Source organism: Heterocephalus glaber, unplaced genomic scaffold, assembly GCF_053883595.1.
Source record: "Heterocephalus glaber isolate CG9 unplaced genomic scaffold, H.glaber_assembly_v1.0 deba00001720, whole genome shotgun sequence".
NCBI lineage: Eukaryota > Metazoa > Chordata > Mammalia > Rodentia > Bathyergidae > Heterocephalus > Heterocephalus glaber.
Genome location: NW_028258433.1, coordinates 8,911,345 through 8,983,433, shown reverse-complemented (window position 1 = coordinate 8,983,433; position 72,089 = coordinate 8,911,345). Strand labels below are relative to the sequence as shown.

The following is a 72,089-nucleotide window of genomic DNA, read 5'->3' as shown; positions in this document are numbered from 1 at the left end:
ATACACTTTGTCAACAAATAGGATAGCTATCCCTGCTTTCTTCTGGGTTCCTGTCACATGGAATATTGTTTTCCATCCTTTAACTTTCAGTTAAAATTTTCAGTTTTTTTAATTAAATGTGTTTCTTATATGCAGCATATTGTTGGATCTTGCTTCTTGATCCATTCTGTCAGTCTGTTTCTTTTGATTGGTGAATTGAGACCATTTACATTGATGGTTATAACTGATAGGCATTGATTTATCATAGTCATTGTATTGTCCTGTTCTTGGCTATTTTATTTTCCCCCTTTCCATTTAATTTCTTGTCTAGCCTTATGACTTCATTCTATTAGAATTCATGGAGTTGTAATCCTACTTGTCCTTTTCTAGAATATTGTTTAGAATTTTTTGTAGTGCTGGTTTGGTATTCGTGAAGTTCCTCAGGTGTTCTTTGTCATGAAAGTATCTTATTTCTCCATCAATTTTGAAAGATAGTTTTGCAGGATACATTAATCTGGGTTATTGTTTGTATTCTTTTAGGGTTTGAAATACTTCACTCCAGGCTGTTCTTGGCTTGAGGGTTTGTGTTGAGATGTCTGCTGTGATTCTGATGGGCTTTACTTTTTATGTAATTTGTTTTCTCCAATTGATTTTAATATTTTGTCCTTCCATTGGATTTCTGGAATCTTGACTATTATATGCCTATATGTATATTCTTTTGTTCATGGCTAGTTGGAGGCCTATATGCCTCAATTATTTGAAGTTGAATTCTTTCCCCCTGCTTGGGAAGTTTTCTGTGATCACCTCTGTGAACAATTTTTTTAATGTCATTTGGCCTATCTCCTGGTTTTTCATTGACTCCTGTCAATATTATATTATTCTTCTTTGCATCATTTAGCAGCTGCTGGATTGACTTCTCATGGTCCCTTGTTATTTTTAAGAAATCTCTCTTTTCATGGTTGCTAACCACAATCCTATCTTCTATATCTGATATTCTGTCTTCACATTGGCTCAGTCTGCTATGTATACTTTCAAAGGAGTTTTTAATCTCCTACATATCTGTTTCAGTTAGCTTCATGGAATCCATTCCTTTCTTATGCTGGGCATTTATGTTTTCCATCATATTCCTCATCCCCTCTATTTTTTGTCTATTTCTGTTCTAGAGTCTCTAGGCATGTCTTTCATTTTTATTTCCATCTCTGTAGTTGTCTGGGAAATTATTTTTTCTTTGAATTTTTCTAGAGCCTTTTTCATTTGTTTTGTTATTCCCGTATCAGTTCAGGGAGACTAGGCTTTCAGGTTGTTCCACCTCATTGCCCCTTAGATTTGCCTTTGGTGAGCTGGAAGTCTGGGTTTGGGTCTTTTTTAGGTGTCTTCTCATTTTTATTTTTTTCTTGTTCATGTTTTTGGTTTAATTCCTGGGTTGACTTTGGGTTTTGAGTCTGTAGTGATCATTAGGTAATCTCAGTTTTGTTATGCCCTGAAGGATCACTAACTAGAAGAATCACATTTCCTTAGCCAGAGTAATACAATCAGTATCAACAATAGCATCAAACACAGCTTAGAAAATGACAAGTTGTGTTAATTATTAATATGTCACCTTTAGACCCATGAACTAGACTTGTGGTAGTGTATCAAACTGTAGAACCAACCAGAAATATGTTTGGAGTAAATAAGCCCTTCAAAATAGTGAATTTGCCCTCTGGGAGAAGACTTAGAGTTAGTTAGTGGGTGGATAGAGAAATAGGAGGAGAGCGAAGTTAGAGGTAAGCCTAGAGGATGTAGGTAGATCATGCAAACTTTGGGAAACTGGTAAGGGAGGAAAAAAAGAGAGGGGAGAAAAAAACAAGAATACCACAAACTAACAGAAACAGGGAAACTATAAACTGTGTTCACATTCATAAAAATGGAAACAATCGAGAAAACACAAAACAAGACAAAAGCAAGAACAATAAAGGTGAGAAATGAAGAAGAAGATAAAAAAAGTAAAGAAGTAAAAATGATCCCTTCAAAGTGTGTCTCTGCTGTCACTTGTGGACAATGTGGGCAGCATTACAGATCTCTGTCAATTGATCTCAGGGAGCTGGCCATAGTCTACTGAAATTCAGGCTGGTTTCTGGCTATGAGGCTGGAATTGAGCTCCTTGGCCTTCAGGTTTAAATTCTGCATGGTTCTATTGCATGTTTGAGCCACCCTTCCTCCTGAGGAAGTCCAGGTTGTGTCAAGAGGTGCTGACCCAAATAACTCACTAGGCACTATGGTCCACTGACTCTTTATTAGTGATTCTCTCTTCACTCTCTCAGTGAGCTTCAATTCTCAACAAGCCTAGGAGAGTTTATCTCTCTGCTGCTCGCCACTGAGCCATCTTCCTGGGCTCAGAATGATAGCTTTTCTGCTCTCTGTCACTCAAAGTCTGGACCCCAATGGTGGTGGGATACTGGGGTAGAGCTCAGGCTGTGGACCATGCTGGTCTCCTGGATAGTGATGGTGGGCTCCTCAGGGAGCTAGAATTTTAATATAAGGCACAATTAAACCTTCCTTCTTTCACACCTTACACATCATTCCAAGTTTCTCCTTTTCCCAGAGGTAACCATTGTTTCCATATAGTTCTATATTGCTTGGACTTTTTCAGTGAAAATATATTCATTATTCCTTGTATAAATTTTGAAGTGAGAGAAGATCTAATGCCACTACTCCTCAAACTCTTTAGTGAAATTGAAAAACAAAGAATACTCCCAAACTCATTCCTGAAAGAATTACCCTGATACCAAAACCAGAGAATGATTCAACCAAAAAAGAGAATTACAGACCAATCTCCCGAATGAACATAAATGCAAAAATCCTCAATAAAATACTGGCAAACAGAATGCAGCAAATCATCAAGAAGTTTATAAACCATGACCAAGTAGGATTTATCCTAGGAACGCAGGAATGGTTCAACATAGACAAATCAATAAATATAATGCTCTGCATTAACAGAGCCAGGGACAAAAACCACATTATCATCTCAAGGGATGCAGAAAAAGCATTGAAAAGTCCAACACCCATTCATGGTAAAAACCCTACAGAAAATTGGAATGGATTGGAATTATCAGATTTGCCACAATCTGATAAAAGCCATCTATGACAAACCAACAGCCAATGTCATACTAAATGGCCAAAAACTGAAAGCTTTCTCTCTAAAATCAGGAAGAAGACAAGGTTGTCCACTATCACCACTCTTATTCAATATAGTTCTGGAAACATTAGCCAGAGCAATTAGACAAGAGAAAGAAATAAACAGAATTAGGATAGAAAAGGAAGAAATTAAATTATCATTATTGGAGGATGACAATACTCTACATAGAAGACCCCAAAAACTCCACCAAAAGGCTTCTAGATTTAATCATCAAATTTAGTCACATAGCTGGATACAAAGTCAACATTCAAAAATCAATAGCATTCCTGTACACAAATAACAAACTCACTGAGAGAGAAATTAGGGAACCCACACCTTTCACAATAGCATCATTCTCCAACAAACGAAATACTTAGGAATCAACCTAACAAAAAAAATACAAGACCTTTACATTGAAAATTATAGTACTCTGAAAAAGGAGATCAAAGATGATATCAGAAAATGGAAAGATATCCTCTTTTCTTGGGTAGGAAGAACCAATGTAGTGCAAATTGCCATAATCCCAAAATTGTTATACAGATTTAATGTAATCCCTATCAAAATACCAATAGCATGCCCCACAGAATTAGAAAAAATAATTCCAAAATTCATTTGGAATCAGAAGAGACCTAGAATAGTGAAACCAATTCTGGGAAACAAAGGCAAGACAGGGGACATCACAATCTCTGACTTTAAATTATACTACAAAGCTACAGTAATAAAAACAACATGGTACTGGAAAAAAAAAAACCCAAACACACACACACACACACACACAAAACAGCACTGAGAATCAGTGGAACAAACTAGAAGATATAGAAACAACTCCAAGCACATCTAGCCACCTATCTCTGATGAAGAAGCCAAATATCTTCACTGTAAGAAAGATAGCCTCTTTAAGAAATGGTGCTAGAAAAACTGGCTTTTCCACATGTCAAAGACTAAAACTAGACCCATATCTCTCATGCAGTAAACTAAACTTGAAATAGATCAAAATATTGAAACAGAAACACTAACTTTGCTGGAACACAGAGTAGGTAAAATTCTGAAGACATAAGTGTAAGCAAAGACTTTCTGTAAGCAAAACCCCAATCGCACAGGATATATCACAAGAATCAATAACTGGGATCTCATCTTATTAAAAAGCTTCTGCACAGCAAGAGAAACCACCAAGAGAGTAAAGAGACAACCCATATAGTGGGAAAAATTTTGTGCCAGGTCTTCCTCAGACAAAGGATTGATATCTAGAATATATAAAGAACTGAAAAAAATCATACACCCCAAATTTAAAGACCGAATCCAAAAATGGGCATCTGAAATGAACAGACATTTCTCAGATGAAGAAATAGAAACAGCAAATAAATACATGAAAAACTGTTCAACATCACTAGTCATTTGAGGGATGCAAATTAAAACAACACTGAGATTCCATCTCACTCCAAAAACAATGGCTATTATCAAGAAATCAACCAATAACAAATGCTGGTGAGGCTGTGGGTGAAAAGGAACCCTTCTCCACTGTTGGTGGAAGTGTAGACTGGTGCAACTACTGTGGAAATCAATATGGAGATTCCTCAAAATTTTAGAACTAGAGTTTCTATTTGATCCATTATTCCCCTTGTTGGTATCTTCCCAAAAGAATTAAAGGCATCATACCACAGTGATATATGCATATCCATTTTTACAGCAGCACAGTTTGTAATAGCTAAATCTTGGAAACAGCCCAAATGCCCATCAGTTGGTGACTGGATAAAGAAAATGTAGATTTTTTATACAATGGAGTACTGCTCTGCAAAAAAAGAATAAACTCGAGACATGTCTAGGTAAATGGATGCACCTTGAGACCATACTCTTAAGTGAAATAAATCAGATACATAAGTTCAAATGCTGCTTAGTTTCTCTGGTATGAGTAACCTAAAGTGTACATAAAGACTAAAATGTATAATAGATATTGTGAAATAGGTAGAAAATGTTCAGATGGGAAGGGGAAATATGGAAGTGGAGGAGGGAAGGAGGAAGGAAAAGAGAAAAGAAGGAAAAAATGAAAACAAAGCTTTTGTAAATAAGGACAGGAAGAAGGGTGAAAGGGAGGGAAGGGAAAGGGAAAAAAGAAGGATCAAGATATATCATGTACAGGTACAGATTACCTGTGATGAATATTATCATTATGTTTATCTAAAATGTATCAATAAATTAATTGAAAAATTTTTGAAGTAAACTTTGTTTTTTTTAAATTAATTTTTATTGGTACATTCTAGGAAAGAACCATACGATGCCATGCAAATATAGCATGCTCCTATAATTGACTTTTGTAGAGGAAACATCTGCTACTTAGCAAAGGCATGGAAATAAATTGGCCTTTCTTTCTTGCCTTTTTCTTATATCAGCAATAGTAACAAGTTTCTACGGGACATTTAGTCAAAAAAATTGCCCTCCATGTTTGGTTCTGACTGAAGGAGAGACTTAGTATGCAGAACGCAAACACACACAGAATTGCTGGGTCACCTACAAGGCATGTTTAACATCTATACATGATGAAAGGCTGCCTTCCATGATATCTCTGACAGCAGCTAGCCCACGAGCACCAAAATGATATTTTTAACAAAAAATCTCGTTAGTCTATATAGTGGAAATCATTATGCCCAATGCACAGAGCAACTGTAAAGATGCACATTTTCTGTATGTTGAAGGGCAGCACAAATGAAGGATTCTGACTCACAGAAAGATTGCCTGGTGATTGAAAGATTAAAAGAGTTCATTCAGGGTTAAAACCACAGAGCTGAGTGATAACTAGAAGGTCATTAAGGGAATCTCAGACAATTTAAGGAATAAAAATAGGCCAAGACAGAGCTATAGATCAATAGGACATTTCTCATTTTAATTTTGTACTATTATTTGTTCAAGGAACAACAATAATAATTATTAAAACTATAAATTACTGAAAGTCAAGAGGTGCACAGTGGTTTTGTGCATCATTTGTTGCATGGAATGGTAAATAATGCCAGTAAACAAAGTGTGGCTCTTTTTACAATAAGTTGTTTTTCATTCACTCACACATTTTTACCAAGTGCCAGACCTCTGCTAGTCTAGATCTATTATTGGACTTGTGGTTCAGAGAAGTTACCACAACAAAATACATAATGTTCTTTTAACATTAACAATTTAAAACTTAACAATATAAATCTTCAAACAACCTATGACTATCTTAATTGTAATTAATTAAATATACAAGTGCTACTTACATCCCAAAGCAGAGATTGATTGATTTTAAAAACAAACAGAATTGGGCCAGGGATTTAGCTCAGTGGTTTCGCCGCCTGCTGTGCAAGAGTAAGGACCAGAGTTCAATCCCCAGTACCAAAAAAAAAAAAATTGTTGTTATGTTATTGTTTTTGTTTATTTGTTTAGCTTTAATTTGTGTGGGGCAAATAATCTTTATAAAGGAAAAAATTCTCAGGTTCTCATTTAATAATGTTAGTTTTTAATTCCACATATGGAAAGGAAATGAACTTTAATTTAGTAAACATAAAGTCAAAGCAAGAGTGGATTGTCCTCTCAGTCAGTTGGCAACATTTATTATGTGCTTCCATTCAGACCATTCTACAATATTTTAAGAGAGTAGTAACTAGGCATAGTCTAGTTTAGAAATAAGACTATTGGAGTGGAAAAAAAGCCAGATATTTGCAAATCAATGCTGTTGGTACAGCACAGTTGTGAAAAAGGAGAAAAGAGCTTTATCTCAGCAGCAAGCAGTCAATTTTAGACAAAGTCCCAAACATGCTTTAGGCCTCAAAACCACTGGCTAAGGAAGGGAGGCCTTAGTAACTGCCCAATGTACCATCTCCGTATTTCTCCTGAAACCAAATCACAGTCTGTTATATTTCAGGTCACTTAGTTTCATCCTGTAGAGGGTTGTATTTAACATGGGAGCCACTAGCCACATGTGACCATTTACATTTAAGTTAATTGTATTAAATTCAAGTTTTAGTTTCAAACTTATGCTTCTAGACAACATGGAATAACAGAGAAATGAATTTATCTTCCCACATGGAAAAAAATGGATACGTCTTTAGAAATAGCTGTTTTCAAGGCACTAAACAGAAGACAAGGATGTTCTTGTAAAACAAGGATATTCAAATCAAAGGAAAAGAGCCCTGTGTTTGCCATGATCTACTGCCTTGAAGGAGTTTACAGGAAGTGGCAAAGGGATGGTAAAGGTAAACCTGGGAGGATCCTGATGGACACCTAGAGTTTACTCAGCGTAAACTGAGGGCCTAGGTAAACCAAGGTAACTAGATTTCACAGTAATGCATACTGGAGAGAAAGCAATTGCAGAAGAGAGAAACCTGGAAGTCTACAGTGTTCCTCCTGAGGGGAAAGTGTGTGAAAGTGAGGTAACCATCCAAAGTTTAAGAAAGAACTGTCAAAAGAGATAAAAGAAAACAGTTCCAAGTACTGACACAAGGCTAGGAATAGTGTCCATTCCCTCTAGTCAACCTAGAAAACCTTGTGATTGACAGGATTTGGTCTCGTTCCAATATAGTTAAATAATTGGCCCTAGGTTGACTACTGCTTTGGTCAACCATAAAAAATCTTAAAGGCAAGAACTGAGAGAGTGAAACTGCTTTCTTTTAAGTAACTGTGATGCATTTCAGAGAAAAACTTTTGAATAGTCATCAGAGAAGCATCCAGAATGGATCAAGGTAAAATTAACAATTTGGAACCCACTCTAAAAAATTATTACACCTGAAAAAAGGCAATAAACTATGATTCTTAAAGAAGAGAAAAAAATCAAGAAAAACAGAATTAACACAAATGTTAAAATTAGCAGACAATGATATACAAACACTTGTTATAACTGTAGGCTATAAATTCAGAAAGGTAAATAAAGATATTAAAGAAAAAATTTCAAAGACCCAATTAAACCACTAGAAAAAAACATTCCAATGTGTGAGATAGAAAATATACTGCATGAGATTAGGGAAATATTAAATATTCCAGAAGAAATGATGGTGCATGTGAAGATATACCAATAGAAACTATTAATAATAAAACATAAGGAATGAAAGTCAATAAAAATTAATATAATGTCAACAAACTGAGCAAATTTGAAAGGCCTAATTCACATGTAATTGGGGTCCCATAAGATAAGAAAAAACAAAGGAAGATTTAAAAATACTTAAATAATAGCTGAATATCTTCCAAATCTGATAGAAACTATAGGGTCACATGCATGAGGGTTAATAATTTATGAGGGTTGGGCTGGGTATTTAGCTCAGTGGTGCTGGCACCTGCTTCAAAAGTGCAAGGTCCTGAGTTCAATCCCTGGTACAAAAAAAGAAAAAAGTAAATAATTCATGAGGGTTATCTGCATGAGGCAGATCTGAAGAAAACTAAAGCAAGATAAAGCAAAATGAAATTACTCAAAACCAGTGTTAAGGATAAAATATTAAGACAGGAAACAAAGACACATGTACACAGAAAAACAAACACATTTGGGAGATTTTTCATGTGAAATAATTCAAATGAAAAGGCAGTGAAGCAGCATCTTTAAAGTACTGAAAGAAAAATATTGGCCAACTTAGAATTCCTTGCTCAGTAAGGAATTTCTGCCTCAACAATTGATAGAACAAATAGAAAATCAATAAGGATATAAAGTATTAAATTAATATTGCTTATCAATTTAACATAATTGACATTTATAAGATAATTTGTGCCCAAAGGAAAATATACATATTCTTCTCAAATGCAAACTAAACATTTACAAAGATAGACCCAATTCTGGGCTATCACACTGCCTCAAATAAGTTTAAAAGGTTTCAAGTTATGTAAAGTATACTTTTCACCACAATGAAATTGTAAAAAAATCAATAAAAGAAAAAAAAAGAAAATCTCTGAAATATTCAGAAACTAAATTACTCCTAGGTCAAATGAGAAGTCAAAGGGAAATTACAAAGTACTTTTGACTAAATCTAAGTCAAATTTAAACATATCAAAATTTCTGACATATCACTTGTTATATAATAAAGAATTGGCCTATTCTTTTCCCCTGGTTCCTGGCACAGATAATACATCCTTAGGATTTCTTGAGTAACAGCGATGTTTTTGTTATTCCTGACCCTTGGATCATACATAGGTTTATACTAACAAATGGAATGACTCAGCATGGAGCTTTGAGCCAGCCTGACCTCTAAAATGGAAAAGAAAACTGGGGATTGAGTTAAATCACATGTTCAATGACTCAAGAAATCATACCCATGTAATAAAATTTTCAATAAAAATTCTGGACAGTGAAGCTCCATGGAGTATCCTAAATATTGAACATATGAATATGATAGCAGGGTGCTAGGCCTTAATTCTATCAGGAGAGGACATGGAAACTTCATTCAGAATCCTGTCAACCTCTTCCTATGTTCCTGTTCATTTGGCTGATGCTGATTTGTATCTTTCATAGTTATACTATAATCATAAATATGGTGCAATCCTGAGGTTTTTTAAGTTATTTTAGCAGGTTATCAAACACAGAGGATCATGAATTTCCAAATTTGGTAAGAAATCCAGATGAACTGGAACCCTATTTGTGTCTTGGAACTGAAATGAGAGCAGTTTTGTTCAGCTATGCCCTTAAATCTGTAGATTCTGATGTTAACTCTTGATAGTTGGTGTCAGAAATGAATTGCATACACGAGTTGATGTCATAATGTCATCAAAGCAATACATAGGAGATGATTATAGCAGTATATACCTATATCAGAAAAGTCAAAAGTTATGAAATCTATTTCTCAGTTTTATTTTAAGAAACTAGAAAAATAAGAACTGGCTAAATCCAATGTAAACAGAAGAAAAGAAATAATAAAGATCACAGAAGAAATCCATGAAAATAGAAAAACAAGAGAAAATCAATAAAACCAACAGGGGATTTTTTGAGGTCAATAAAATTGATGATATGTAGCCAAACTGATCAGGAAAAAAATGGAAGGAGATATATTACTAACATGGGAATAATAGAAAGGGATATCACTAATGATTCTGCAGATGTTAAAAGAATAATAGAGGAATATTTTGTGCAACTTTATGCCAATAAAATTGACAGCTTAAACCGAAGGAATTCCTTGAAAGATACAAACTTCCAAGTTAATTCAAGAAGTAGATAACAAAAATAGTCTGGTGTCTATTGAAGAAATCTAATTTATAGATTAAAGTCTTCTCACAAAGAAATCTTGAGACCCAAATATGGTCTCTGGTAAATTCTACCAACATTAAAGGAAGGAATTCCAAACTTTTTAAAAAAATTAGAGAGGGTGATATACTTCTCAACTCATTCTATGAGACCAGACTAATATCACCAACCACCAGACCTATTACAAGAAAAAAGAAAAAAAAGAACAAAAAAATACCTCATGAGCAGAGACGCAAAGGGATTGTAAATAAAAATTAGTAAATGAAATCCATTAATACATTTTGACCAAGTGAGACTTACTTTGTCATTCATCAATCAATGTAATTTATATATAAGTTAACTAAAAAAATCCATATGATGATCTTAATAGATGTCAATAAAACATTTGATGAAAATCAATATTCATTCCTGATACAAGCTCTCAGGAACACAAGGAAAGAAAGGAATTTCTTCATCTTTATGAAGAAAGTCTATGTGAAATCTACAACTAACATCATTCTAAATTGAGAAAAACTAAACACTTTCATTCTAAGAGCAGGAACAAGACAAGGATTTTACTTTCATCCTTTTATTTGATATTGAACTAAAGAGTCTATTTATTGTAAAAAGGCAAGAAAAAGAAATAAAAGACAGGTTGGAAAGAAAGAGCTAAAACTGTTTACTTGCAGAAAACTTGTTATACACTGATCAATTTACAAAAATCAACTGAAATTCTGTATATTAAAAATGAATAACCTAAAACTTAAATTAAAAATACAAATTCTGTTTACACTAGCAATAAAAATATCAAGGACAAATTTGACTATATATCAAAGACCACACTGAAAATTACAAAATATTGCAAGGAGAAATTAAAGAATACCTTTGTGAATGGAGTGACACACTATACCATTATTCAAGAGGCTAAATATTGATAAGATTCAATTCTCCCCCCAATTAATAGTCAATAAAATTACATCAAATTCCCATGAAATATTTTAGAAATTGACATGCTTTATGAAATTCATGTGGAAATGCAAATCATAATCAAAGCAATGTTGAAAAAATTTGGAGGATTAGCACTACCTAATTTCAAGAATTATAAAATGCTACAGTGGGGCTGAGGTTGTAACTCAGTGGTAAAATACCCCCCTAGCAATTATGGTGATGGATGGATTTGATCCTCCACCCTTGCCCTAAAATCTATAATAATGAAAACAGCATAGTTTTGATAAAATAAGAGATAAACAGATCAATGAATAAAGTAGAATAAAGAGTTAGAAAATCCATGCATAAATGGAAAACTGATTTTTGATAAAAGTTCAAAGAATACTAAAGAGAAAAGGTGGTCTTTTCAAAAAGTTACGGTGATAAAATTGGAGATCAAAATTTGAAGAAAAAAGAATTTGGATCTATATTTTACATCATATACAAAAGTAAACAGAAAGTTTAAAATCTAAGCCTTGAAAAAAATTTTTAAAGCACATAGGATAAAAATCTTTGTGGCCATAGGTTAGACAAAGAATTCTTGGATATAATAATAAAAGCACAAGCCATAAAAATATATAAATTGGACTTCTTCCTAGCTAAAAACTTCTGTTCTTCACATATCACTCTTAAGAGATAAAAAAGCATGTGAAAAACTATGATAGAATTGCTGAAATCCATATATCTGATAAAAGATTTTATCCAGAATATATAAAGAACTCTCAAAGTTCAAAGTAAACAAACAACCCAAAAGATTCAGACACTTTACCAAAAAAGATATTTTAGTAGCAAATAAGTACATTAAAAGGTACTAAATATCATTATTCATCAGGAATATGCAAACTAAAATCTAATGGCATACTATTGAGTCAGGACGACCAGCCATCTGAGAAAGTGAGTGTGACCTGTCAATCATGGAGTTCTAAGACTCATGGCCCAAGCCATGCACCTGGGACCAGAGAATGCTACCTTCAGTTCTTCTGATGTAAAATTAAGCAGGATTTTGACAGGAAGTCCCAGATCGGACGTCAGAATGGAGAATACAAATAATGGTGGGCATTAACCTTCTGGCCACTATAAGCTTTTTCAGGGGCTTCTCTGAACTCTGCAGAGCATAGTTCTTTTCCTACCTTTAATACACTTAATAAATGTAAAACCTTGCCACCTTTTGCACATTTCTTGCCCAATTCTTTGTTTAGGACAACAATAACTTAGCTATTCCTGGGGAAGAATAGTGCAGTACCCAAGACCTTGGTAAAACTATTATGTACCTGTTAGGATGATCAGAGTTAAGAATTGGACCTACAAACTGTGGTGAGAGTGTGCAGGAACTAGGACTCTTATAAGCTGCAAATGAAGAACAGACTGACAATTTCTTTGAAAGCTAAATATAAATTTAATTTATGATGCATAGTCCTAGGTTTTTATTTGAGAGATAAATATGTCTCTCCCATACAACAAATTTATTAACACTGATAGTTTTAAAATAATCAAACACTTGAAAAAGTGCCAGTGTCCATTAATAGGTAAATAGGCTAACTGTCATATACCACACAATGGAATATTGTTCTGGAGTGAAAAGAAAGGAATTTTGGATAGCTGATGCAGCATGGATTAATTTAAAAAATAATGTTGCTGTGTAAAGGAAGCCAACTCTCCAAAAATTATATAAAATTCTAGAAGAGCCAGACAAATCCTTAATTTTTTTTCTGTTAATATGCCTTTACCTGATAGCTTACAACTTTTAATTTATCCTTCCAAAGTTATAATTGGTGATGCTTTTCTTAGATACTTCTATCAGTCCAAGAAAGAAGAATTAGCCCTTGATTAAAACATCAAAACCACATACACACAAACACACAAGGATAACAAAAAGTATGACCTTAACTACAAATTGTCCTCTCCTGTTAATTATTGCTACAAAAGGTCCACACTGGTTTTTCTTTCAGATGATTTCTTTTGATGGCCACAGTAGCCAATAGTTTTATATTTATATGTTTAAAACAATTAATTCCTCTATTTAATTCATAGATTGTCCGAGGTTCCTGTAGCACCACGTCACCTTCTGCCATGGCATTTCATTGGATCTGAGGCTGCTTTCTAAGGGGTTGGTTGGTAGACCAGGAAGTTGATTCCAGCCTCTAAGAATCACTGTGCCCCCATCGTCCTATGCTGACACGAGCCACCACGTTTTAGCCGTATAAAGTTGCTCTTCAATAGCCCACTCATGAATGGATGCTGACACAACAACTGGCTATTCCAATGCTCAACAAGCATTTCTACATGATGCTGAGTCCTTATAACTCCCAACCTGTGCCAGAATTCAAGGACAGGCCACACTGCCCCTGAACCCCTTTCTTTCCTATCTACAAAAAAGAGCACCAGATTCCAGAAGTTTTGGTTAGTGAACATTGGGACAGTAGCTTCATCTCCCACAGACTGCGCTTTAGGCTTCACCGCTGAGGTGGAACTGGTTAAGAGGGCTGGGGACCCACACTCTAAGAAATGGAAACTGCCACATGGATCTGGGTTTCTGCAAATGGGCAACTTCCAGAACTGTCACAAAAATGCCATCAGTAAGGGAATTACCTATGAAAGCCCACAAAGCCTGCATCCTTTTCTTGATGGTTGTCTCAGCAGTTAACCAGTTGCAGCAGTCACATTAGCAGAGGAGCACAAACACTCACTTTTGTGAAACAGATTAGTGGTTGCCTGGGGATAGAAGAGAGGCATGAGTCAAAAAGAGTTACAAGGAGACGTTTAGGTGTGATGGATATATTCATTATCTTAATTGGGTGATTTTTTTTGGGGGGGGGGGAGTTACCAGGGATCAAACTCTGGTCCTTGCACTTGCGAGGCAGGCAGCAGAACCACTGACCTAAATCCCTGGCCCAATTGAGTGATGTTTTCATGAATGTATTTACATGATAAAAACATCAAATTAAACGTTTCAAATATGCGCAACTTAGTGCATCAATTATAGTTCAATAAAACTTTCACAATACCCAAGTTCAAGTGCTCAAAAGCACAAGTGGCTAATGGTTAACACATTGGGCATTGCCAATCTGTAGAGTACTTCCATCACTGCAGAAAGTAAAATGGATATTACTGCCCTAGAATCTCAGGAAGGAACTGAGACGGCTAAGAATGGAACTGAGAGGCCCTACCGAGGTCCCCAGTCTCATGGAAGATGCCGAATCACCCCACTGCAGACAGGTAGGTCTGCCCACACCCTACCGAGGTCCCAAGTGGTACAGAACATGCTGAATCAGCCCGCTGCAGACAGGCAGGTCTGTGCATGCCCTACCGAGGTCCCGAGTCCCGCAGAAGACGCCGAATCACCCCACTGCAGACAGGCAGTCACCTGGTTCCACACTACAAAGACGCAGAGGACACCAGACCACCATACCAAGGTACTGAGTCCCACTGCTCCCGGTCCAGACATAGGGGCTTCTGAACCACCATCCCACTGCCCCGGTCCAGAGGAAGGGGCTTCCTGGCCACCATCCCTCCCGCTGCTCTGAGCCCACAGAAAAGGGCTTTTGGGCCACCATCCCTACCGCTGCTTGCAGCCCCTGGCCCATATCTCCCAGCCCAGAGGAGGTAATCCGTGCAGGCACTAACAGACCCCCGCCCCAGTCAAAATGAGAAAACACATAAATAAGTCTCAAAACCAAACTTCCAGATCACCTACAGCAACCCCAAAGGGAAATGAGATGGAACACTCTGATACTCAGCCACCTGGACCCACTGAACTGGCAACAAAAGGGGATCTGGAAAAAATGAAATCAGAAATAATTTCTCAGATAACAGGAGAAATTGGGCCCCTACTGCAAGACATGATTAATAAATCTAGAGAGGAGCTGAGGAACATGATGGAATCCCAACATAAGAAACAAATGAAATCCATAAAACAGATGCAAATAGATTTCCAGGACATGAAAAACTCCACTGAAAGTCTACACAGCAGAATGAGCCAATGTGAGGACAGAATTTCAGATATAGAACATAAGATTGCAATTAGTGACCAGGAAAAGAAAAATTGCTTCAAAATTATAAGGAAACATGAGAAATCAATCCAGCAGCTGCTAGATGATGCAAAGAAGAATAACATAAGACTGTTGGGCTCAATGAAGAAACAGGAGAGAGTGGAGATGACATAAAAAATCTCTTCAAAGAAATAATGGCAGAAAACTTCCCGAGCAGGGGAAAAGAACTTGACATACAGATAAGTGAGGCATATAGAACTCCAAATAGCCTTGATCAAAAAAAATCTACACATAGGCATATAATTGTTAAGATTCCAGAAACACAACAGAAGAACAAAGTTCTCCAAGCAGTCAGAGAAAAGAAACAAATCACATACAAAGGAAAGCCCATCAGAATCACAGCAGGCTTCTCAACCCAAACCATCAAGGCAAGAAGAGTTTGGAGTGACATATTCCAAGCCCTAAAAGAAAACAGTCTCCAACCCAGATTGATGTACTCTGCAAAACTATCTTTCAAAATGGATGGAGAAATAAGATACCTTCATGACAAAGAGCACCTTAGGAACTTTGTGAATACCAAACCAGCACTCCAAAGAATTTTACACAATAGCCTAGGAACAGACATTGAGGATCACAACCCCAGGAAGCAAAGCAGAATGAACCCACCTGGCATGACAAGAAATTAACTGTAAATTGGGAGAACCCCACAAAAAGAAAAAGTCATGGCAATGACAAGTCAATATGTTTCAGTTATAACCATCAACGTTAATGGTCTCAATTCACCAATCAAAAGAAATAGACTGGCAGAATGGGTCAAGAAGCAAAATCCAACAATATGCTGCATACAAGAAACACACTTCATTCAAAAGGAAACTCATAGACTGAAAGTTAAAGGGTGGGGAAAAAAAAAAAAAAAACGCCATGCAACAGGAACCCGAAAAAAAGCAGGAGTAGCTATCCTGCTTGCAGATCAAGTGGATTTCAAACCAACACTGATTAAGAGAGATGAAGAAGGACACTACATCCTTGTAAAGGGAACAATCCAAGAGGAAGAGATGACAATCATAAATATCTATGCACCAAACACTAGTGCACCCAATTATATAAAACAAATACTAATGGACATGAAAAGTCATATATGCACTAATACAATTGTAGTGGGGAACTTCAACACCCCACTGTCACAAATAGATAGATCAAATAGACTAAAAATAAGTAATGAAATACTAGAACTCGATCGAACTCTTGAACAAATGAGTTTAACAGATGTTTACAGAGTCTTCCACCCCACAAAATCAGAATACACATTCTTCTCAGCTGCACATGGGTCATTCTCCAAAATAGACCACATACTCACACATAGAACATTTTTAAGTAAGTGCAAAGGAATTGAAGTTATCCCTTGTATATTATCAGACCATAGTGTGATGAAATTGGAGATCCAGAGCAAAAGAAACTGGAAAAACTTCATAAACACATGGAAATAGAACAACACACTTCTGAATAACCAATGGGTCACAGAGGAAATTTAAGAAGAAATCAGACAGTTCCTTCAATTAAATGACAATGACAATACAACATATCAGAATCTATGGGACACAATGAAAGCAGTCTTACAAGGGAAATTCATAGCAGTGAATAAGCATATTAGGAAAACAGAGTGAGTCCAATTAAACAACCTGATGCTGAACCTCAAGCTTCTAGAAAAAGAAGAGCAGGACAACCCCAAAGCTCATACAAGGGAGGAAATTATAAAGATCAGAGGAGAAATCAATGCAATGGAGACTAAGAGAATGATACAAAAAATCAGTGAAGCCAAGAGTTGGTTCTTCGAAAGAATCAACAAAATTGACAAACCCATAGCCAAAGTTGTCAGAAAAAGGAAAGGCCCAAATCCATGCGATTAGGAATGAAAAGGGTGAAACTACAACAGACCCAGCAGAAATCCAGAGGATTATCAATACCTACTTCCACAACCTATACGCCGATAAGATGGACAACACAGAAGCAATGGACAGATTCCTAGATACATATGAATTACCAAAGTTGAATGAAGAAGACCTACAAATTCTGAACAACCCAATATCAACCAATGAAATTGAAAATATAATTAAAAACCTATCAACTAAGAAAAGCCCGTGCCCTGATGGCTTCACTGCTGAATTCTACAAGACATTTAGAGAGGAACTACTGCCACTACTCTTTAAACTCTTCAATGAAATGGAAAGGGAAGCAATACTCCCAAATTCATTCCTGGAAGCAAGCATCACCTTGATCCCCAAAGCAGAGAAAGACCAAAATGAAAAAGAGAAGTATAGGCCAATCTCACTAATGAATACAGATGCAAAAATCCTTAATAAGATGCTGGCAAACAGAATGCAGAAGATCATCAAGAAGATCATACACCCTGATCAGTGGGATTCATCCCAGGGATGCAGGAATGGTTCAGTATACACAAATCAATCAATGTAATACACTATATCAATAGAGCCAAGGACAAAAACCATATGATTATCTCCATAGATGCAGAAAAAGCATTTGACAAAATCCAACATGCATTTATGATAAAAACCCTTCAAAAAATTGGAATAGATGGTCTCTACCTCAAACTGATAGAAGGCATCTATGGAAAACCAACAGCCAATATCATACTAAATAGTCAAAAACTGAAATCCTTCACACTAAAATCAGGAACAAGGCAAGGATATCCACTATCACCACTCTTGTTCAATATAGTTCTGGAAACATTAGCCACGGCAATTAGATAAGAGAAAGAAATAAAAGGAATAAAGATAGGAAATGAAGAAGTCAAATTGTCATTATTTGCAGATGACATGATACTCTATACAGAAGACCCCAAGAACTCCACCAAAAGTCTTCTAGACTTAATAACCAAAATCAGTCAAGTAGCTGGTTACAAGGTCAACACACAAAAATTAATAGCTTTCCTCTACACAAATGACAGACTCACTGAGAGAGAAATAGGGCAAATAATTCCTTTCACAATAGCATCCAAAAAACTGAAATACCTAGGAATCATCCTAATGAAAGAAATCAAAGTCCTCTTCTCTGAAAACTATGGCACTCTGAAAAGAGAGATTGAAGATGATATCAGAAAATGGACAGACATCCCCTGCTCCTGGGTAGGAAGCATCAACATAGTGAAAATGGCCATACTTCCAAAACTGCTATATAGATTTAATGCAATTCCAATTGAGATCCCAGCAGCATACTTCATGGACCTTGAGAAAACAATCCAAAAATTCATTTGAAACAAGAAGAGACCCAGAATAGCAAAAGCAATTCTAGGTAACAGAGACATGGCAGGGGGTATCACAATCCCCAACCTGCAACTATACTACAAAGCTACTGTGATAAAAACAGCATGATACTGGCAAAGAAACAGACTTGAGGACCAGTGGAACAGATTAGAAGATGCAGAAACAACGCCAGAAACACTCAGTCATCTCATCTTTGACAAAGGAGCCAAACACCCTCACTGGAGGAAAGATAGACTCTTTAATAAATGGTGCTGGAAAAATTGGGCTTCAACTTGCCAAAGATTAAAACTAGACCTGTATCTCTCACCATGCACTAAACTAAAATCAAAATGGATTAAAGATCTAAATATTAAAATAGAAACTCTGAACCAGTTGGAACAGAGGTTAGGTAGAACCCTTGAAGACATCAGTGTGGGAAAAGATTTTATGAACAAAACCTCAGGTGCCTGTGAACTAGCACAAATCATCAACAAGTGGGATCTCTTCTTATTAAAAGGCTTGTGCACAGCAAGACAAACCAGCAGCAGTGTGAAGAGACAACCCACAATGTGGGAAAAAATCCTCACCTGCTCTTCCTCAGACAAAGGTCTAGTATCTCAAATCTATAAAGAACTTAAAAAGATCAGACCTCCCAAATTTAAAGACCCAACCCAAAAATGGGCATCTGAAATGAACAGACCTTTCTCAGACAAAGAAGTAGAAATAGTAAATTAATACATGAAAAAATGTTCAACATCACTGGTCATTCGAGAGATGCAAATGAAAACAATGCTGAGATTCCACTTCAGTCCAGAAAGAATGGCTGCTATCATGAAATCAACCAATAACAAATGCTGGTGGGGCTGTGGGGAAAGAGGAACACTGCTCCACTGCTGGTGGGAGTGTAGACTGGTGCAAGCACTGTGGAAATCAGTATGGAGATACCTCAAAGAACTAGGACTGGAAGTCCCATTTGACCCTGCTCTTCCACCGCTGGGGATCTTCCCCAAAGAATTAAAAGAATCATACCACAGTGATGTATGTGCACCCATGTTCATAGCAGCACAGTTTGTAATGGCTAAAACTTGGAAACAGCCCAAATGCGCATCAACTGGAGACTGGATAAAGAAAATGTGGGTTTTTTATAAAATGGAGTACTACTCAGCCATAAAAAATGAGAAATTAGAGACATTTATAGCTAAGTGGATGAACATTGTGGCGATACTTTTAAGTGAAATAAATAGGACACACATGAATAAATACTGAATAGTTTCTCTGGTGTGAGAAACTGAAAGTGTAAATAAGCACTAAATGTATAATAGGTAATATGAAATAGGAAGAAAAGGGGCAAAGGGGAAGGAAGTGGGAGGGCTAGGGGAAAGAATAGAAGGGAATGGGATTTATATGAGAAAATGGAAAAATAGGAACAAATCTTTGTAAAGAGGGAGGAATGGAGGGGTTGAAGGGAGGGCTGGGCAAGGGTGAAAAATAAGAAGGAAGAGAGATTATGTAAAGGTGCAAGTTCCCAATGATGAATGTCATTATATTGTATAACTAAAATGTACCAATGATTAGAATGAATAATGGATAATGCAAAATAGGAAGAAAAGGTCCAAAGGGGTAGGGGTAGTGGGAGGCACAGGGGAAAGGAAAGAAGGGAAAGGAAAAATGATGAGAAATGGAAAAAATGGAAATAAAGTCTTTGTAAATAGGGAAGGCTGGAGGGGGTGAAGGGAGGGCTAGGAATGGGGAAAAAATAAGAACCAAGATGCATTATGTAAAGGTACAATTCCCAATGAGAAATGTAATTGTGTTGTATACCTACAATGTACCAATAAAAGAATTTAATAAAAAAAAAAGAATGGAACTGAGATGGGTAAGGAAGGAACTTGAGAAGAGGAAACTCAATGCCAATGGATGAAGAACGGATGTGCTGTTAGTTTGCCAATCCTGCAATGCAGGTGAATGACATGAGTTACAGTGAGGCTGCTTTGGGACATCTAGTTCTTCAGTATTTCTCAGAACCCACAAATAACCATTTATAACAAGGATTCTTCATTTCTCAGTAACTAAAAGCACAGCTATCACAAGCTCTGTGGAACTAGGAAAGAATTATTAGGTAATGCTCAATTACTTCAGCAATTATAAAATGGATGCAGGAGAACACGGTGTCCTGAGATCTTAAGGAGAGAATTAAATTCCACAAATTAATAGATATAAAGTATTTACATGAAAATATTTATATGATTTTCCCAGGATTAAATTCCCATGTTTCAGGATCCTCATGCCAGGTAGCACTTAGCAACAAACCAACATGCTGAATGGCTAGGAATAGCTCAGTATTTCAGTGTATGGGCTATTTTAATGAATCTGGTTTTCTGGGCTGTACTTGTTTTGTTTTTGCTTTGCTGTCTCTTGTGCATGTTTGCTTTCTGCTTGTCAGTATTTTTTTCCATTATACCCACCTCCTGGGAAGTTTGAGAGTTGCATATGTCTTCATTAGGGTAGAGCCAAGTAATATTATCTGTCTTTATTTTTATTTCCTCTCTGAACACTAATTCTTGAACCCAAACCATCACTGCTATTTTCCATTATCATGGCTTCTATTCTGAACCTAGTCATCAACCCAAGTACTAAATCACCAATCCCTGGAGAAAGAAGAGAGGATGCATTTTACCACTAGTTCTAATATATGCTTCTCATTTTAAAAAATGCTCACACTCATTAATCAACAATGAACATCCTTGCCTGTGAAAAGTGATGTGGCACATAAGGAACAGGATGAGAGGAGTTAAAAAAATCCAAATAATCATAATTTTTTCTTAATTAACATAGACAATACATTTCATAATTGATGTTTTCAGGTTGCCTCAGAGCTCTGAGTCATTAGATAAGAATCCAATTAAAGGATGAGCCCCATTCCTAAATATAACGAGGCAGTGCTGTATTTTGCTGCCTTTCATTTCCCAGGAGTATGAATGTAAGAGAATGTGAATGTGTTCCTCATCTCTTCAGAGTTTATTTTGGAATGTCTCCTCAGAAAGGGAAACTCTTTATTTTACCCTGTCAATTGAGGTGAAAGCTTTTCCCCCAATGAGAATGAATTAGAAAACTTATATTTTAAACATTATTGAAAATGTTTGGTACTGTTTTTCAGAATCTTATTGCACTGGGAAATATATTCAAATTTTTCAATGATTTTGATGCTATCCACAAGAGGAGTAAATATGTAATAATTTCTGAAGTATCTAAGATGGTTTTAAAAAGTGTAATTCACATTTACTGAACACTATGTTTCAAGTGTGTTCTAAGCACTTTTTTCATTTTTAAATGTTATGCTAATTATTATTATCTCCATTTCAAAAGTGAGGAAACTGAGGTACATGATGTATCCAACACAGAGACAGCAAGCTGTGGAGTCAAGATGAAATAAAATCTCAGTAGAGATGGATGGAGAAGATGTAACACATGCATTTTAGGTATTGATGAAATTATTAAGCCATGCTATACTAGTAAAGCTCTCCTAAAATTACAAAATTGACAAAAATTTAAATTAAGCTTTGGGTATTTTTATACCAATCCACTTGGAACAGCATGCTGTTTCCCAGGACTTGCCTGAAGTAGAAATTTCCAACATTATAAGACCAACTATTTTTTCTCAAAATACTTTTAAAAAATGTAAAATAGAACCAAAGTTTTATTGTCAGGTATTTTCATTATTTATAATTAAAGATTTAAGCATTCAGGTAATAAAATCATTGCACAGAGAAAATGATTTCAATTTAGTTCAGAAAACAATCATTCTGCATCCAAAAAAAGCCTAGAAATAGCCTACTATGTTAATAAGTATATTTAGATGATGAAACTTAATAATTTCCCACTGTTCTCTAATAAACAGCATAAATTTAAAATATGTTAAAATATTTCAATCCTTCAGGTACAGTACACTCTAAGACTTTTGACTTTTGGAAATTTTTGTTGAACCTAAAATATTCTTAATTAGATATTAGTAGCAAAGGAGAAACTTCTGATCAATGATAGCCAGAAAACAGTTGGAAATAATTAAAAAGAACTTGGGGAGTTTTATCTGTCCCTGGAGTCTTCAGAAAAAATACAAGCTATTCCCTCTGATAATTTCAGAACTGAGACGTCGTCTCCCAGTACCATGATGCTCATCCAGTGGCCACAGACACCAATCTGGGAGAGTCATTTTCATATTCCATTGGCTCAGGCTGGAAGATAAACAAAAAAAGAAACATCATTTCACAATAAAAGTTAATTTGCTTACCTTCTGCCACTCATCATTGGCTTCACAGATGCTCACATAAACCTTTACACATACATTTTCCTTTCCAAAAAATACCTTATTTCTACTTTCTAAAATGCCTTCTTTCTTCTTTCATTTCTACCTTGAAAATTTCTCCTCACCTTCAAAGTCAGCCTCACACATCACCCCAACCTATCTGAGATCTTTTCTATTCCCTCAAGGCAGAGTTTCTCACATTTATAGTGAGGAAGTCTCTGGGTCCAAAATCCCAGAAGACGATGCAACACAGGAAAACAGAGATGTGCAAGAAAAGGCAGTCCATGATCCCAAATCCAGCAAGTACAGAGAAATCTGGAGACAACAATCTCTGGAAACCAAATAGTGGGGAAATTCCAAGGTCTCTGGGCTGTACAGTTCTGGGAGAATCTGTAGAAGCAGGGGACCAATGAATGTTTATATCAAAGGGAGCAAGGATAAGTGAAGAAAGACTGCCAATTCAACCCCCCCCCACACACATACACACACACACATACACACACACACACATACACACACACACACACATACACACACTCCTCACATATATGAAGGCACCATGCTAGTACTGTGGGAATTACAGAGAAAAGGTACTGAGACATTTCAGAACGCACACTCTATTTGGAATTGATTTTTAAAAGACATTAGTTACTTTGCTAAAAGGTAAACTGTGTTAAAAACTATACATAAAGCTAAAAACAGTGTTCTTTTTGGAGAAGTACTGGACTCCATAATCAAGGAGGAGCTGTGATTTTGAGTAGTCCACTGCTACAGATCAACATGGAATGTACAGAAGAGAGTAAGTGTTGGAGGCAGGCAGATCTGTCACTGATTTGGCATGTGATCTCTGTCAAGCTGCCTAACTCTGAGAATCATGCCTTCTTCAGAGCATTGTAATGACTAAATAAAAAGATGCCTGATGTAATGAAAGCACTCACCATTTCTCTCTTCTTACTGCCCTGGGCAGGAGCCAACCATGATGCAGATATCTAGGTGATAAGCCCTGTTATGGTTTGGATCAAAAATGTTCCCCAAACATCTCATGTGTTTGGAGGGTGATTGTGTCATGGAGCTTTATATTCATGAGTGGTTTCATCCATTCATGAGTTCAGTAGCTTAAAGTGCTGTTAGAAGATGGAAACTGGTTGGAGGAGGCTCACTGGGTATGTGACTTGGAAGGATATCTTCTTATCCCTGGCCCCTCTCCTCTCTCTGCTTCCTGGTTGCCATGACATGAGCAGCTTCCCTCTGCTAGGACTTTCTGCCATGCTGTTTCTGCCTTGGAGCCAGCCAACTCTGGAATGAACCCACTGAAACTGTGAGCCAAAATAAACTTCCTCTTTCTTTAAATTGGAGGTGTCAGGTATTCTGCCCCAGTGACAAAAAAGTGACTAAGATAAGCTTGAGAACAGCAGGGTAAGTAGTACATATAAGGAGATAGGCTCAGACTTGTGGGGAGATTCCACTGGCTATCAGGAGCTACCTTGCTTTTTGATTCATCAATTCCTCATTTCTACATATTTCTCTCACTGGAGGCTCAGCTTCATCCTCCTCAGACAAACAGATGATATGAGTATGCACCACACACAAGTGTGCACACGCACACACACATGCACACAACATACCCCATACCATTACTATTATACTTTCATAGATTCTGATCTCAGAGCCCAGTGTTCTTATTCTCTATAAGTAGTTTGAGATAAATGCATAAAGGAAATAAATCTGGGAGCTTCTAAAAATATGAAGAAACAAAAATACGTGTTCCTTCAGTGACCAAGTCCAGTCTTCATGACCAAAATATCTTGCCACTTTCTGTACTCTCCATCTGCACTGCTATCACCTTTTCTTGCAGACACTGTTGTGAATACTTACCAGTTAATCTTCCCATCTCCAATGTAACCTTCTTCCAATCCAGTTGTCTATTAATTCCAATGCTTATGGAGACAAACAGAAAAACAAATAAGTGACCACAGCTCAGTGCAATTGCCTATGAAAACACAGTGCAAATCGTGGTGGGGGGGAAGCATTTTCACCAAATATAGGAACACCCACTCAGCTATAACCCATAGTTTTAATACAGGAATGCAGGCCAGTCTTTCTAGAATATTCTTTTTTTAAAAAAGATCAAAGATTTAACTTTTATGTTAAAAAAGATCTGAATGTTTACTGCATCATTCTTTTTTATCTAAATAAATCCCCCATATGCCTGAGCCATGTGAAGCTGAGTTTCTGTCCTGTACTAGATAAGGGTCCTTACTAATACAGTTTGTTAATGAGAAATTTATATGACTGTCTCCAAAACTCAGTTGTGTGTTCTCTGGGTCAGGAACAGTGTCAAGAGTTGTCTCTGTGTCCCTGTTGCTACCTGATGATGGCTGGTACCTGACCAAAATTTCATTATTTGCAAATGAATAAATAGATGGATACACATAAATTCTTTGAAGACCTAGGGGCAGGGAATTAAATTCCAAAATAATAGGCAGTAGAAGATTTAGTTCTTGAATAGAACCCCTCACAAAATAGAATTTGTGCTTTTTATTTAGGCACAAGCTTCTTCAAGGAGGAATTGCATCTGAGACCTCACCTCAGGCTGCCATCAGTGTTGACCTCTCAGGAGAATGAGCAGTCAGCCAATACAAAATGTCAATGTGTTCAAGCAGAATGAACACAAAACTCATATTTCCTTAGGTTTCCTCTGAGTAAACAGGCAGTTAATGACTGAATCTTCCCAGATACAAGGATCAAAGAAGCTTTAAGAAGAAAAGCAATACAAAAAGAACTTTAAGGTTGCTATTCCAAAAGATTTCTTGAGTAATGAGACCCAATTACACATGTGTGGCATTGTCAGAGGTTATCTCTACACACAAAGTTGCTCTTTCATCTTGTTAATAGTCATTGACCACAAGGAAATGTCTGCTATATAAGCTAACCTTGTAAAGGACAGCTATTGCCAGACATTCACAATGCCTTCCTCTGTAGGTATGAGAAATAAATATCCTCTCCATTTCTTTCTTTTAAGACTCAGTTTCCCTCATCTGTTACACCAGAATGCTGACATATAGCTTGTTACAATGGAAGGGCTGTTACCAATTGATACCAGAGGTTGAAATTTCAAACTTTAAATACGATGAAAGTAAGATCCAGGGAAGATAGTATTCATCCACCTAAATCCCACAGTTGGTTAGTGACTATGCCTGACCCAGCCAGGCAGTTCTCAGTATACCCTAATCACAAAACTTACACTCTAATTACATAGTTTTTGCTGACCTTGAGGTATAAAATGACATTCTTCAAAAATGTATGGGATACATTAGCTAAATGTGAGTGGTTCATTTGCAAGCAAGCTACTTTGATTTTTAGAGCTTGTCATGGAGGGAAATGTCTGAATCTTATAAACAACGGGCCTAAAGCATTCAAGTCATGAATATTCTTTTCCCTGTATTAAATCTACATTATAGAGGTCAGAAGTCCCTCCCCTCTTTCTGCAGCACATAAGCATTCATAGCAGATGCAATTCGTGCTTCAGCCTGCTGAACTTTTCCCAAGTACACTGAGTAATAAGGACAGCTCCTGGAAGGCTCATGAGAACTTTTCTGCAAGCTTTTGTTTACACCTAACCTGAATCATAAGATGCTGCAAAATATAGACTCAAAAGCACTCCTTGTTGCTACTTTCAGTATGGGGTACCTCACTCTACCAACTCAAAGCATTTCTAAAGAAGTAATGAACTCTTGTAATATGGAAGCCAGGGAGATGCTATTGTCTGCTAAGTCCTCAGGCTGTTATTGCAGTAAAACAAGATCCTTGGCATCTATCCTGGTTGTCATTGAATGCTTACATATCAGTCTTTCAAAACCAAAATGCTTTTGAGGATGCCTGGGCAACTAGACTATCCCAATCTAATGAGTGTTTGTCTTAATTGCAAAGACATCTACAAAGATGTCTTCCTTTAATAAGCTTGCCATTCAACAATAAAAAAAGAAAAATGCATTTCATATGAGATAGGCAGCCCTGCGATGCAAGGGTCTTTTTCTGTGACACATTTCTGTGGACCTCATCACCTTCTGTACCTACTTACTATACCTCTGTCTAGGGTCCCCAACTCCTAGGGACCCAGAGACTCAGCATCATCCCACCATGAGTCCAAACTCTCCTGACTCCAACCCCCTTACCATTCAAATGTGTCTTTCCTACATAGCTTCCCTTTCAGTGGGCAAATAATTAGTTAATCTGATAAACCAAATTAATATCTTCTAAACTTTTATCATTTGTAAACCATTGTCATCATTTCACTGTATCCATAAATGACCTGCATTGTTATTAATGTAAGATTTTCATTTATATTGATTCATTTTTAAATATAAATAATTGCTGTCTTCCGGGCTGCTGAAACACCATGCCTAGCACAGAGGAGGCTTCAGGGCTGCCATACCACCACTCCAAGTGCAGAGGAGGTGAGGCACATTGGTGCCAGCATCACACACACACACACACACACACACACCCCACACACACCTCTTCCAACCCCACCACATGAAAATGAGAAGACAAGGAAACAAGTCTCAAAACAAGACTTCCAGATAACCTGCAGCAACCCCAAAGGGAAACGAGGTGGAACAATCTGATACTCAACCATCTGGACACCCTGAAATGGCAAAAAAAAAAAAAAAAAAAAAAAGGGAATCTGGAAAAAATTAAATCAGAAATAATTTCTCAGAAAACAGCAGAGATTGGGCTCATAGTGAAAGACATGATTAATAAATCTAGACAGTAGCTGAGGAACATGATGGAATCCCAACATAGGAAACAAATGGAATCCATAAAACAGATGCAAACAGATTTCCAGGAGATGAAAAACTCCATTGAAAGTCTACACAACACAATGAGCCAATGTAAGGACAGAATTTCAGATACAGAAGATAAAATTGCAATTAGTGACCAGGAAAAGAAAAATTGCTTTAAAATTGTAAGGAATGATGAGAAATCAATCCAGCAGCTGCATGATGAATGATGCAAAGAATAGCATAAGACTGATTGGAGTCAATGAAGAAACAGGAGAGAGTGCAGATGACATAAAAAAAAAATGTTCACAGAAGTAATGGCAAAAAACTTCCCAGGCAGGGGAAATAACTTGACGTACAGATAAGTGATGCATATAGGACTCCAAATAACCTTGATAAAAAAATCTACATATAGGCATATAATTGTTAAGATTCCAGAAACCCAACAGAAGAACAAAGTTTTGCAAGCAGTTAGAGAAAAGAAACAAATCACATAAAAAGAAAAGCCCATAAGAATCACAGGAGACTTCTCAACACAAACCATCAAGGCATGAAGAGCTTGGAGTGACATATTCCAAGCCCTAGAAGAAAACAGCCTCCAGCCCAGATTGATGTGCCCTGCAAAACTATCTTTCAAAATTGATGGTGAAATAAGATACTTTCATGACAAAGAGCACCTTAGGAACTTCATGAATACCAAACCAGCACTCCAAAAAATTTTAGACAAAATCCTAGGAAAAGACAAACAGGATCACAACCTAGGAAGCCCAGCAGAATGAATACCCCATGCACAACAAGAAACTAAAAGCAAAGGGGGAGGACCAAACAAAAACAAAAAGTCATAACAATGATAACTCAATACATATCAGTTATATCCATCAATGTTAATGGTCTCAACTCATCAATCAAAAGAAATAGACTGGCAGAATGGATGAAGAAGCAAGATCCAACAATATGCTGCATACAAGAAACACACTTAATTCAAAAGGAAACTCATAGACTGAAAGTTAAAGGGTGGAAAAAAAAAGCCATGCGACAGGAACCCCCTAAAAAGCAGGAGTAGCTATCTTCCTTGCAGATCAAGTGGATTTCAAACCAACACTCATTAAGAGAGACAAAGAAGGATACTACATCCTTGTAAAGGGAACAATCTAACAGGTAGAGATGACAATCATTGACATCTATGCACCAAACACTAGTGTACCCAACTATATAAAACAAATAATAACGGACATGAAAAATCAAATAAGCACTAACACAAGAGTAGTGGGGGACCTCAATACCCCACTGTCACAAATAGATAGATCAACTAGACCAAAAATAAGTAATGAAATACTAGAACTCAATCAAACTCTTGAACAAATGAACTTAATAGATGTTTACAGAGTATTCCTACCCACCAAGACAGCATACACATTCTTTTCAGCTGCACACAGGTCCTTCTCCAAAACAAACCATGTGCTCTCGCATAGAACATGTCTAGGTAAGTGCAAAGGGATTGAAGTTATCCCCTGTATATTATCAGGCCACAGTGTGATGAAATTGGAGACCAATATCAAAAGAAACCACAAAAATTTCATATACACATGGAAATTGAACAACACACTTCTGAATAACCATGGGTCACAGAGGAAATTAAAGAAGAAATCAGACAGTATTAAATTAACAATGACAATACAACATATTGGAATCTATGGGACACAATGAAAGCAGTCTTATGAGGGAAATTCATAGAAGTGAATACTCATGTTAGGAAAACAGAGCGAGCCCTATTAAACAACCTGATGCTGAACCCCAAGCTTCTAGAAAAAGAAGAAAAGGACAAACCCAAAGCTCATAAAAAGGAGGAAATTATAAAGATCAGAGCAGAAAGCAATGCCATGGAGACTAAGAGAATGATTCAAAAAAATCAATGAAGCCAAGAGTTGGTTCTTTGAAAGAATAAACAAAATTGACAAACCCTTAACCAATCTTGTCAGAAAAAAGGAAAGAAAAGGCCCAACTCCATGCAATTAGGAATGAAAAGGGTGAAATTACAGCAGACCCAGCAGAAATCCAGAGGACCATTAGTACCTACTTTGAGAACCAATACATCAATAAGATGGAAAACACAGATGAAATGGACAGATTCCTAGACACATGTGAATTACCAAAGTTGAACTAAGAAGACCTAAAAATTCTAAACAACCCAATATCAATCAATGAAATTGAAAATGTAATTAAAAACATACCAACTAAGAAAAGCCCAATTCCTGTTGTCTTCACTGCTAAATTCTACAAGACACTTAGAGAGAAACTACTGCCACTACTCTTTAAACTCTTCCATGAAATTGAAAGGGAAGCAATACTCCTGAATTCATTCTTGGAACCAAGTATCACCTTGATCCCCAAAGCAGAGAAAGACCCAACCAAAAAAGAATAGGCCAATCTCACTAATGAACATAGATGCAAAAATACTTAATAAGATACTGGCAAATAGAATGCAGAAGATCATCAAGAAGATCATACAGCCTAACCAAGTGGGATTCATCCCAGAGATGCAGGGATGGTTCAACATACCCAAATCAATAAATGTAATATAATATATCAATAGAGCCAAGGACAAAAGCCATATGATCATCTCAATTGATGCAGAAAAAGCATTAAACAAAATCCAACATGCATTTATGATAAAAACCCTATAAAAAATTGGAATAGACGGTGTCTACCTCAATCTGATAACAGCCATCTATGAAAAACCAACAGCCAATATCATACTAAATGGTCAAAAACTGAAATCCTTCACACTAAAATCAGGAACAAGACAAGGATGTTCACCATCACCACTCCGTTCAATATAGTTTTGGAAACATTAGCCACAGTAATTAGACAAAAGAAAGAAACAAAAGGAATAAAGTTAGGAAATTAAGAAGTCAAATTGTCATTATTTGCAGATGACATGATACTCTACATAGAAGACCCCATGTACTCCACCAAAATTCTTCTAGTTTAATAACCACATTCAGTCAAGTAGCTGGATACAAGGTCAACACACAAAAATCAATAGCTTTCCTCTACATGAATAACAGACTCACTGAGAGAGAAATAGGGCAAATAATTCCTTTCACAATAGCATCAAAAAGACTGAAATACTTAGGAATCAACCTAACAAAAGAAACCAAGGACCGCTTCTCTGAAAACTATAGCACTCTGAAAAGAGAATATCAGAATATTGAAGAGGATATCAGAAAATGGAAAGACACCCCCTGCTCCTGGGTAGGAAGGATCAACATAGTGAAAATGGCCATACTTCCAAAACTGCTATATAGATTCAATGCAATCCCAATTGAAATCCCAGCAGCATACATCACAGACCTTGAGAAAAAAATCCAAAAATTCATTTGGAACGAGAAGAGACCCAGAATAGCAAAAGCATTTCTAGGTAACAGAGACATGGCAGGGGGTATCACAATCCCCAACCTGCAACTATACTACAAAGCTACTGTGATAAAAAAGAAACAGCATGGTACTGGCAACGAAATGGACCTGAGGACCAGTGGAACAGATTGGAAGGATGCAGAAACAACTCCAGACACACTCAGCCCCCTCATCTTTCACAAAGTAGCCAAACACCCTCACTGGAGAAAAGATAGCCTCTTTAATAAATGGTGCTGGAGAAATTGGGTTTCAACTTGCCATAGATTAACCTAGACCTATATCTCTCACCATGCACTAAACTAAAATCGAAATGGATTAAAGATCTAAATATTAAAATAGAAACACTGAACCGGCTGGAACAGAGGTTAGGTAGAACTCTTGAAATGTTTTATTGGTGTAGGAAAAGATTTTATGAACAAAACCTCAGTTGCCCGTGAACTAGCACAAATAATCAACAAGCGAGATCTCTTCTTATTAAAAAGCTTCTGCACAGCAAGAGAAACCAGCAGCAGTGTGAAGAGACAACCCACAATGTGGGAAAGAATTTTCACCTGCTATTCCTCAGACAAAGTTCTACTATCTAGAAGCTAAAAAGAACTTAAAAAAATTAGACCTCCCAAATTTAAATACCCAATACAAAAATGGGCATCTGAAATGGACAGACATTTCTCAGTCAAAGAAGTACAAATGGCAAATAAACATATGAAAAAATGTTCAACATCACTGGTCACTGGAGAAATGCAAATGAAAACAGTGCCGAGATTCCACCTCACTCCAGAAAGAATGGCTGCTATCATGAAATCAACCAATAGCAAATGCTGGCAGGGCTGTGGCAAAAGAGGAACACTGCTCCACTGCTGATGGGAGTGTAGACTGGTGCAACCACTGTGGAAATCAGTATGGAGATACCTCAAAGAACTAGGACTGGAAGTCCCATTTGACCCAGCTATTCCCCTGCTGGATATCTTCCCCAAAGCATTAAAAGAATCATACCACAGTGACACATGTGCACCCATGTTCATAGCAGCACTATTTGTAATAGCTAAAACTTGGAAGCAGCCCAATTGCCCATCAAATGGAGACTGGACACAAATATGTGGGGTTTTTTTTATAAAATGGGGTACTATTGAGCCATAAAAATGAGAAATTAGAGACATTTGTAGCTAAATGGATACACATTGAGTCCATAGTCTTAAGTGAAATAAATAGGACACACATGTGTAAATACCAAATAGTTTCTCTGGTGTGAGAAACTAAAAGTGTAAATAAGGACTAAAACGTATAATAGATAATGTGGAATAGGAAGAAAAGGGGCAAAGGGGAAGGGCAAATGGGAGGGGTAGGGGAAAGGAAAGAAGGGAATGGAATTAATATGAGAAAATGAAAAACTGGTAACAAAGTCTTTGTAAATAAGGAGAGATGGAGGGGTTGAAGGGAGGGCAGGGGAAAGGGAAAAAATAAGAACCAAGAGAGATTATGTAAAAGTGCAAATTTCCAATGATGAATGTCATTATATAGTATACCTAAAATGTACTAATAAAATAAAATTTTTTAAAATGCATAATTTTAATTTTAATCAATAATTACCTTCAAACCCATAGTTTTAATATGTTTTTGTGCTAATGCATATTAGGAGAAATACATGTTTAGAACTATTAAAATAAAAATGCTTATCCATTTACTACTAAAACTATCTTTTTTTTTTTTTGGTACTGGGTACTAAAACTATCTTATGCCCAGTGATGGTACATTGACATCAGAGTGGGCCATGTGACTTCCTTTGGCTGATAGAATATAAGAGGCATGAAGCTATGCTGCTTCAGAGCAGAAGCCTTCAGAACTATCTTGTAGATCCATCAAGTTCAACAGCGCTTTTTTTGAGGCTTGACTCCTACTCATGATGTCAGCAGGTCAGATCAGCCAAGAGTAGCAGTCAGCGTGTTATACAGCGGAATGGAGGGTACCATTTAATCCAATGAGTCAGTTCAGTGCAATTTAGTTAAGAGAACTGTTATTGTTTTCTTTTATTAATTACTGTATATTTAAAATATATTTAAAGTTTTAAAAATTTATGTTGGATTTCAAAAATCAAGTTTTAAATACCATAGCATACAGATTAGTTGAATAGCTTACAATAGAGAACCAAGCTGTTCCTAATTTACAAAGTAATTGTAACACATTATCTTTCTTATGTTTTATAATAAGACTATCACCTACCTTTCTGTTTCTGTTTCCTAGGACACTGAGTTTCTGTTGGATTTCTACATGCAGTAACTCTTATGCTAGAATTTCATGTCAAATGTATTTTTACTGACCTTGCTTCAAAAAGGAAACCTCTTATTCACAATCTATCTTCAATCTCAAAAAGATAAACCAGCTCAGGTTAAGTTTTGCCACAGTCGGTGTTTTAAGGAAGCTTGAATGGATCAATGCAACCCAAATCAACTTTCTCTGATTTCTGAATAGAAACTCTTTCTCATTCATTATGTACTTAACTCAAATGTATCTGTTAAGATACAGCTTTTTTTTTTTTTTTTTTTTTTTACTTTTGGAACAAATTCAGCTTAAAAACTAGTACAATGAAGAGTATAAAGAACTCCTGAACATTTTATACCCAGAAATCACATTTAGACTTCCCCAAATATCCTAGTATTTTTTAACAGAAAAAGAACCCAATCCTGGACCATATGTTGATCCAGTGGATCTTGGATCTTTCCTCACTTTCATGACCTGCAATGTCACAAGCAGGTCATTCTGTAGAGTGTCCTTCACTCTGAGTTTGTTTCACATTTCCTCATTTTTAAACTTGATCAGTTGATTTAAAAAGTGTTATGTTTCTCTACTATGAAGTTACATTTCACCCTTAGTGACTGATAAGTATTTCATGAAGAGACTGTGGTAAATTCTCTTCTTTGCATGAATTAACTTTTTTTTACTCTGATAGTTAACAACAGTGCTTCTGTAACTCAATCATCCCTTCTACATTTATTAGTTGGCATTCTACTGTTAAAAAGCTTTCTTTTCTATTTGTTATTTATTTTTATCAATATAGACTCATATATTCCTTTATTATTTAAGGAATTATAATCAATTGATGTCACTACTTATTTTAATGTGGAAATTCTCCCAAATTTGACCAGGCAAGTCCCTTCACAGTGGCCTCTGTGCTGTTATGAGATAGTCTCATCATTCTTTGAGCATTTCCTTGTATTCTGGTACAAGAGAATGTGTGTGTGTCATCTTGTTATTTTTCCTCCCCATCCCTGGGGTCAGAAAATTCTTTAAAGAATCCTGTTTATTTTTAGTGTTTTGTAAAGAATGTTCTTTAGAGGCCAAGATCTCCCTGTCAAGTGTGTTCATTGTTACTGTGGCATGACTGCTACTAGGTTCTTTATTCTATATTGTTGAACTGTTTAATGCTAGCCATTGCTCTAAACCATATCCCAGTTCCCTGGATTTACATAGCTTTTATCTGTTTTTCAATATGAAGTAAAACAGATCTAGGAAAATAAATGCACATATAGACACACAACTCCAGGGTTTCATGGGGGTGCTATACTCACCAGTGAACTAATCTACTGGGTTCATAGCTGATCATGCTGTTAGGAAGTGGGGCCCACTTGGAGGTGGGTCACCGTGGATGTGCCCTTGGAGGACACATCTCTCTGGTGCACTTCTCTACTCTTGCTTCCCACTGCCATGAAATGAGCAGGTTTTTTCCACCACATTCTTATTCCATGATGTTGCTGCATTAGAACCAGCTTACCCTGGACTGAAATTTCTAAACTGGTGAACCAAAATGCACTTTGCCTTTGAGTTGTGGTTGTCAGATACTTTGTCCCAGCAATGAGAAAACTAATACAAATCTTCCCATCTCTTAAAGTAGCAACACTTCCATCCAGTTGATCAGATACTGGAAACCCTCCTCTGATTACCCTCTTCTGTCCTGTAAGCATGTTCTGTGGGTGCTCCCTCTAAATGTATCTCCGGTAAGCCTGAGGTCCCACCACCATCTCTCATGTGGATCAGTGTAAAGTTCTCCGAAGAGCTATATCTGCTTCAACTCATATCCCCATGAAATTACTTTTCAGTAGGTACACTGTCTAAAAAATAATTTTTCTCATGTCTAAATAGCAGGCTTAAATTCTTTGACTCTTTTTACTTTAAAACCTTATGCTTCTTCCTGCTTATTCTAGTAGCTACTTATCTACAGTTTCCCTCTCCACATTTTCAATTAACCATATCTGCTAATACTGATATTTGTCTGATTCTTTCAAGAGAGGGACCACATTTACATAATTTTTTATTACAGATCATTCTTGTAATTTTTCTTTTTATTTGTTATTAATCTTTTACAGTACTTAATTTATAAATCAAACTTTATTATAGGTATGTATGTATAGGAAAAAAACATAGCATATACTGCATTTTCAGGCATCCACTGGGGGGTCTTGAAATGTACCCCTCATAGATAAGGGGGTTACTATAAATAGTTCTATAAAATTGGGATAAGAATATAAAAGTAATGGATCAAAACAATGACATAATTCTTAAAATGAAACTTAAAATATTCTTTTTCTGAAAGAAGATTAAGTCCACATATCATTCTAAAGAAGCATACATAGTATAAGTGTAATATTTGTTTTTTAAGCTTAGGTCTTCTTATTTTTATTGACATATAAACTTGTACATATGTTGAAGTACATTTTGATAATTTGATACGTGTATATAAGGTCACAATAAAACTGGCATAATTAGCATTTCCATTTCCTTAAATATTTATCATTTCTTCATTCTGCAAACTGAACTCTGTGTTAGTGAGCTTTCCATCATCATAATGAAATACATAAGTACTTAATTTATAAAGAGAAAAGATTTATTTGGGATCACACTTTTGGAAGTTTCAGCACATTATGGCACAAACTTACAGCGGAGTGGAGTAAAATCATTCATCATGTGGCCAGGGGAGGGAGAGAGAGACGGAGATAGACACAGAGAAAGATAAGGATCCTACAGTTCCCCCAAGACGTTTAAAGACCTTTCCCCTAGGTCCTATTTTTGAAGATTCAACCTCTTCTCATTAGGGCCACCCTGGAGGTCAACCCTTTAACACATGAGCCTTTCAGAGATTCAAGATCCAAACTACCTCAGCCTCTCTTCTCATTCTTTGAAAAATACACAATAAATTAATGTGAACTGTCTTACCCACCATATTGTGTTGTAGAACATTATAATTTACTTCTCCTATGTAACAGTATTTTGGTACCCATTACCTACCCTCTTTCTCTACCCTCTCCTTCCTACCCTTCTTGTCCTCTAATGGCCACTTATTCTACTCACTAGTCTATGAAATTAGCTATTTTTAAATTTTAAGTTTTATTAGTACGTTTACAGTACATAATGATTATATTCATCATGGTGAGTTCCTGGTTTTTGGTTATGTTTTGTTTTGGTTTTGTTTGAGACAGGGTCTCACCGTGTAGTTCAGGCTAGACTTGAACTCATTATGTAACCGGGGCTGACCTCAAACTCACAGTGATCCTCCTGTCTCAGGTAGCAAAGTACTGGGGTTACAGGTATATGCCACCATGCCCAGCTTTTTAAATTCATTTTTATCTCTTTCTCCTTTCCTCCCTCCCCCATGTCTCCATCTTTTGGTTCCTTTCCCTTTTTCAAAAGATCTATCTCCCTGTTTCCTATTATCTAATCTGTATTTTCTCTGTTTATATTTTGGGTTTCTCATATGTATAAAAGAAACCACACAATCTTTAAGCTTCTGTGTCTGATTTATTTCACTTAACATTATGGTCTCTTTTTTTTTTTTGGTACCAGGGATCGAACTCGGGTCCTTGCACTTGCGAGGCAGGTGGCAGAACCACTGAGCTAAATCCCCGGCCCTCGGGCTGGGGATTTAGTTCAGTGGTTCCAGCACTTTCCTTGCAAGTGCAAGGTCCCAAGTTCGATCCCCAGTACAAAAAAAAAAAATTATGGTCTCAAGGTGCACGCATTTTCCTACAAATGACTCAAGTTCATCCTCCATTATGACAAAGTAGTACTCTTGTGTACAAATACATTTTCTTATCCATTTACCTGTTGATGGACATACAGATAACTCCCAAAGTTTAGCTATTAGCAGCACAACTAATGAAATCAGCTATTTAAAACTTTCACATAAGAACAAGAACATGTAGTATTTGTCTTCCTATTAGACCTTTTTATTAATGTTTATTTTTTCTACTAGTTTATTTATCCAATTAAAGTTATACAATTGCACAAAAGAGAGAAGAAAGGAAAAAAAAGAAAAAAGGATTATTTCTCCAAATTATAGACGGCATATCAATGTCCTTTTTTTCCTCAAATAAGGCCACTTTTATCTTCAGGGAGGAGTAATTTGGAAGTGAGTGCTACTACTTGGAATGGGATGGGTGGTCAAATTTGTTGGATAGAGCAAGCACTTCTAATTTCCTATCTCAAAAGTACAAGAATTCTATTTTTAGAAAAACTCCAGAATGGCTTCCTTACTCTGTAATTTGAATGGTGTTGCAGTGTTTACATTGTTATTCTTATCATCTTATAAGACAATCCTCCCCAGATGGTATTTATATCTGGCACTATGATGATCATGATCAGAATCAGCACTTTTAATTAATTATGCATATTGAACAACTGCAATCACACATAGATTCTATTACCTGGAATGCTGCTGGAATGCTTACTGTTTCAGAATCTTAGGATATAAAGGATACACAGATGTCCCATTTTATTATCTCATTTTCAAGTACTTTTAAAATTCACTAGAAGTGCAGTTTATAAAATTAGATCAATTTTTCTTTTATAATGTCTTAGATAGAAAAGTAAAGAAAAAAGAAATTTGGAGCTCTCAGAAAATAAGCTAGATGCTATATACAATGTGGACATAATACCTTATCTCATGTACCTCTTGTCTTTCCCTTACCTTAAAATTCTAAACATTGGTCAAGGAAACAGTAGAGCCTTTCCTGAGAGAGCATTTTAATTTTGTCAAAATAGTAAGGTGTTCTATGGCCAGGATGATGATTTTCTTATGTCATGCATTTTCACTGAATACAAACCTTTACCAAAACTTTTTGACAGATTTCAAATTCAATTAGTCATAATTCCCTGGTGATTTTTCCCTCTACAATTTCTGGTGATGAATTACACAATTGTTACATATGTTAGAAAGTGATTTCCTTTTAGTTCCAGGGTAGGATTTGACCAGACAGACATTTGAGCAGCCATTCTATCTGTGTGTCTAGGTAGAATCAGAAAAATCCTCTCATGGATATTGTGAATCACAATGTCATGTCCCTATGGACAAAGTTTGTAATCTTGGGTCAAGAGGCAATGGTCGTCAACAGAAGAGACAGAATTTGCTCATAATTTTCTCTTTCTCATTTTGTGGGTATATAAAAGTACCCATAGGTAAGTAACATTAGCTTTGACCCATTCACACACCATCCAATCCATTCTCCACACTGCAGCTTGGATGAAGTTTCTAAGCAAATGCGTTCATGTTAACCTTAAGTTTAAATTATTCATTAGCTTACCACTGTCCTCAAGATAAAGTCTAAATTCTGCAACACAGCTTCAAAACATTTTACATCTTGTATCTGCCTGTAGCACCTTGTATATTTGCCAACCTTGCCTCTTCCATTCAAACTCCAGCCAAATGAAATAACTCTGGGTTAAACTAAGCCAAGTAGGTTTGCTGCACAAAGTATTCATGCCGCCTGGATATGCTTACTCCTCTCCCAAGTCCCTTACCTGGATAAGCCCTGTTCATGTTCCATATCTCACGATCTGATTTCCTTTGCAAGACTTTTCCTGGCTTCCCAACACTGGATTTGTGACTTCTCTTCTGTGCTCCCTTAACCTCCTGCATTTATCTCTGTTATAGCATGGATCACAGAACTTGCTCACTTTTCCATATCATTGCTGTGTACCTTGAAAATATCGTAGCATTCTGAACCATATAGTCATGCACTACATAATGACATTTCCATCAGGAATGGAGCTCATATTTGGGTCAGTGATCCTATTAGATTACATTACCCAGTGATATTGTAGCTATCTTGGTTTGCATAAGCATACTCTATGATGTTCACACAATGACAAAATTGCCTAACAATACATTCCTCAAAACATACCCCCATCATCAAATGACTCATGACTACCTTAGCAAAAAACTAGTCCTGAATCAATGTTTTCTGAACAGCAACACAATGACTCTCAAACACAAGAGGCTTCCCACCAATAGAACCTACAATTATAGACATAATGTCCTATTCTTCATGTCCCATTCAAAAGAGTCCAATTTCTCTATCAGAACACTGATGTTAAGTAAAAATTTTACAGATCAAGTTTCCAGTTTTCCAAAATGGGAGAGCCCTTCACCTGAATAGCCTTAAACCTTGCTTTTTATCTTGAAATAATCTAGTACCCACTCCTTGACTTTTAAGGATTCATAAAACATCCTCTTCCATTTTATGGTGCCATCCCTGACTATTGACACCATATTGTTTTGCTTCTCTCTTTTTGTCCTTCCATTCTTCACTAGGGTTCATTCTCTTATCTCTTTATGGTATGCTATTGCTATCTTATTGTTTTATTTTATTTTATTTTTTAATGGCATCTCAATGACTCTGCTCAATACCAAGATGTGCATTGATGCTAGCATATCAGGCAGTGCCAGTGAGGTTTTTATCTTCTCTGTATGGTATGTGTTGCCTTGTCCTGTTGTCTCTGTACTTTTTGGCCAAACCAAAATCAATAAGAAATAACTTATTACAGTAACGCCCAATGCCCATTAGGAAGTTATCTGGCTTAATATCTCTGTGTATAAAATTCTTTGTATGCACATATTCAATTCTACTGATCATCTGGTCAGCTAACATAAGTACAGTTTTCATTGTGAACCTTCTTGAACAGAAATTGAAGAGGTCTTCAAGGCTGGGTCCCAGAAGATCCATGACTAGCACATTATAATCTTTTTCCTGGCCATACTACCTTATGTGGGGGATCCCGACCTCACCTTGAAGAATCTTAGAGAGTTTGCTCTCGTACAGCAACTGGGGATGCCTGGCCTTCTGAGACTCTAGCTTCACTGCCACTTCCTCCCCCTTGGTGATGTTAATCACCAGGTAAATGTTCCCGAAGGAGCCAGACCCGATCTTCCGCACCAGTTTATATTTCCCTCTGACAATGAATTCGGCCTTGGAGCCACTGCTGCTCGCCATCCTTGGGAGACGAAGATGGAGCCTGGGGCCAAGCCCCAACTCTAGAGGGGAGGACGAAGGGCCTGGGGCTCGTCCACTGAGCACGGCTATGAAGGAGGGCACAGGAACTGAAAAACAGAGGACCCTGGCGTTGCAGGGTCCAGAATCAGCCAAGGGAACCGCGGTTGCTGTCGCTCAAGTCAGATTTTTATTTTATTTTTTTGCCAGGCCGAAGTCTGTGAGGCATTTCTCACTGTTACTTAGGTGAGGCTACTTGTTTCCAGGAGGCAGCCGCTGCTTTGCTTTCACAGCAACATAGCGGGCTGGAATAAAGGCACAGTGAGTTAGGGCGGCGATATCACTGCCACTACTACCACCAACTCCAGCCAGGGGAGAGCCCTGTCACTCCACCGATGCCACCATCTTGTTACTCCAGCTCCAACCAACACAAAATGCCCCCAGTCCCCAGCACTCGCTTCTTCACAGCACAGGGCACTCTGGGAAAGGGATCCCAAGCGCTAGCCCTGAAGGGTCAGCAGGGAGAAAGAGGGTGGAACCGGATCCCGGAGAGTGGCGGCCTAAGCTATTGTTTTATTTTTAGCTCATTCTTCAATTAACTGCTATTTCCCTAAGCACAGATAGCACACCTTATGCTTCTTATTAAATGTGTGACAGAATCTAGAATAATGTCCAGGAAAGTGGCTACCCATGTATCTCTTAATATGCTGTGCTTTTAGCTGAAACTTATGTCTTTTTTTTTCTTTGATTACTATCCAGTTTACCTTGCTACATTCTAGATTTTACATTTTCTGTGGCTGGATTAATATATTACTGTTCTTTTGCCATTAAATGTGGGTAATGTGTGGCAATGTCTTCTAGATCTTGATATTGTAATTTTAAAAATGTATAATTGATATTGTGTAGGAAGAAAAGGTCTAAAGGAGTAGGGGAAGTGGGAAGGGTAGGGGAAAAGCACAAAGGGAAAAGAAAAAATATGAGAAAAGGAAAAAAATGGAAACGAAGTCTTTGCAAATAGGGAAGTGTGGAGGGGATGAAGGGAGGGCAAGGGGAAGGGAAAAAAATAAGAACGAAGATGCATCATGTAAATGTACAAGATCCCAATGATGAATGTAACTGTACTTCATACCTAAAATGTACCAATAAACTTAATAGGGGAAAAAAAGAAAAAAAAAAGTATGTGTTGACTATTTGCTTGATTTCCCATGATAAATGCATTTCCAATATAAGAATTTAAAAAATATATTTGTATCCAGTCATCTGATTGGTGGGGCCATAGGAGCCTGAAAATTTTATGGTTCCATTTCTCTTTTGTATCTGAGATTGACCGTCTCTTGTATTGATATACAGGGATCCCAGAGATAGTCTTCCCTGGCAAGTAAATTTCAGCAAAGACCAACATGTCCATCATAGAACATTTACCTGTAAAGGAGTCTTTTACTATGAAGAGAACATATTAATTCACTTTCTGTATAGCAGAAAGCAAGTAGTATGTAATTATTATCTCCAATGCTGATGCTTCCTTGTGATTATTGTATTTATTTAGAGATTTACAGCTATAAAGAACACATTAAGAAATGAGGTCCTGAACTCTGTTATATACCCATGATATCAGGATCAAGTTTATAATTAACAATAGCTTAAGATAATTAATACCATTGCTCTATTGTTAGGTTATCATGGGATCTAAAACTGCTTGTGCTACATTGAATAGTTAAGGTTCAAAACACTCTTCTTCCCATACCGAGCAGCAGTTCACCATCTTTAAATATGTAAGCCCTTTTGTAAGCTGATGTAAGGTGTGCTTACCCCGAAGATCACACCTATAAAGCAATGACAACAATGAAACTAAACATGTTAGCCAGCTTCCTGTTACTATGACAGGACTATTTAGTGACTTCCTGTCACTAAAATAGCTGAGATAAACAACTTAAATATTTGTTTGGGTTTATTGTTTCAGAGGTATTTTTGCTTATGGTCACTTGACCACATCATTTTGAGCCTGTGATGAGACAAAATACCATATCAGGGAGCATGTGATGAAGCAAAGCAGTTCACTTCATGGTAGCTAGAAATCAGAGAAAGCAAAGAGAAAGAGAAGCACCTGGGGTCCCCATATCCACTTCAAGGGCATGACCGCAACGACTTCTTGGTCCACTAGGTCCCCATCCTAACATGTCCACCACCACCCTGGTGTCTAAGCCTTCAGCACATGGGCCTTTGGGAGACATTTATTTATTTTGAAGAACTTCATTTTTAGGACTAAATTTTCACATTCTCTATGTTTTGGTACACTGAGTGACCCAACATACTGTATTTTCAAAAACTGCCAAGAGAGATTTGAATATTCTCATCACAAAAATTGGCAAGGATATGAGACAATGCATGTATTCATTACCTTGATTTAGCCACTTTGCAATGTACACATATTTCAAAACATCATGTTGTGTGTATATATCTATATATATACAACAATATATATAATGTATATATATATACAGTCAGCATGTTGTTCTCTTGTACAACATGCTGACTGTAATTAATAATGACATATATATAAATATATATAGAACCAAATTCAATAGTACATTAAAAGAACCATTCAAGTAGGATTTCTTCAGGGATACAAGGATGGAATTCATAAAAGTGATATACCACATTAATATAACAAAGAACAAAACACTATATGATCATCTCAATAGATTTATAAAAATCATTTGAAAGAATTCAACATTATTTCATGATTTTTAAAAATTGACAAATTAAGAATGGAAGGAATGCACTTCCACAAAGTAAAGGCCATACACAACAAACCCATGGTTAACATTGAACAATTCAAAAAAGAAGTCAAGAAAACCATAAAATAATAAAGTCATGAAACATTGAAAAACTAAGCTGAATTTGATTGGAAGAATTAATATTGTTAAATTACCTAAAGGTCTGTACAGTGAAAACTACAAAACATTAATTTAAAAATTGAAAGAGACACAAAGAAATAGAAAGGTACTCCATTTCATGGATCAGAAAAAAATATTATTAAAATGTCAAAATTAGGGCTGATGATATAACTCAATAGTAGAATGCTATAGCATCCAAGAAGCCCTGGGTTTAATCCCCAGCACTGAGAAAAAAATCAATATTACCCAAAATGATATGTGGATTCAATGGAATTATTATCAAAATTCCAATAACACTTTCATTGAAATAGAAAAACATCATGATAATTGAGTGCACCCACAGAAGATCACACATAGACAAAGCAAAAAGAGTAAAGCTAGAGGCATCATAATACCTGACTTAAAAATATACTACAAATCTATAGTAATTAAAACTGAAAACAGACTCATAGACCAATTAGAATAAAAATCCCATGAATAAACGTACACATTTATAGTCAATTGACTTTAAAGAAAAATATCAAGCATGCATAATGAATAAAGAACTTTCCTTTCAGTAAATTGTATGTGAAAACTGAACATACAGAAGAATGAAATTAGTACTCACTTGACACCATATACAAAAAATCAACTCAAAATGGACTGAGAGTTACATGTAAGACTTAAAAGCATAAAACTAGTAGAGGAAAACAGAGAGGAAAAGTTCTGAAACATACATCTTGGCAATGATTTTTTTTTTTGGATATGACGTTCCAAGCACAAGCAACAAGGGTTGAGGGTGTGTGGTTCAGTGGTACACCATTTGCCTAGCATGTATGAAGCCCTGGTTCAATCCCCAACACTAGATAAAAAGAAAAGCCACAGGTAACCTCAAAGTAAAAAGCTTCTGTACAACAAATGAAACAATCAGCAGAGTAAAGAGTAACCTATGGGAGAAAATATTTGCAAACCATACATCTGATATGGGGGTTATATTCAAAATATATAAGGAACTCAAACAATAGAAAGAAAACATGATTTTAAAAAGAGCAAAGGACCTGAATAGACATTTCTCAAAAGGCATTTATCATACATATGGTGAATAGGTTTATGAAAAATGTTTAATATCATTTCTTATGAGGGCAATGAAAGCTAGACCCATAATAAGATATCACCTTACCCTCATTAGTATGGCTATTATCAGAAAGACAAAAGATATCAAATGTTGAAGAGGATATGGAGGAAAGAGAATCCTTGCACATTGGTGTGAGAATATAAAATTAATTCAGCTGCTATAAATAGCGATGTAATGGAGATTTCTCAAAACATTTAAAGTAAAATTATCAATTTGACCAATAACTTCAGTACTGGTTATATATCCAAAGGAAATGAAGTCAATATGGCAAAGATGTGTCTGCACTTCCATGTTCACCATAGCATTATTCACAGTACCCTAGGTATGGGATCAGTGACAGATGAGGGATTTTTAAATGTAGTAATTATACACAAAATGGAATGCTAATCAGCCTTTAAAATGAAGTAAATCTTATCATTTGTACCTACATGGAATAAACCTGAAAGATCTTATGTTAAGTACAATAAACCAGGCATAGAAAAATACCACATGATCTCACATACATATGGAAATCTAAAATGTCAGACTCAGCCCCAGACTCTGCAAGGAAGTTGGGGAAGGGCCATATTGGGGAGATGTTGGTCAAATAACACAAAATTTCAGTTGGACAGGAGGAATAAGTTCAAGAGTTCTCTTGTACAACATGCTGACTTTAATTAATAATGACATTATATTTTTGAAAATAATCTAAGTAAGCAAAAACTCTGTTGACAAGTCAAGAGTACAGCTCAGAAATTCTATTTAAGTCATGAATAATAGGTTGTCTTTAAGCCTATTCTTAAGAAAGACTCTCAGAGGAACCCTGATGCAATCTTCATTTTAGATTTATCCCATTCCCAGACTCCTGAGTTGTTACGGTTGTAGAATTCTAGAATGGTATTGCTACAATAGAAAAGGTCACCAAATCTCTGAACGAACAGGAATTTTCCCATTTCCTAGTGGTGGTAAGAATGTGAAATGGTGAGGAAAGGAACTTAGCCAGTAATATGAAATGAAATATTTAATACATGGCTCTCTAAATCCATAGGAAAGTTTATTATAAATTGTACTTAATGTAAAGAAAATGTAGCACACAACTTGCAAATAATGGAAAACATGATACTTTTTTGTAAATTCAGTATAGTTAATTGATTCTCACACAATACTTTCATTCATTTACACTGAATTTCTAAGTCCATAGCTACTGTCTGGCTAAAACTGAGGTGACTGCTCATCCTCCACATCTGCAGCCTTTCTCCATACTTCTTGCCATGATTTGAATGTACATGTACCTCCAAAATTCATATGTTGGAATGTAATAATCCAGTGTGAAAGTAGTAAGAGGTATGATTACTTCTTGACTTGTCAAGAGAGTTTTTGCTTACTTAGATTATTTTCATCAGGAATTTTGTCCTTCTTTTTTTCTCATTTCTCTAAATTAGCCTGGAATCACACTTTAAAAGGTTCCTGAAACATAGTCTTGATAATCTTCCAGGTGAATAAAACTTGAATATGTCCCAGTCCTGCACGACAGAATGCTTCTTCCTTGTTTCCCTTGTGTCAAACAAAGTTACACAAACTGAGACCCCAAGAGTCCTCACCTACATTGAATCCAATTCTGGGAAAACATTTGGTAAAAGACAACTGAAAGGATTACAGATACTGCTTGTTCCACTTGCAAGTTTCTCTATAATACAGAGAAGGAAGGGCATGTTCAAGGCCTCAATGCAGAACTGGTGTTAATTCTTTAAGCATTATTTCTTCACTAGATTTATTAGGGATGAGGTTGTTGGGATGAATCACACAAAATAATCAACTAACATTATTCCTTATAGCACAGCTAATTCAACTTCAGAAATTAGGTGATAATATATTTATTTAAAGACAAAAGCATCAAAGCTTGGCAAAATTCATAACATAAGAATATATTATCTGATTATAATATTTTCAAAAGTGAAAGAAATATGTACAGCTCACTGAAAACCTGCTCATCTCACTCAAATATGCTTCCTGAACAAATGTCTTTTAGGCACCAAACTGATGCTTTTATATAATCATTTTAAAATTAGAGAGCTAATCCAAACCACAACCATAATCAAAATTAAGAGCGTGACAATTTTTTGAAACATTAAGTATCTGAAAATATTACCACCTGACTTCTCCACAGAACTGTATTACCAGTTGATTTTAAAACTACTCTAAGGGTCTCAGGTTAGCTTGGGCCCCATCATTAGCCAATGTGTCACATCCCACCTTTCAGCAAATAACTACACTGCTGTCAAAACAACGTGAAGCCAAATCTGCTTATATTTTATCAAACTAAGGAAAACCAGGGATGTAATATTTTAAATTAAACAAGGCTGCTATTCTCACGGGGATAAAAAAACTTAAAAATAATTTTTACCAACTCAGAAAGTCCTTACTTATAAGTTCAGACATTTAAGTACCTTTAAATATTGTACTTCATTCTTTTTGAAAGTTTCAAATTAATCACTATCTGTCTTAGTTATTTTTCTTATTGGTAAGATAAAATGCCTGACACCCACAAGTTAAAGGTGGAAAGGTTTATTTTAGCTCAGAGTTTGTGGAGGTTTCAGTCTGTACTCAGCTGTCTCCAAGGCAGGGTGGTATGGGGATCCCAGAGGAGAAGCAGCTCATGGCATGGAAGGCCGAAAGCAATAAGCAGCAGCCTTCCTGCTTTCATTCCCTTTTATTCCTTCCAAGATACAAGCCTATTGGTTGGTGCCACTTACACCCAGGGTAGGTCTTCTGTCTTCAGTAAATCCATTCAGCCACACCCAGAACTGCATAATCCTATATTACACACCTATGATCCAGTCACTCTCAAAAGCCCCACCTATAAGTGCACGAGGCTTTGAGGGGACATCTAAATATAAGCCATAATGTTCTTTTCCTTGTCATGAATGAATTATAAAAATATTTATATATATATATAAAAAACATATTTTCTCCAATATATCGCCCAAAGCAACAAGACTCCTAATTAAGACTTTTGACCACAGGTTATGATTATGATTTCTATGATATTATAAGAATTATTTGTTTATATTAATAACACGAGTGAAATGGGAAGATAAGATTATATACCAAAACTCTGCTAAGTAGGATGAAACTTTCTAATTCCAGAAACAAAACAAAGACATTATTACTTGTATATACTTCTACATACATATATATATATATATATATATATATATATATTTGCAGACATGCACTCATATGTAATAATCTGCAATGAATTTGGTTTCTTCAAGTATAATTCACCTTTCCTCAATTAGGTAGATAAACTCCAAATAAACTGGCCCTGTCCAGTTGTTTGGGGTCTGGATTTTGCACTTCCTTTCAAACATCTGACACTTTTATCTTGTTCTGCAAAGCCCATTTTAGTTCCTCCCTCCTGTTTAACCAGAAATGAAACCTTGACAACGTGCCACATTCTCCTGAGATCTGATTATATATCACATCTGTGTGTTTTGCAGCAGCAGCAGGCAAGAGCTTTGTATCAGGCTGTAGAAATGTACACAGCTGGAACTGAACTGTGATTTTATTCAGACTATGTATGAGAATTGGAGAACTATAGGCATAGATAATAGACCTCCAGAATAGATAAAAGGCAAAAGGGGTTGAACAGAATAAGAAAGCACAAGGAGAGGGATGCTGCATGAACTCAGCTACAAAGATTGAGCAGAAGGATACTTCCTACCAAAAGCCACCTCAGAGAGGTTTGCCAAAAGTTCATTAACAAACATTTATCGTGTCTTGTAGGTGTTGGCATAGAAATACGTGTCTGGAAATATCAACACAAATGAGGTATGGCCATGGCCCCAAGAGAGATTAGGGTCCAGTGGATTTACACTTTGCAAGGCGAAGGGCTGCTGCTGTATGGTATGCTATAGGAAAGAGGTAGAGCACTTGGCTAGGAATGCCATGGGATTTTCAAATACTTTGTGATGGAGATGATGTCTATAATATGTCCAACATCACTCACACAATGCATAATGGAAAGACCATTGGTCTTAAAACAAGAGATTATGATTCAAGTCCTAAGATTCCTGCTCATTAGCTTTGTGATCTCCAGCAGTCATGATAGTAGCTAATAGTGATCAATTTTGTATTGTGTACAGCAGAAAATTTGGTAAGAACTTTACATCAACTACTCTCTGGGTGAGACTTAATTATCTGTACTCCCATTTACAGAAAAGGAAACAACATCACAAATCTGTTCAGTCACTTACTCAATATCAAGGAAAAGGTGAAGGAAATAGTTTTGAGCTACTGCTGTCAATTACAACTGCAAACTCTAAACATGTGCAGATATGGGTTAGTTTTCTTATCTGCAAAATAAGGTTAATAGCCAGGTGTTGTGGCTCACACCTATAATCTCACCATTTGGGAGGCTGGGGAGGGAAGACTGCCAAAAGTTTGAGACCAGCCAGGGCTAAATAGTGAGTTCAAGTCTACTCTGAATTACGTAACAAGACCCTGCCTCAAAAAAAAAAATTTTTTTAAGGGTTAATAAAATGTCTGTCATACTTAACCTCACAAAATCTTAGGACAATTAAATGAGATGATGTGCATTGGAAAGTGTATATTCAATAAAAATTATTCTTTTTTCCAGCTACTATAACAATAAATGACTATATACCATTGTTCCATCAAGAGAAACAATAACTCTTCTTCATAGTTTAAAAAACTCTCTGTAATGGTGTAGTGTGTTTAATGCGCCTATGATGTAACAATTGTTGGCTTCAACACCTAGGGAACACATATCCAGGGGCAGAAGCATTTCTTGCCTAAACTCTCCTACTGTCAGTGCTGTGAATATTGTGATTATTGGAGCTCATGTTAATCACAGAACACACCACAAAGGTATTATTGCTCAAAGATTCTATCTGGAGAATTGTATCTGGGGACACTCTTTCCTTTATTTGGGGACAGACCACTCAGAGCAGAGAAATGGTAACTAGAGGCTAAATGCAGGCTCTTCTACATATTTCTGAGTTATATTGCCACATAAAGCTCACTAAGTGATTGAAAGGAAGGAGGGCACCAGAGATTACTCCTTTAATTTCAGTGTTTGTTCTGAGTGTAAAATGGAAACCAAATAGCATGAGAATTTGCAAAAATCCCACTTTAAAGCTTTTTAAATCTTACCTCACAGTTTATTTCTAGCAGATGTATAATTATGAGGTCTGCAACAATCCTTGGAGAATGAACTTGAGATCAGTTATCAATTCCTGAAGGTTCTCCTCTGAAAACACCAGCCCAATCTCTTTTTTAATCTCTTACATTTCTAGCACTGAGTCGGATGCTGTAGAGCAGTGCTTCTCAAACTTGAATGTGCACACAAATCACTTGGCTCTTAACTAAAGTTTAGGTTTCAGATTTGGTAACTTTAGTACAGGGCTCAAATTTGTGCATTTCTACCAGGCCCCCAGACAATGCTGCTGATGATGTTGAACCACAGACCACACTGAACAGAAAGGCTGCAGAGGACACAAAAATAAAGAAACAAGTATTTTTGCACCTAAAGAGCTTGTATTTTGCCACAAGATTGATTAAGCTTCTATGATTGATGGTACCAGTCCTAGGATTTTCAAATAACTTTAAGGAGTGTTGAATAATTCTCAGGACAGCACTCCTCTGAAGAGTATTTATACATATTTTGGGGATCAACTGCTTTCAAAAAGCCAATGTTCATTGTTATGGATTTATAAATTTTTTCATTCCATACTGTCAGACATTAGTCATCAAAACTAGTTTTTCCTGAATATGATGATATACTAAAGTCACTAAATGCTTAATAACATTGCATTATTAAGTACTCCAGAAGTGTCTCTTGTGTCATTATTTAATCTACAGTCAGTTACTAATTTGGTGATCGGCACTAACAGCATCCAATAGATTACCACAGGGACACCAGGAAGAAGACTGGTGCTAGCCTAGACTGTCCCATCGGACATGAAGGCAGTAAGTATAACAGCAACAGAGTCTGAGTACTTAGGAGTCTTATTAATATCTGAAGGATTCTTTTTAATTCAGAACAATGAGAGATTTGGGTAAGACAATAAAAGGATTACATGAAATCTACTAACAGATAATTCAAACACACCCATTTAAAGCAAAGTATAAAGAACATAGAAATTAGCATGTAGATCAATTTAGGTATTGTAATTACTAATTAATCCCTTTCCCCATAGGGCTGCATTTCCAATTTTTGTTTCTCTAAACATTACTGTCTTTTTAAAAACACAAATAGGTTGTGTGAAGAACATTTTCTCTGGTTAGGTACATTTAGGAAAGACTGTTTATTCCCCACTTAGGATTTACAAGGATTGCTTACCACTTTGGGACCTCCTAGAAACAGAAACCAAGAGAGGAATAGACATCTGGAGATTTATAGGGAACTGCCTCCGAGATTAAATTAAGGAGGAAGGGACAGGGAAGACCTTGCGGACCATGATGTATGCATGTCGGTATGACTTCTGGTGAAGAGAAAAGGCAGAAAGGAGGTTTGGATATGAGGTACTCAGCCTAAGAAAGAAAGTACTAGGAAAGTACTCAGAAGCCAGCCCAGTACCCCTAGAGCTAAAATGGGCAGTTAGAAGAATTTACCTGCCTTTGGAATGGTATCAGGCCACTCCAAACAGACTCAGGGAATAATGGCCTCCACAGGGATGTGTTACAGAGCTTGACAGCTGGGGCCCTAGGTCAACCTCTTTGCCACAGTGGAAGATTCGAGGGGGGCTTATCATAGCCACCACAGCTGCTCAGCCAATTCAAGGATGTGAGTGTTCCAGTAACAGAGAAAACACTAAAACTGATTTAACTCAGTTTATTTGATCACAGAATGCCTCACATCCACTCACATATACATTTTTTCCCTCTCAGCATCTTTCAGAGGACCAGGGTCCCTTGGAACCCTGGAAACACTGCCTCAGGGTCAAGACTACCTTTTTATTTTGATATTTTTCTTTTATTGTTCTTGCCTATCCTTATGTCTGGAATTGTTCAAAGTTCAATGCTTAAAGAATAATCTGTCTGTTTTAATTGCAATTCAGGAAGCATGCTTTTCTTGCTTTGGTTATTTCTATTTTTAATTCCTACTTCTAGAAAGATGTTAACTGTTTCAGCACACAATACTGATAATGATTTCCTTTTCCTGGACAAAAAATTAAACTACTTTCCCTATCTTTTATATATATATAAATACATGTGCTGAAATGAAGTAGTTAAGTTTCAATGTGATTTTTTTCCATGTTCTCTTATTAATATATTTGAAGTGAAGATTTTCAAATTGGCAGAGTAGAACAACAGCCGACTGCCATCAGATGTATCCTGGAACCTTGAATCACTGTTTTAAAAAATGTTCAGGGACAATGTAGCCAATTTGTTTTAAGCTACTAGAACTTGAGCTTTGTTACATCAGACTAACCCAGCCTAAACTGACTAAAACAACAAATTATACAATCCAGGAGCCATAAAGAGAGGGTTGTATTGCCAAACTTCTTCCCAAACCCAAAAGTTTACCTCTACTGTTACAATGAAAAGGCATTTTTTTTTTTTTTGGTACCAGGGATTGAACCCAGGTCCTTGCGCTTGAGCAGCAGGCGGCAAAACCACTGAGCTAAATCCCTGGCCCGAAAAGGCCTTTTAAAAGTATGTATATGTATGTATATGTATATGTATATATATATCTCAATTAGGCCTAAAAGGAGCATCTTCAATGCTGCAGGAGGTTTAGAAGAGTCTTTCCTACAACACAAAAGTCCCTTCCTTGATATCTATTTCCTGTCACATCCCCCAAACCACCCCCCACCCTCCACCCTCTTGGCCTCACCATGGGCTGAGCTCAGCCTGGGTGGCCTTTGGGGCTTAATTGTTCCATTAGCATGAACAGCTGCATTAGTCCTTCTATTGCTGGGGGCCTTGATGAAAGTGTTCTCCCTACTATCTCCCAATAAAACAATGATTTGGGCTTTTATGTCATCATGAAGTGATTTTATTTTTCTTTTTAAGAATTAAAGAATATGTTGTTTTGTTAAAAGTGCTTTTGTTTATGAATTTCAAAAGCAAGTATGATTTATGATATCTCAGAGTATGTACAAAATAAAGATGTTATTGCTTATTAAATGGCAATTCAAGAAGATCTTTTTAAGGCAAAAGTCTTCCCTAAAGCAGATGAAGAAAAATATGTACAGGCTAAAGAGACAGCAAAGCTTTGGATCTATCTCTCAAAAAGCCATTCTATTCTCAATTCTCATCTAAAAAACTTCTTTCTTTTGTTTCAAGCCTGTAATCAAAGTTTTTCTTTATCTTCAGCTTCTTATATTCAACAAATGTAAGAATTATAAAGAGAATGAGCTTTGCACAGTATGTTGATAATATATACTTTTACCTTCCTGTGATTTTTCCTTTTAACCTCATTTTCTTTAAATGGACTTTGTAAAGCTTTGTATTTCACTGCTATATCATTTTATAACTGACTAAATCATGAGCTAGTGATTGTTTATAAAAAGCATAATCCACTCATTTGTTCAACAAAACATTAGTGACTCTCTAACATACAACCAGATACTGGGAGCACAGGACGAAATGCATAGCCCTGTGATATGGGAAGAGAGACAGGCAAATGGCAGTCTGTGGTCCTGAGAGACATTTAACTGAGGCTGACAGGAGAGCTGGAGCCAAATATTAATTCTAAAGAATTGCCTCAGTTAGCACGATGTTACGGGGAAGCAGAGACTTTTTAACCAGAACAGTCTCTGAGAAAGAATAAAAGAAGCCATTTGGGGGCTATAGGTTAACTCAAGCAGAAACTACTAGGAGGCAGGGGTGACTATTGAATGACTCATAGTTTAACCCACATTGTATCCAAGGGTGATAAGACAAGGGAAGAATTTGATGCACAAAAGTCATATTGTCAATTTAATTTCAGAAACTCAAGAATCAGGGAAAAGGAAACTGAAGGGCCAAAAGAGGTTGTTCCAGTGATTTATACAGGTGAGAAATGACAAGAAGCTCCATTAGGGCTGTGACAGCAGGAATGTGAGGAGAGAGGTGGATTCAGGCATCAGAAAAGTAGCTCCGTTATGCTTTGCTTCTAGAAGAAATTCTGGCTTGACATATCATCTCAACTTTAAGCACCTTCTGTAGCCCTGCACTTGCCCTAAATGTCAGGACTGCCACATCAAATTGTCCATCCCAAACAGGCATGCCAGTCTTGGTACTTCCTTGGTTCTTTCTTTTAGTGCTTGAGGGGGAGGAAGGAGAAAGGAACATAAGGCTGAAATGAAATGCTTTCCCTTTATGTTAAAGCCCTAAATCTATGTGGCCTCTTTCTGCTGTCCTTAATCATCCTAAGATAGTGTCATTCTCAAGGAAAAATACATATTGTGACCAATCTTCAAACTTTCTGCCCCAAAACCCTTAAAAAATATAATAAATATTAAGAAACATAATAAAGTGAATTATAATAAAGTGAAATACAATAAACTGAATTTGTGTTAGCATTTACTTTTTGAAGCATTAAAAAAATTTCTACAGAACTGCATAGTCTCTCAACTCACTGAATTATACCAGGTGATATATGTATCTGATGGAGCACAGAATTTTTAGTGACCCATTCTATTCTAATGTGTATTACAAAATGTGTAACTTGCCTAGTATACCTATTATTTCAGTAATATTACTGCTCAGAAGAGGTTAAGTTTAAAAAGCAAGTCATTTCAAAGATTTTATCTAGATATGTTGGAAGTAACAAAAATGAATTAACTCAAAATGAACAAATATTGATCGAAACCATCATATGATTGAAATTCAGGACACTAAGTGAGATGCTCACTGCAGCAAAGATGAATTCTTCCTCAACACTGAAATCCTTACCTCCCAGAGCTTACAGCTGAATTACATTTCCTAGCCACTTGCAATAAGAATGGCTGTGACCTCCCTATGATCTCTATCCTTACCTGCCACACAAAGTCAAGTCAGGAATTCCTAGGGGATGGGCACATGGAAACAAAGTTCCCTTCCCTAACACATATTGGAGGTAACATGAAAGAATCTTAAATGTTGTGTGTAAGCCACAGAGATTTGGGGATTGCTAATGTAACAGTTTACCCAAATACAATCAGCATCACACAACTGATAGCCAGATTTGAACTAGACCCTGGTCTCCCGTCCACGGGGCTCTTACTCTTTGTTAAGGAAAAATTCTTGGATGAAAAGAAGGTAGAACTGGCCTCTCACTGTATTTGCTTCTCAGTTCCAATTCCCTTCAAAGAAGGAAATTTTAAGAATCACCAAAACTGCAGAAAGTATGTGCTAGATGATACAAGTTTGAGATCAATACTCTGAAAATTGAGGTGCTTGGTTCCCCAAGTTGGCTTCTTGACATTATTCTCTTCATTTTCATTGCACACTAAACCAAGGAGAGAACATCCTTTCCTGTCAGTTTGGGTTTAGTCCGAGGAGCCCAAGTTGACCACATTTACTCCCCTCTGCACCTGTCTCACATATTTAGCTGACCTCTAATCTCTAGTTTGATTTGAGGCTAGGGCTGCAAAACAGACACCCTTAGAGTACTTTCCTTTTATTCTTGAGTCTAACTCCAGAGTCAAGTTTCCTAGAGAAGCAAGGAGGTACCTGAGGTCAGCCTTATAACTGGTAATTGCAGAATCCAGGCTTCCATTCTGAGCTTGAACGTGAATGTACTAACCCATTGTCCCCATTAGGTAAATCTGGGCTTCAGAAGAGGTCAGGCTCAGCTGCCTTTCCAGCTGTAGGTACTGTGCAACTTTGCAACTACCCATGCAATCTCAAGGAATTCCATTTGGTACAGGGGCAAAGGCATTTATACAATAGGTACAACTGAAGAGCAGATTCCCTGCATGAAATGTAGTGTTTAGTATTCTTTCTCCCATTGCTTTCTAATAAAGGGCAGGAAGAGTTGGCTTGTCTTTGGGATAGTTCACATACTGAATATAAAGGCAGGATGTCAACATAAGTACCTACTCCTATAGGTAATGCTTGATTATGGAGGGAAACAGCAGCAAATGTGAAGAATGGATATGGGGAAAGGTGGGCATATATTTAGGATAAAAAGTTCATCTGAAGGACAGGGATTTAGCTCAGTGGTACCACGCCTGCTGGCAAGCACAAGGTCCTCTGTTCGATCCCAGTACTAAAAAAAAGTTCATCTGACTATGAATCAGTTGAGAGTACTTAAGTCTGTGCAATATGTGGCTGAAACCACTAATTAGCCACATTCCACTGTGTGTTTATTGCAACAAGGGAATAGTTTTCTCTTTACCAGTTAGCTATTTGATAGAGTTTGTAGGTAGCAAATGAGTGGTGCCTTGGCTGATATAAGGAAACCACCAGGATGCTCATCAGAGAAGAGAAGAGACAGCTAAGGAGAAGCAAGCAGTGTAGGTCATGGGCAGCACTAACCCTGGCCAGTGACTGGAACCATTGTCTCAGTCAGCCAGTTTAACTGCCTCAAAAAACTCATCTTCATGAAAGACAGTCTATCTTCAGACCCTGCTTCAACTCAGTTACCCATGACCTGTTGACCTCCTTCCCATCTCCCCTGAACCTCATGCTTTTCCCCTCAGGCATCCTCCATCATTACTCTTGCTAAATGAGCAATGACCATACAGTTTTTCAGAAATTACCATCAGGCTCATCAATCACTAATGAAAGGATGCTGCTATGGCTTGTATCTAGATGTGCCCCCAAAGCCTCGTGCAATCATAGTTAGGGCTTTTCAGAGGATCTAGGGTGTGTGAATATGGATTAAGGGTGTGTGATATCTGGATTAGTCCCATAATTGGATTAGTGTAGTTCTGAGTGCGGCTGAATGAATTTACTGAAGAGGAAAGCCCACTTTGGGCGTGGGTGGCACTAACCAAAAGGCTGCTATCCTGGATTGCATATAAAGGGAGAGATGCAAGGCAGGCTCACTGACTCCTGCTTGCTATGCCATGGACTGTTTCTCCTCTGAGATGCACCTCTGCCATGCTGCCCTACCTTAGAGCCAGCCATCTCTGTACTGAAACCTCTACAAACTGTGAGCTGAAATAAATCTTTCATTTTTTTTTTCCAGTATTGGGGATCAAACCCAAGATTTTGTACTTTTGAGGCAGGTGCAGTGCCACTGAGCTAAATCCCCAGCCCAATCTTTCCTTTTTTAACTTGTGGGTGTCAAGTATTGTGTCTCAGTAACAAGAAATGTAATTAAAACAGGTACTACCTAGGGTCATGGCCATGAGCCCTGGGTGTCTCCACTGCCTCAGACAGCAGCCCCATAGCCCTGATACTTAGAACAAAAAAACCCAACTGTAGCACAGGCCAGTGCTCTTTAAGCTAAACAGTATGCACTGTCACTTTGAAGTTTTAGAGTGAAATGTGTTGCGATGTTTTACCTTCCTAGTGGTGAAAGCTTATTTGGGAAACAGAAACAACAGAACAGTTTGGTTATATCCATCCCATGTTAGGTTTGAATTCCTGATAAAAGGTTGGAAAATCTGCTCCAATAGTCGTTCTTGAGGCACACTTTACCAAGGGCCCCTTGGATCATGGTCATGAAAGCCTCAATCTGTCTGAAGCCACAGGCCACAGAACCTTCAGAGGCAGACAAAGGTAGAATTCCCACACTCAGAGGTCTGACCAGCCAGTTTCCTCGGTGGCAAGCAGTGAGTGGAATGGAGCAGAGAGAAAGGTAGAAAAAAAAAAATCAAAAGAATCGATAAAACATATATTTATGTTTCATATAAGACAATAGTATAAGTAAATGTTAGTATATTAATATAAGACTATGCAATGTATAAATAACTTGGATTCTATTTATTTAACATGTAAAAATCTTGAAAAATGATGGCACCTAAGACACCTTTTGCTGAGGGGAACAGAGACCATCAATAAACATTAAATTTCAGAAATTTCATCATTATTTATGGATACATTTTTACAAAATATAAAAACCATACATGGACTCAATCAGCATCAAATTCAGGAATGAAAAGCTGGGGATGAAAGAAGGGATACACAGATGGCTGCTATTAACTTGTAAGTTGAGTGGGAGGTACACAGGTGACAGTTATATTTCTATTTTTAAATGAAGTATTTCAGGGACACAACCAAATAGAAGAAAGTCAAAATTGAGGACTAGTTGTTTGCAATCAGTGGGTGTGTGAGTAGGAATGGGGTATCTGTAAACTTCTTATAACAAAGAACATAAGTTATGTGCTCAGAACTCTAAGTCCTATAGCATGTTTAGAACTACTTTTGGATTGTTTTTAGAAACAAAAACTTCCTTTACAAAGTAGTTCTCAGTGGAGACCTACTTCTACAAGGTCTTTTCTAGCTGAAGCAAAATATTCCAAACAAAAATATTAACAGGAAAAGAAATGTTATTGAGCTGGCAATGTAGTTCAATGATAGAGCATTTGCCCTAGCATGTGTAAAGCCCTGGGTTCAGACCCTTGTACTACAAATAAATACAGTCTTATTTGTATCTGGGTCCAAATGTTATTATGTTAGGGTTCAGTTTGAGATATACACATATCATTGGGAAGTGGCCAGTAATACAAACAGGTAGATAAGGAGAGGAAGCTTCCCTAGTTGATTGAGTTGCTCAAATCCTTAAGGCTTGAAAGAGGCAAACATAGCACTTCCATCACCAAAATCGGTCATAATTGTTCCGTCCTGCTGCATCCCCTTGGATTGGACGATTTGTCTATCATATTGCTAGGTACAAAAAGATAGCTGGGAAGTTCAGCGCATATATGAATGGAAATATACCTATGCATAAATTAGAATGCGAGACTGCAAGGGCCTCACTATATAACATGAAGACAGATGATTCTGTATTGACACAGGTCCTATATCCCCTTTAGGAAACACATGTAATATGTCATAATGCTTTAAGGAAATGTTGATTTCCTCACTGAACCAGGAACAGAGAAGCCTTGAGAATTGGGGGGTGAGGGGCAATACTAAAACCTAAGAACCTGTTTGTACTTTAAAGTAAAGAAGTGGTCACAAAATGTGCAAAATATGGCTATATTTTATGATTTCATTAAAGGTTGAAACAAACAAAATTTGGGGTGAATTTTGTGTACTCTCATTTTTCCAAAACCTACTTGAGTTTAATCTTTCTATGTAAAGATATTCCCAACTAAAATTCAAGTCAGGTATGTCAGTCATGCAAACAATAAATAAGCCTAACACAATACATGTCACAAGGCAAATTTATTCTTTAAAAATGCTATTTTATAAGCTACTGAAGTTTAACATAACCAATACATTTACATATTTTAAAAGTCAGCTATATTGAAAATAGTTGACCCAACCTGCAGAAGAAACTATGAAAATTAAGAGCAACTCTGTTGATCTGGTAGTTGAGTTCTGGAAGTGCTTCAGTTCTGACACTTATTGCAGAGGTAGCACTGCAGGTGGTTCCATGAGGGACACATGTAGGTATCTGAAATGAGACCCACAGCAAAGTCAGCAAGTGCCAAGGCTGTCAGTTCTATAAAAATCTCAGGCTACAAAAAACCCTCTTGTACTTTTAACAGATTGGAAGGAAGCTGGTTGGCTATAGGTACTATAAGCTGACAAATTATAAACCTAGGCTTTTCCAAATTCATTTCCTTGATTTAATGTGTAATATTACTATTCCAACCTAACACCAGATATGCAATTTATTCCATTCCTAATACAGATACAACTATTACCCACTAAGCTTTAAATAGAGACCCAAGATAAGAAAATGTCAGTAACTTACTTTGAAGATTTATACTTCTCCCTAATTGCCTGCTGAGGTCGATGGGGTATATCAAGGCACGCTTTATGTAGCTCACTCAAGCAAGGCATGATTTCATTTAATGAATAGCCTGTAAATGCAGCAAGCGTTTCTGGCTAATCAAGACAAAAAAAATTGTTTTACATAACTCTGTAAGACATTAAGGTCTGAAGATAAATGATTGTGAAGTAAAGAGAATTGATTCCTTAGTAAATATCTATATTCATCTCAAAAGAAACCATATCCACTTCCTTCAGATACTTCGGATATGCAGTATTTCTCAAAACAGCCAGAGTTCTACATTTCTAAGTTCACTTATTTTGTTCCCTCATGACTGGGATTTTTACTGAACACTAAAGAGCCATGCTTCCCCAATTGTCCTGTTTGTATAGCATATGAAACATTCTTATGAAGGTAGATACCCTACTTCTTTTAGCACAACGGTGAACTTTCAGAGGGCTGTTTCTGACCTTGAGATCTTCTTGGGTAGGAGGTGACATGTCCTATTCTCTTCTAATCTTGGTATAACCTTCTTGTCATCTTCACTGGACCCTGGTTTGATTTGTTTTGCTTTGTTTGGTTTGGTTTGATTTGGTTTGGCCTGGTGTGGTGTGGTGTGGTTCGGTTCGGTTTGGTTTGGTTTGGTTGAGAGGGTAAGATAAAAATCAACAACTTTCACTTGAAGTGGCCAGTGAATGCACTTCAAAGTCCCTCCAGGCATTGTAGGCACTAAGATTGCCAGTCCTGCATCTGTTGAATGAGCCTGTGATGCCACCTACCTGACTTCTTGTCATCTCTGCTCCCCACAGAGTAAAGCCCCTGAGTCAAAGCCAGAATAGCTGACTGGAAAGACTTAGCAGCAAGCTGTAGTCTGCTGTCAAGACAACCAGTTCCTTTTTACACTAACTCAACCTCACAAGAGGCAAGCCCAGTCTATTCCTTCAAAGTTACTTAACAGATTTTAAATCACTGAACTTGCCTCACATTTCATCTGAAATGAAGAAAGAATCTTACCCAGAAGTGCTTATTTACAATATAGTTTGCTAGGCAATAAGCTGCTGCAGCTATCAGTGAAGGAAGATATTTCAAGAATGGGTCAGCTTGAAGTAGACTCAGTTCTGCAACATACTAAGCACAACAGAAAATGTCATGTTTGACCAAAGTCATAAGTTAAGTAGACTTAGAAATGTCAAAGTAATAAACTTTATCTTATTTTTGTTCAACTAAGATCTAGTAATGAGCACGGAAAGAAATAGTCAACCCACCATTATTTACTGGGTTATTGGTAGAGCTGCCCTTAACCAAAATTGCATCTAGATTGTAATAAAATTTCAATACCTTTGTATTCACCTACCCACATTGTATATATTATAGGTTGCTTTTCTTATCATGTGCTAGTAATACAATTTATGCTAGTCATATAAAGTAGTGTTGGTATAGCATCTGCAATGAGAACAGGGCCTTCAGTTAAAAGGCAAAAATATGACCATATTAAAGCTATTAATTTATGAGGCAAAGGAACAACACTTTAAGGCTAGAACAGTATCAATGGGAACACATTTTCCAACAAACACTGGAAAATCTATGTATACATCCTTATTACTCTCTGCATAGCACATAAATACCATATATCCTAGTAGGTGGAAAACAAGGTGACCAAACCAATACTCTAGTACCACCAACTAAATTTTCATAACTGCAAATGACCAAATGATTATTCACTCCTTAATAGGTCAGGATGAGTTTAGAACCAAATTAAACTACATTCATTTTTTTTCCCAAACTAAGAAGCATGGCTTGTGATCTGTATCCAACAGGGGAATAGTCTCCAAGCTTAGATGGCTTTAATAGCTGGGTGATTAGATAGCCTGTGCCTGCCAAATGTAGTCCAAAGTAACACCTTGTAGCCAGATACTGTGTTCTTACAATTAGCTGTCTTAAATTGCTGAAAAGGTTTCCCTAGCCATGGAAAAAACTGGAAAGGAATAGAAAAACTGAGAGATGATTGGGAAAGGCTGCTTTATCCTCCTGGCACCTGAAGTTCCAGGAAGTCATGTGGCATACCTTCGCCAGGTTCTCGGTTCTGCCACACACCCCTTGCCGACTTAAATACTGAAGGAGAAACTGGTTGGTGGTTGGCACTGCCAGATCAAAAGCTAGGACTTTCAGGAGCAGGTGTTCCATCCTTAACAGTTGTCGTTTTGTGTATGTATCATCAGTTATATAGACAAACTCCTCTACTTCAGGTGGATATATCTCTTCGTATTTCCTGGGAAAAGTAAAGAATTCTTAGGAGTAATGTTCGGAATGCATGTCTCTACTTCCCATGTCTCAGCATAGACCTTCAGAGTTCTTTATTATAACCTCATTTCCCCTTCAATTTCATTGAATAGCACAGGGCTATGAAGATACTAAGAGCTTGTTTCCAGCCCAAGAACATGAGTATTAAAAGGATATATTTTACTTACTGCACAGAATAGTAACAGAAACCATTTTCCAACTGAGAATTTTAGGTTTTGGCTGCTGATATACCGAAAGATTCTGCATAACAGGCACTACAGGTGAATAACCATTACTTCTAAAAACCTCAAATCATTTTGTGGATAAGAATGTTAGGATGAACACAATGAGAGTAAAAACATTTCATAGTCCTTTAATTTTTAAAAAGATCGTGTTCACCTTTCACTATTGAATTTGCAATGATACTGAATAGCCAAGAGAAAGATAATGATATCATTTCACCATTATAATTGCTTTCCTTCTACTTTTGTTCCTACTTTCTTTGGGGCACTACCAGCAAGTTTTTACCCATTAGTAACTAGAATATTTAAAACCAAAAGAATAGAACTGCCACTCAGAAAGAGGTCACTTAAAGGCAGCTAAGCCACAGCCCAGCTATCTTTTCCCACATAATTAGGTACTGTTAGGAATCAATGATAGGAACAGAACCAGATAAGAAACATTTATTATCTGTAACCAGATCAACAAACTGTATTAGGGTTATTTGCTAGATCATGAAAACAGCTTTTGTGTAACCAAAATCTCTTTAAATAGGACTTTTACTTGTATTAGAACACAGCTAAAAGACTATACTTCAAAAGAGTTAAATTAGATCCTGAATTTGAATTGATGGCTGATTTAGTCATGCTATTGAACTTCTTGCTATAAATCTTAAACATCTGAATTGAAGAGTGAACATGTGGGTAGATTCAGTTTCTCAGTAACACCTACAAAGATGATGATCTTTTATCAAAAGAAGCATGAATAGTTTTAATTATCAAGCACTGCATTTCTTCAATAAATGGAGAAAAAAAATCAAGTGTTTTGACAGGAGATCGCTTCACATTATTCAAGCTGAAAGAACACTTACGAAGCCAGAAGAATAGCTGCCGTCCCAACAAGTTGCAATTTTCCTCTCAGAACAGACATGCAGGAAAGAAACCTGTCCAGGAAGTTGACAGCCAGGTAAAGAGTTTCTGCTTGAAATTTATATTCTTCACCAACCTCTACCAGCCAGTCCACCAGAATAGTGCGCATGCCTTCTGTGATGTCTGGCTGTTTCCTCATATAGTAGGCTTTGGGTCTGTATCTTATCTGTTTGGGGAATGAGTTTAGATATTGAAATAGTTGCAATACAGAAATATCCCTCACCAGTATGGTTACCATTAAAAAACATCCCCTGAGCAAATGGTAAGACTCTGATTCAGAACCAAATAAATCTTTATCATGGTAAGGAAGAAAGTGTGAAATTCTGGCTCCACAACGTAATGAGTTAACAGCTAAACTGAGGAAGAAGGTAACAATATGGATTATTCCTAAGAGTGAAATACTTAACATAAAAATTCTTTGAGTCATATAACTGCTACTCACTATCACAACTACAGGTTAAATGTTCTTTATCTGAGACGCTCAGAAACAAAAATGTTTCAGTCTTAGACTTTTTCAGATTGGGTGTATTTATATATCTATACTGAGATATCTTGAAGTTGTGACCCTAGCCTAAACACAAAACTTACTTATGTTTCACATGTACCTACTACACATAGCCTAAGTATAATTTTATATAATACTTTTAACAATTCTATACAAGAAACAAAGTTTTATGATATGGAATTTTTCATATGTGGCATTATTCAATGCTCAAAAAGTTTTAGATTTTGGAGGAGTTCAGATTTTAGATTGTCAGATTAGGGGTGGCCAATCTGTCTTATTTATATAGATTTTTTGATGTTTAGATGTCATGTCAGTGCCATTCACCAGTGGTTATGTTAAGAACTTGGGGTACTGGAGAGTGAAGCAGAAGTTTGGAAAACTCACTTCAGCTTCTCGAAGGTACTGATGAATTTCTTCAGCATATTCAGTCACATTTATCACATCTGTGTTAAATTCTGACCTTTCTTCTGACTGGGAATGGAGAGATGAATCCACCAGCATAGGGGAAACTGCAGGGATTCAACACTATCAGATAAGTCATTTAGTTTAAAATCCATTACATCCATTCATCGTCCCCAGGAAACTGTGAAAATAGTTATTGCTTCATGCTTTTCTCTTTCTGGTTACTTACTACTGAAACACTATGGATAGGTGTGAACACAAGGTACCGTTAAGTTGTGGATTAGTCAGATTACCTGTGTTGAAATCCAGGAGGAAGTGAAGGTCTGACTTGAGCGTGCTGGTGTCTGCTTCACATGCATCTTCCAAGGCCACCCCTTCTCTCCCCAGGCAGTGGTTTCTTTCCTCCTGCTCAGGCTTATCCATGTAGATATCAAATCCATGCTTGGCTGGCTCATGAACCCCACAAGCAGACAACGTATTTTTTACAGATAGAGGGAAGATATTTTCTGGTCCAGAAAAACACCGGATTGCTGTGATCTCCTTTCAAAAAGAATGAAATCTCTTGTTAGAGGCTACCCCCAAAGGCCATCTAGGCCTATGTGACTGTGCCTTGAACCTGCAGCCTGGGAAGGTAAATCCTAAACTAAAATATCTATGCTGACAATATAATTCCAGATAATAAAACTTAGAAATCATTATTTTTTTCTTAATTTTACCTATATTTAAAATATGGAAAGAGAGCTACCTAAAAATTGTTGTCTTCTTTACATACTAGTATGTATCACAGGGAACTCAAGATTATAGAAAGAAGAAAAGCTATAGCTCTCTTCAGAAATGAAATAGGTTTCATGTGTGGGAGGAAAATTGCAAGTTGGCTTTTATGCTTATAGCACCACAAGATCACAAGATTTTATAGCTGTTCTACATAGCTGTTAACACATAGTTACTGAGTTCTCACAGTTAGCCCCCCTCCTTAGAAAGTTAACTTTTAGGTGCAACGCTTTATAAAATTCTCATTTCATAGCTAGCTATTTAGAAGAAAAAAATCTTTATGATAATATTTGAAAAAAATAATCTTAGGAAGTAGAAAGGACCACAATCATAAGTAACTGTAACCAGATAACTATGACTCCAAGTTACTGCCAAGTTTGACTTCTGTTCCATACATTTATGCACACAAACTGAGACATATATTCATTAAATAAATATTTGATGATATTGTTTCAGGAATCCAGAATTTAGCAGTGAACAAAATGTCCAACTTAGAGGTGGGGTGGGGAGAGACAAACAAGAAAAGATATAGTTGAGCAAAGTGAGAAAAAGAGCAGGATAGTATACAAGGTCAGGAATAAGAGAGGCCAAGTCCTGTAGGCTTTACTGAAGGCCATATAAGGACTGGTGTTATGCAGAGAGGGAAGCCATGGACAGATTTTGAGCAGAAGAGTAATATAATCCAAGTTTTTAAAGGATCAGTTTGGCTGGGTACAGGTGTAGAAATAAAGATCAGAGTTAGATGACCAGTATCCAAGTCCCAGGAGAGATTTCAGTCAGGGGTTTCAATCAGTGTAGTAACATAAAAGGACGAGAGGGGAAGAGATTCCAGACATTTTTAAAAGTAGAACAACTCATATGTTTTTTTCAGTTAATTAAATGGGAGGTAGAAGAAAAAGAAGTCAGGGATGACAAAGGTTTTAGGACTGATACTAGAAAGAATGGAAATTTCATTTGCTGAGATAAGGAAGACATTGGGAAGATCAAGTTAGGAGTAGGTTAAAGGATTGGTGTCTGGTTTTGCACAAGTCTGGGGTACCTATCATATGATACAAATGGAGATGTCAAGTGGATATATAAGCCTTTAATACAGCTCAGAGGCCTGGGCTGAAGATGAAAACATGAATCATCAAAAGATATTTTGATTCTAAGAGACTAACAGAGTAAGTGCAAGATTCAAACTGAATACTAAGTCTTAGGTCACTCTGACTTTTAGAGATTGGAGAACTAAAGACCTAGTAGGGGCAAATAAGCAAGGCAGAACACCGAGAGAGAATAATGTTGTCCAATCTGAGCAAAAAGAAATTATTTCATAAGTTAAAGAGTAGTCAACCATGTAAAATGCTGCTAATCAGTCATGTAAGGAAAGTAAAAAGGACTGAGTCAAAGAAAACAAGAGAACTATAAATTGAAAGAATTCAGTCAATAAATATTGTGAGCTGTTCTGGCCTAGGTACTGTCCTAAGTACTAGGAATACAGCAGAGAACATGACTTTCCAAATCCTCACTCTGATGGAGCTTACATGCCAGTGGAGCAGACCAACTCTGAATTGCTAAAATGGAACAGTAGCTGCAAAGAGCTGCATAATCAAAAACTTCTGAAGTTAGAAAGTATTTCAATACATTTGTATTGACTCAGTAGAGAAAACTGATGAGAAAAATGAGTTGTTGGAGAGATATCCTTGAGGAGAGAGGAGGATGTGAGATATAGCCCACATTTGGGGGACCACCTTATATAAGAGCAGGGGCACATCAGCCATAGAACAAGATGGGGATGGCAGGGTATATGGCACACAGGAGCAGGAAACAGAATGGAAAGCCATCAGCTGAGAGTAAGGATGGAGAGGAGCCATGGGAGGTGGAAAATAGGTTTCTAAGGAGGCTATAGAGGAATGGAGAAGCAAAATGTAGAGCTAGTGCAAGCAATGGCATCAGGCAACATAATAGATGATTTACTACCATACCAAGTTTGTGCATTTAAAATGAGACCATTAGGCAACAGCACAGCCATCGAATCCTGAGTACAGGTCTTAGACTGTATGTTTAAAGAAACAAATATTGCTAAGCCAATTACATTTATTAAAAGCACTTTCACTCAATTTTCTCCACAGCTTCAAACCAATTATTTTGTGTACTTTTTTTCCCTCTCCTTAAACAGATTCCATACCAAAAGGCAGATGACCTGAAGAGGTAGTAAAGGAGGGGCTTTTAATCTAGTCTTCACCATAACATTTTGAGAGTGGGCAGTTAAACCTCTCAGACTTTCCCACATATAAAATGAAGGAGACCACTGCAACCATAAGGTACTACAGATATCCAGTATGGGCTTAAAGTGTCATTATGTGGGTTTGTCAAATAACAGAATTAGGGAAGGTTTTTTTTTTTCTATCTCAAAAATGCATTCCTAAGGATCTAAGTCCTCTTTTGCAGTTAAGTGTCTAGATTTGTTGTTGGACTTCAAAGGCAGGTGTATCTGAGGCTCCATCATCTGTTTTCCCACTTGCTCTCTTAGTAGAGGGGAGATGTCTGCTCTTGAAGCAACCTTTTTATAGGTAACCAAAATAGTTTGATCCAATCCTGATTCTTGAACCATCCCTATGAACATAGCAAAGATTATCCAGGATTGCTTCAGGCATGGCCTAGATCATACTGAGCACCTCTAATCTGGTAGAACTCTAGCTCCATAATTTATTCTCGGCAATCACATTTCCTTTCAGCCTAGTCTTTAAATCACTTAACATATACTTAACCCAAATAGTTTTCTAGATTTATGTCCTTGATATTAGAAAAATAACAACAAAGAAATTTAATCACTATTTCTACCTGCCAAAGGGAATGGTCAAGGTGATCATCAGAAATCAACTTCCCCATAGTCCAGATTCCAGGGTTGTAATACTCAAGGAATTGTAGATACACATTAAGAGAAAAGCATCTCCCAATTGTGGCAAGAAAGACATTCTCCACAGCATCTTTCCCAGCGTCTCTGGGTCATTACCTGGCCATAGGTCTTCCTGTACTGCTCATTCTCATTTAGCACCCCTAGCACTGTCCTTTGTGAGGGATCCTGGCCGAGCTGGGCTCTTGTGAGTATCTGACAAGCACCAGGACCTCGGGTCACTTGAGCCAGAACGACTCCGTTGTTGGAGTTGCTGTGATGCATTGTCTGAGCCTCTACAAACTTCTATCAGAGAAAGAAAAACAGTCAAGCTGGTTAATCAACCCTTCTCACCCACTCGAGGCTCCAAGGATGCAGCAAATCTCTAGGAGGGAGAGTAAAAAGGCATGGAATCGGCACCAATCACCCATCTATCTTCCCAGTAATTATTAGAGTTAAAAGGTTCCTGACCGACCACATCAGTCAAAACTGCTTTGAACCAAAACAGTCATTTCAATCCCTAGAGGCTTTCTTCCAGGACTTAGTAGTGGGCTAGAAGGACAGAGACACCCTGCTAAACCTTCAAGTCCGAATAGTAAGCCCCAGGCTATTTGGAAATTTAAACTCCTGAGTCCTACCTAGTCTTTCCCTTCTTCGAAGTTCATCTCCCCTAATCCCAAACAGCAGATCCAAGATACCTGAGTACGGGGAAAGTATGTCCCCCTCCCAAGCGACAAACAAGGCGCTGCCTCCGCCCACCAGAGAGAACGGCCCACAACCTGTTTGGAATCTACAGCGAACAGCGCTCTTCTCGGCTTTATATTTGCTTAAGGAGCTCCGGGGCGGCTCGGGCGGGACAGGAGGGGCAGGGTGGGTGAGTGAGGGAAAACACCGAAGTGTTAAGGGATTCCAGTGGGGGGCGTCCGGCTCCCTGCGGCGGTAGCCACCCGCTCTGCGCTAATTACTTTCAACCCACCCGCGTCTGCTGAGTTGGCCAATCAGCGACGCGCCCAGGGCCCCAGAGGACCGCTTCCATGCTGCATCGCCATGGCGACCCTCTCACCGGACGCGCTGAGAGCGACGCGCCTCGACCCCTAGGCGTTCAGCCCCCGCGGGGCCTACCGGCTGCTGCCCGAACGGCTCCTGCCCGGGCGTGTCGGGGCCGGCAGTCACCGTCCCACAAGCGTCCCTTCTGGCCGGCGCTCCCTGCCTGGGAAGGGGGATAGAGGCCCAGCGCCGGGCAGTGGGCTATGGAGGGGACTGTTTCCCTGAGCCCGTTCTCCCAACAGCCGCTAACTCGCCTCGCTAACGGCCCCTGCCCGGCCCGCTCCCCAGAATCTTGGCTCGGGAGAGCGACACGGGGCCCACGCCGGCCCGAGGGTGCGCTGGCTCGCTCCGCTTTCCCTGCTCACACACCTACGCTTCCTCCCAGAGAGCAGCGGGGTGGCGGCTGGGCGGCCCGGGTTTGAGCCGGAGGCCTTTCAGTCTCTGCAGTCCTCGGCAAGGTGGCGGCGAGCATGGGGTCATTTTGCGTCTTTGAGCACCAGAAGCTGCACCTGGCCGGCCCAGCTCCTCCTGGTTAAGCGGGAAAAGAGACTGAGGTTTTAGGGTCGCAGCTGGTCTCCAGGCCCTCAGGAGAGGCCTCCTCAGATGGCTTCTACCACCAGGTGGTGCCATCCGGAAGGCTAAGCCCCCTTGGAAGAGGAGAGAACGTGGCCAGTGGCGGGGCTTGGCACGTTGTTGGACCAGTGTCAGCCCGAACTTGGGTCCTGTGAGGTGGCCAGGCCACATAAGAAGCGAAAGTACCTGGATTGGGAGGGAAGGGGTGTCCCTGGGCCTGGAGGGAAGGATCCTTAAATGAGGGGGCGCTGTCTGAATCCTTCAAGCCCAGGCTGCTGCGGAGGTTACTGGCAAACCATGTGAAAAAAATTATAACTCTTTTTAAATGTATATGTATGTATGCATATATTTACATACTTATATTCATGTATACAACTTGTTACTGCTTTTGTTAAAAAAAAAAAAAAAAAAAGCGTCCTTAAAGCCCCCAAAAAGACCTAAAGGCCATTCAAATGGCCAATGTAAGCAAAAGTTATCACTGTCTCCCTAAGTGTGTTTTGTGAATGTTTTCATCCAGGCTGTGGGTGTGATTTGGTTTAGTGGGAAAATGTAAGTATTCTAATAAAAGTGTAAATTGAAAGCCATCTGGTTGTGTCATATATTAAGAGTGCATTGGGAAGCATCTCAAGAATCAGTAATGAATACTGCAGAAAAGCAGAAACTGATCTTGTTCAATATTAAAGTAATTCCTGTAGATATATCACAGACTTTCACTGCACCCTGAAATTTCTGTGCTTGAAATATGACAGCAACACAAGAACTCTGGTAACATCTTCCTTGATTGTGACAACAGTCATGAGTCAGTTGCGAACCGGCACTAAAGGCGAGATTTTGTGAGGTAGCTATGTATGGTCAGAGCAAAGGAGCATCTCTGCTCTCCTTGGCCTGATGCAGGATTTGGAAGTCTTCCTGGGAACCCTCCCCTACCTGAAAAATCAGTGTTGTGATTTCTGGAGACTCTGAAGATCTCAGTGGTTAAGTAGGTCTGTGTCGCTGCACCAAGTCCTGCCAACAGCCCGGGTCTCTCGGAAGAAAACAAGATATGCTGTGTTCTGGCGACTTGACTCCTCTGTACGTTCTTTTTGATCTAGTTTCTTCCAAAAATTAAGGAAATCTCTGACATTCTTTACTGTTTCTCCAAGACAAAGGATCCAGTGCAGTGCTTGCTTCTGGAGGCTGCCCTTTTGATTTTCTTTTTGGATTGAAGTTTAAGGGGAGTTGGGGGAGGCTTCTGCAGAGACAGCTATTTGAAGTAGGGTGTTCCTGATTCAGATCTAGTTGGGACCCTAGGACAAGGCAAGGGAAGATGTGTTTAGCATTTCTCAGCTATGTTCAGCTGGGGGGGAAATGCCTTTTTAAAAAATAACCAAATGGGATCCCTGAATTATTTCATATGCCTTTTCTATGACTTGCCCCTCATTTAAAGAGCTACCTACCACTTAGTCCAGCTTTAATATGTACAAAATATCACACGTTAACACATCTTTCTTCTCCACCCCCTTTGCTAAACTTGGTAAAGGGAAATGATTGTGTAGCACACATGTAGTCCCAGCTACTGGAGAGGCTGAGACAGAAGTATTCCTTGACCTCGGGGAATTCCAGATCAGCCTGAGCAACATAGATAGAACCCAGTTTAAGGGGAAAAAAAATCAAAAAATTTTGACCATAGAATCAGACACAGTAGCAGAGAAAATAAAAATATTTTCTTGCAGTTTTACTGCAAGTCATAATTTTGCCTAAGATTAGAATTCAAAGATAGATTTAAAATTCTTCAATGGTTTACATATATGTATTTAGTAATATATTAAGTAAAGACTAATTGTAAATACAACTTTCTACAATATAATATTTGGCATAAATACTTAAATACAACCTTTGTAATTAAAAAAAACCCTACTTGATCAGCACATCTTGCCTGATACCAAGTGTTCATCTATGGTTGACTCTTAAGATTAATTTTCCGAATAAAGATAACAACTGAATTCTTTACTAGAGATTTTTAAAACTCAAAAGTCTTATTAAAACTGACTCCCCCCTCCAAATTACAATTCAGTCCTTTCTGTTTGTCAGAAATTACCTTGCATTTCAGGAGCAGTTATTACTTCTATTACATTTGCTCATTGTAGCTAGTAATTAACCTCTTTTTCAAACATTTCCATTTTCATTAATTTGTATGAAATTAAGTTGATTTTCAGGATAGAGCTCAAACAGAAGAAAAAAGTTAAAAGTCAGTTTTACTTAAGGACATCTCAGAAGTCTATTTTGTGAACATATTTTGCCTGCCAATGGACATGCCTCTATCATTGTCAAGGGTACATCTAATTTAAGAGCATAGCTGTATAGTAAAATGGGTGACAAGGGAGTCAGAGCAATTTGTGACATCTTAACCCATCTCTGGGGGAGATGATGAAGGATTAAGGCTGACTTGAGAAGCAGCCAAAAAACCTACCTTTAGGAAGGATGCTTTATCAGACTGTAAAACGTGGATACTTTAGTATATAAGGAATGAAGTGTTTTTATTAAAATGTGTAAAAACAAAGTTACCTTCTCTAAGTGGAAATAGTTTGAATACATACATGGAACTTAGCCAAAATCTGTTCATTTGTTCATTTTTAAAATAAAACTTTTTGAGCACCTCTCTTTGGTCAGGCAGTAGCTAGGAATGGGTATAGGTAAAAACAATCCCTGTCTTCTGTCTTCAAGGAGCTTTTGTTCCAAGTAAAGAGACATAATTGGCAGGTCTAGTGCAGCATAATTAGCACTTATTTTACCATGGAGGATACAGAAATACAAACAGGGAGCAGTTGGCACTTAGAGAAAAGGAACAATGCATGTAGCTGCAGATATTTGAAAGCGGTATTGTTATAGTTTATGTCTAGATGTGCCAACAAAGCTTCATGTGCTCATAGGTGGGATTTGGGAAGGTGACTGGATCATGGGGGAGTGATACTCATCAGTGGGTTAGTCCACTGATGAGTTTATTACTGACTAGGAAGTTGGGAGGTGAAGCCTGATAAAAGGAGGTGGGTCACTGGGGGTGTGCCAGAAGGATATTAGGGTCTTTCTCCTTCCCTTCTCCCTTGATATCTCCCCCCCACCCCCGCTTCCTGTTGCCATGCTATGAGCTGTTTCTCTTATGGCATGCCCCCTTTTCTTGCCTTGAGCCAGTGGACTGTGGACTGAAATCTACAACTGTGAACCAAAATAAACCTCTCCTTTAATTTTCAGGTGTTCGGCATTATGTCTGAACAAGAAAAAAGTAACTAAGAAAAGTATCAAGGTCTAATCATTAAAATGGTTACAATCTTTTTAAAAAATCAATAAATGGTAGGTATGATTTGCAAATACCTTTGAAAGGGGACACACAAAGAACAAGAATTTA

The 72,089-nt window shown here is 37.4% G+C and overlaps 2 protein-coding genes and 1 pseudogene across 8 annotated transcripts; all 3 read right to left on the bottom strand.

The window, feature by feature from the left end:
• Nucleotides 1-13,189: 13,189 nt before the first annotated feature.
• LOC101720328 (large ribosomal subunit protein uL18m-like) lies at nt 13,190-38,938 on the bottom strand (annotated as a pseudogene).
• Nucleotides 38,939-39,689: 751 nt separating this feature from the next.
• Nucleotides 39,690-40,322, bottom strand: Csnk1a1l (casein kinase 1 alpha 1 like). Its single transcript, XM_021236409.2, is given in 1 exon segment — nt 39,690-40,322. A coding segment is annotated over 1 exon segment (603 nt). The 5' UTR covers nt 40,293-40,322.
• Nucleotides 40,323-57,131: 16,809 nt separating this feature from the next.
• On the bottom strand, nt 57,132-68,847 carry Ccna1 (cyclin A1). Of its 7 annotated transcripts, none has more exons than XM_021266477.2 (9): nt 68,504-68,847; nt 67,208-67,393; nt 63,735-63,981; nt 63,424-63,548; nt 62,477-62,700; nt 61,171-61,375; nt 60,121-60,234; nt 59,089-59,222; nt 57,132-58,785 (listed from the first exon to the last, which is right to left on the bottom strand). In XM_021266477.2, exons 2-9 carry the CDS (start codon nt 67,370-67,372, stop codon nt 58,734-58,736), a joined length of 1,266 nt encoding a protein of 421 aa, XP_021122136.1. In that variant the 5' UTR covers nt 67,373-67,393; nt 68,504-68,847; the 3' UTR covers nt 57,132-58,733. The 7 variants fall into 7 exon arrangements, with proteins under 7 accessions (XP_021122136.1, XP_004854791.1, XP_021122135.1 ...); XM_004854734.4 differs by lacking the exon at nt 68,504-68,847 and adding an exon at nt 68,064-68,447; XM_021266476.2 differs by lacking the exon at nt 68,504-68,847 and adding an exon at nt 68,151-68,447.
• Between the last annotated feature and the right edge of the window lie 3,242 nt (nt 68,848-72,089).

What these genes read in the sequence shown, in the direction of transcription:
- Ccna1 (XM_004854734.4), bottom strand. Translation starts at nt 68,123, where the DNA reads ATGGAAGCGGTCCTCTGGGGCCCTGGGCGCGTCGCTGATTGGCCAACT. An exon ending in AGTACCTTCGAGAAGCTGAA is followed by an intron (nt 62,701 to 63,423) that starts GTGAGTTTTCCA and finishes TTCCCCAAACAG; the next exon opens with ATAAGATACAGACCCAAAGC. An exon ending in TTGTAAATAAGCACTTCTGG is followed by an intron (nt 59,223 to 60,120) that starts GTAAGATTCTTT and finishes TGTCTTGATTAG; the next exon opens with CCAGAAACGCTTGCTGCATT.